This window comes from Humulus lupulus, chromosome 1 (genome assembly GCF_963169125.1).
Source record: "Humulus lupulus chromosome 1, drHumLupu1.1, whole genome shotgun sequence".
Lineage (NCBI taxonomy): Eukaryota > Viridiplantae > Streptophyta > Magnoliopsida > Rosales > Cannabaceae > Humulus > Humulus lupulus.
In genome coordinates, this window is record NC_084793.1 from 286,864,084 (window position 1) to 286,936,172 (window position 72,089).

At 40.6% G+C, this 72,089-nt stretch overlaps 1 long non-coding RNA gene across 1 annotated transcript; it reads left to right on the top strand.

The window, feature by feature from the left end:
* Positions 1-29,263: 29,263 nt before the first annotated feature.
* LOC133778154 (uncharacterized) lies at positions 29,264-30,852 on the top strand. Its single transcript, XR_009869033.1, has 3 exons — positions 29,264-29,362; positions 29,987-30,048; positions 30,767-30,852. It is a non-coding gene; the product is annotated as an uncharacterized LOC133778154 (long non-coding RNA).
* Positions 30,853-72,089: the final 41,237 nt, after the last annotated feature.

Consider the following 72,089-nt stretch of genomic DNA (forward strand, 5'->3'; position numbering starts at 1 on the left):
CACCATCGTAGTAAAGGCCTGACGTTGGCGCTAGCTTCCTTCAGCTCTCAATGAAAGCACCAAACTGTTAACCGAGATTTTCAGCAACTCTATCAATAAATAATATTTGCTGGTAATAATAATGAAAGTAGAAGATCGATACGGGGTTTTTACGTGGTTGGGGCATTAACTAGCCTTAGTCTACGAGTCTATATATTAGAGCTAGAAGAAGCTTTTACAATGGAGTTTTCTATCAATATCTGAACAGAGTTTCCTCTTTTTTTACATTGATCTACAGCTTATATTTATAAGCTGAGGGGAATACCGGGTCTGGGCTGGATCCGATCCGGGCCCATCGGAGAAATGGGTACAAGGGGCCCTTCTAGTGGAGGCCCAATACAAAAAGGTACAAAGTCCGTAGATCCAGAACTAGTTAAGGCCCAACAGGCTGACCTTGGAGCTGTATCTCGCCCGACAAAACGGCGCTTTTGGCCTGATCGCTTCGAGTCACGAGGCGGACTCAGGGGACAAGACCAGTCAGAGTATTTGGCTGCGCAGTCCTAACACATTGGCGTGCAATCCCGAGATGACCTTTTCTGCAGGTGAAAAGTGGGGGACAACGCCCACGTGGAGTGAGGCGGCGTCAACATCCTGGACGCCTGGCCCTTCAACAAGGGGTGAGACGATCCAGGTCCATTTACCTTCGTCCTGCTTTGTTAACCATCGGCCCGGACCGCGTCATGTGTCTGGGAAGGGGATCCGAGGGACCTGGCGGTTGGAATGCTCTGCTCGCCTCCCGGACGATCCTTTCCGAGTATGGACCCGGAGGGACACCCTGGACACCACCCATGGGCCCAGTCACTAGTTCCTGGCTCGCGCCCTTCCCCTTGAGCCTTCTCCATATCAAGGTACCTTGGGCCGGGCCCGCGTGCAGAATCGGCCCCCGGAAATGGGCCAAGACGAAGGTCCTAAGCCCATGCAAGAAATGGGGATAACACTCTCATATCCAAAATATCCCTCCTATTATATCAAAAATCTTAAAACATTATCTTCCTCTCTCTCCCTCTCTCTCTTTCATTCTCACGAAATCATCCCTAAAACCTACAAATTTGTATGATTTTCTTGTCAAAATCATTGTTAGCCATCTCCATTGTCTCTGTGAAGTTGTCAATATCAAAGGCAACATCATTTTGAGGGTTTTTGGAGGAAAAAAATCATGGGTAATAAGATTGTACATTTTATGTGTTGGGTATTATTTGTTTACAATTTTTTTTGGCTATTTTGAACAAATCTGAACCTATATTTGTGTGTTTTTTGGGATTCTTAGAGAGATTCCGCGTTCTGCGTTTTTCCGGGTTTTCTGCAACTTTTTTGCTCGATAGGAGCTCGATAACGGTTCGATATGAGCTCGATGGTATGTAGAAGAAGGTCTTTTATGAGCTCGATGTGAGCTCGATAGGTTTAGGTTTTGTTGCTCGATTGTGCTCGATGGCAACTCGATAAGGGTTCGATTGGACCCTAGAATATTTAGTGTAGTTGTTTTCTCGATAGGGTTCGATGAAGGTTTTGGTTAGATTTTATGCTCGGTTTATGAAATGGTAGCTCGATACTAACTCGATAAGAGCTCGATTATGGGCTCGATTCTAACTCGATAAAGTTCGATGATAGCTCGATAAAGCTCGATAATGTTCTTTTTTCATGAATTTTTGAAAAAATGACGATTTTCTTGACAATTTCAATGCTTTTTTTCCAACACAGGTTTTATTGTCTACGTTTTTGTATCCTACAATGGTGTTTGGGAATTACAAGGGAATAAGTGGATTTTCAAGGACCCTCAATGCATGGTGATATCGATGGAGGGTACTGTAACGTACTTGCAACTTCTTGACATATTGCACAAGGAATTTAAAGTTGATAAACAGATGTATGGGTTGAAATTGGAGGTTCCTTACACATGTGGCGACCAACTGTTTACACCCGTTCATGTTGAAAGTGATCTTGGTGTCCGTGCATTCTTAGGAGTAACATCTAAAGAAAGGTTAGCCTTGTGTGTTACTCCTGTTAAAAAGATTGTCATTGCAGACCCATATCCCACTCCCAGACCTGAGGGAGCAGTTAGTACTTTAGGATGTCCTATTGGTGACCTGAGGGACAACCAGTATGAGTACAACCCCTATGTGAATGACGATCCAGTAGCTAAACATAATGAGGACTTATGATACAATTCAGTGAATGACGATCCAGTAGCTGAACATTTGCAAGTAGAACAAGCACAAGAACAACCAATACGTCATATTGCACGGGCGAACCCACCAAGTCAAGGACGTCGGACATCTGGCACCAGCTTTAGTCGTCCTGGCGGAATAGAATATAACTATACAGGGAACATTCCAATATGTTCAACAGAATATCACAGAAAATGGAGTGCTCCCATGTTTACAAAAGAAGATATCATGGCTTCTAGTCGTTCTAAATCACCGTCATCGGGTGTAGCATTGGGGGAATTACATCTTGGGAAGACTTTTGAGAACAAGATGGAATTGAAAACCAAAGCGGCTCTCTTCGCAATGAAGAATAATTTTGAGTTTATGGTTAAGAAGTTTGGTACTGATGTGTTGTATATCACCTGCAAGGATCCTGATTGTGGTTGGAGAATAAGAGGGAAAAAAGTAGCGCGATCGGATATGTTTGAGATCACTATTTATAATAGTGTACATACTTGCTCACTAGAATTGCGACAAAAAGACCACCGTCAAGCAGCACCTTCTGTCATTGGACACCTTATCAAGAACAAATATGCTACTGATGGTACTAGCTACCCACTAAACAACATAAATGAGGATATGACGAATAATTTTGGGATCGATATGAGTTATATGAAGGCTTGGAGATGCAGAGAGAAGGCACTCGGTTATGTCAGGGGGACACCTGAAGCATCATATTCCAAGTTACCTTCTTACTTGTACATGTTGCAGCAAAAGAATCTAGGTACAATAACTGATTTTGTCACAGATGACGGTCGCTTTCTTTACTGTTTCTTCTCACTCGGAGTTTGTAGAAGGGGATTTACATCATGTCGTCTTGTTATATGTGTGGACGACACTTTCTTGAAGTCAAGGTACAGTGGCCACATGTTGTGTGCTGTCGCATTGGATGCGAATAACTGTTATACTATTTTATAATATAGATTAAATAAATGTGACAAAGTGTGTCACATATTGTAACATATAATAGAGAGTTACAATATATAGATATATGAGATGTAATGCCCCAAATTTCCTAATAAGGTTTAGGACCTTGATTAGGAGGCCGGGAGGGCCATAATTGATTTATTATTGTATTTAATGATTATATGCATGTTTACGTGAATTATATTATTATATGATGGTAAATGCATGCATATGGGTGTATTTATAATGATAAGGGCATTTTGGTAATTTGGCATGCTGAGGGCATATTTGTAAATTGGGTGCATAATGTAATTTGTGAATGAGATTTTATTATTATGGAGATATATTCGAGCTATTCGACATGAGACGGTCATATATAATGGATTAGCGGTTTTGTCATAACGGGGTCAATTTTGGGGTAATAAAAATGTTTACTTGGTGATGGATTGGGAGTATTTGATATCAGGATGGAATTCTGGAAGTTTTGACTATAATGTCCTCGGGGGTGTTTTTGGGACCCCGAGCACTAGGTTTTATTTGAGATTACTTAAGCTTGAAGTAGCTTGTCAGATAAGAACGTACGTTAGAAACCTCTCGTTCTCTCTCAAAGACAGTCCGTTTTACCGTTTGAGCGTTTTCGAAGATATCTTGAGTTCTAGGAGTCGAAATCAAGCGAGGGTCGAGGCATAGCGATCCTAGGAAAGAATAGAAGCTTCTTAACCGAAGGATTTGACGGAAAACAACCCAATCATAGGTAATTGAAGTTTAAGTTTTGAGTTATTTCGAGTTTCTAAGCTTTGAATTGATTTTGTGAATCGTTGAGTTTTCGGTTTGTTTGAACCTTGGGTTTTGAGGGTTTTGAGGTATTGGGAAGTTTTGGAACTTTGTTTTGATGATTGGGGAATGTTTAGGTGTGTTTTTGGGGACTTTGAAGTGTTGAAAACACGTTGGAGAATGGTTCTGGGTTGGGCGCTGCGGCCCTGTTCTTGGGCGCCGCGGCCCTAGCTCGAGTTAGCAGGTGGCATTTCTGTTTCGCTGGGCACCGCGGCCCTTGTGTGGGGCGTCGCGGCGCTTGCCTCTGGAAATTCTGGGGGCCACGGCCCAAGGTGCTAGGGCCGCAGCCCTTGCCCTGTTTTCACCCCGTTTGCTCGTTTTGACCCCGGGAACTTAGATACGGGCCTCAGGAGTGTCCCTACTACTTGGATTAGTTTGGATTGATCTCTTGGAGGCTAGATATTGGTTTGGAAACCTTTGGGTTATCATGTTATTGATGGTGCTCCATGTTTGGTTATGATTAGGTGACCGCTAAGGGCTTAAAGGTTGACCGTTCTCAAGGGTCGTTCTTATATTGGTTCTAGCTCGGATTTGAGGTAAGAAAACTGCACCCTGTGTATACGTGACATGCATGGCTATTATGATGCATGTTGGTTGATTACTGAGTATGACGTGCGTGGTTATTATTGATGCATGTCGGTTGATTGTTATGTATGACATGCATGGCTATTCCTGATGCATGTTGGTTGACTACTAAACGTGACATGCATGGCTGTTATTGGTGCATGTTGGATTGTTGAATAAATTGCATATGATGGATAAGAAACGTGTGATTAGGACATGCTTTGTATACTGGGTGTGATATCGTTCAGAGCTTGAGCCTCTGTGTTAATGCATAGTCCTAGTTGTACTAATATCTGTTAAGTAAGCATGCTGAATACCTTGTTCATGGATATTGGACATGTGATATATGTATGGTGGCATGGCTTACCTGTGTATGGCGCTGACTTATTAGTCAGAATCGACAATGGTGTCAGATCCGTCTGTGAAGCTGTGACTTATTAGTTAAGTTCACCACGGGCTGAGCACTGGACATGTTTTACCGACCTAAGGGTCAGAGGTGGCAGTGCCTTGTGAACGCCGGGCCAAACAAAGATTAGATCTAATCGAGGTCGGCATTGAATGACTCATATGGGGTATTAGTGCTGGACCGACCGGAAGGTCAATGAGAACTATAAGCGCTTGCCTGGTCTACGACCAGATGACTATAGCCAAGGTATATGACCCCGGTGACTGTTTGCCACATGGCTAAGGGACGTTGTCCATAGTTTCGACTCTAGAGTCGTGAGGAAGGTTATGTTGGTGATTAATCACCTTGCACCTGTCCTAAACGAACCTAAGAAAGAATCACTTATCAGTTGAGCCCTGGTGACCCTATCGTCACATGGCTAGAGGGAGCGATGCTCATTATTGTGACTTTTGGTGATTGTCACCTACCTGTATGGACCGTTGGTTCTGAATGGTTACTTTGGTTATTGTTGATATTATATCATGATGTATTATGTTTTCTTGCTGGGCTTCGGCTCACGGGTGCTACGTGGTGCAGGTAAAGGCAAAAGGAAGCTGGACCATCCTTGAGTTGGAGAGCTTAGGTGATGACGTGTACATATGCAGCTGCTCGTCCGCCACGGCCGAGGTTTAAAGTGGAACTAGGGTTGAACCCTGTTTTGCCGCTTAGAACGGCCTGTTGTAAATATTTTCTGTAATAGACTCTGAAACTTTATTTTCGGGATCCCAATGTATGTATTAAACGTTCTAGTGAAACGTTACCTCCTAACCAAAGTGTTTAACCCCTAATCCGCTAATCATACTTAGTTCACGATTTTGGCCAAATGACTCGATTAGCGAGTTTAGCACTGTTTACAAGGCACACCGTAACGGTCCCAGGAGTTGGGGCGTTACAACTTGGTATCAGAGCGAGCCAAGGTTTATGGTTCCTGAAGACAAGCTGGGCATGTACACTCATCACTGAAGATAACTTCACTCAAGGAATGGTAATTATTTCTGTAGCTATGTGCATAGCTGCTTATATAAAATGTGAATGCTTTACCTGCATATTGTATTAGGGAGCATGAGATTCTGATAGAGCCTGGCTCTTGACTATATGATTATATGCTCCGTGAATATATATATGACTGTGATCATATGGTTACCTGCTCTGTGAATATATATATATGATTGTGTTATTTGCATGCTGGGGTTGGAAGCATGGTTTGAGTTTTGGAAGAGCAGGGATTATGAGTATGTATGAATGCCATGGGCATGTTTGCAGCACTGCAAGTGGTTTATGATTTGTGGTGTGGTAAGATTTATCCCGTGGGAGAAAGCCCTTGATATGCTTATTGTGATTAATGGATCAAGTTATTGACTGCAGATTGAATCAGCAGGTTTATATTCAAGGCAGATTATGAGGCCTGGTGATAGTTATACAGGGGCTGGAAGTTACAACCAGGGTATTAGTTCTTCGTCTGCATCTTTGAATATTCAGCAGACGCTTACAGACTTGCAATTAAGATTGCAGAGGCAGGAAGAAGAGATCAGGTATTTGAAGCAACAGCGGAGTCTGTTGGGTGGTACTTCTTCCTTTGCTATGCCAGGGGTGGCATCAGTTTTAGCTCAGCCTAGGGTTGAGAATAGATGGGAATTTCTCTGTGGAAGATTCCTGAAGTTTTATCCTCCAGTCTTCGAGGGAGGCCTAGATCCATTCAGAGCTGAGCAATGGATGGGCATGATCAGCTCCATTCTTGATAGTATGGGACTGGTAGGTCACGATAGGGTGATCTGTGCTTCATGTGTACTGCGGGATGATGCCCGGACATGGTGGGAGGTAGTATCCCAGACACGAGATACAGCTGTAATAGACTGGAAAGAATTTAGGCAGCTGTTTAATGAGAGGTATTACTGTGATGTAGCTAAGACTGCCAAGATGAATGAGTTTCTGAAACTTGTTCAGGGTAATGCATCAGTGACCGAGTATGTTACTGAATTTGATGGGTTGGCCAAGTTTGCCTTAGACATGGTACCCACAGATGTGGCCCGGAAGGAAAGATTTATTCAGGGGTTGAATCCTGGAATAACTCAGGGCATTAGAGTTGCCCCAATGTATGAAGTCTCTACCTATGCTCAGGTGGTAGAGAAGGCTCTTGCTGTTGAGAGTATGGTAGTTGGGTAGCGGAGTGCTGGAGAGCATGGAGCTCAGATAGTGGTACCTCCACTTATTGGAACAGGTAATAGGGAAGGTCGGAAGACATATCCGATATGCACTCGGTGCAAGAGGCATCACCTTGGAGTATGTCGAGCAAGGGCATGTTTCTCATGCAGGATGTTTGGACATCGAAAGAAGAATTGCCCAAAGCGGAAGAAGAATGAACAAAAGGGGATAAACAGCTCGATTCCAACTCGAGTGTTTATTCCACGGCAATCAGAGTCTGAGACCGAGACCAGTTCCTCGGGGATGACGGGTCAGTTTTCTAGTTCTGAGATGTGCATTATGCTGTTTGGCTTTGGCGCCATGTTATTCTTTTGTTGGTATGTATATAGAGAAAGATATATTGATGGTACATATGTGGATCACATGGTTACGTTGTGATGGGAAAGGTAATACGGTAGAGGCAACCTAAGAGATAAGTTGAGTTATGGCAATGACTCATCGTTGGCTCCATGAATTGGTTATGACTGACTATGGTTGATCCAGGGTTTGGATTGGTTTAGTAACTAGAGAGCAGTCTTGAATGGCAGGGAAAGTGTAGTAATTCTTGAGCTTGTGAGCAGAAAGTCTTGTGACAGTTGGCACTATGCCTGGATTTGATATGTTTATGATACCGGATGTGAGGGCTAGAGTTTGTGCAAGGAGGTGCATGGAACTCCTAGTCAGTATGGTGGATACCACTTAGATGGTGTTAGTGGGATTAGAACAGACTGGGTTAGTCTGTGGGTTTTTAAATGTGTTTCCAAGTGGTCTGTCAGGCCTTCTTTTTATTAAAAGAAGATTGGAATGGTAATTGGTGTAGTACCAGAGATGGAATCAGATGTAAACACTGTTTCGAGTGGCTCAGTGGGGTTATAAGAATTAAAGAGTTAGTTGCGGAGTAAGATGGAATCCTTTAAGGTGGATCTTGGATCTGGTTAAGACCAGTTAGAGATCAGAGTGAGAAAATTATGTAAAGGATTGTGCTGGTATCAGACTAGAGCACCGCGAGTGCTGAGCATGTCTTGAGAGTTGGGTTGATGTTAAGTGTTTGTGAATCAGGTGAATAGTGCATTCAAGGGTAGACTTGAATGGGATTTATGATCGTCTTGGACGATGGAATAGTGGTGTTTTCTCTGCGTAGAATTGCCAAGAGTGAAAAGTGCCTTGGGGACAGGAGTGTCCATGGATGGTAAAGATATTTCAGGTGCCTTGGGGAGGAAAGTGCTGGGTCTTTATAGACCAGGATTAGTTTGAGGATTGTTATGACATCCTAGTGATAGAGAAGAGTGATTGCCTATGCAACATGTTGATTAAAGAATCTGTCCAGAACTGGAGTAGAGTTTCTGGTGGGCCAAGTGGCCAGTTTATTGTTTGAGGTTATTATCTCAAGAAAGATAAAAGGAAAGATGGTTAAGTGAGCCACAGACGGGCAAGATTGAATGGAAAGCTTTAGCTGGACTAGCTAAAGGTTGTCTAGTGACAGACATGAGCTTATGGTGGTTTAGAGATCGGATCTGGGGTCCGGTGGGCATTGAGATTAACTGAGAGATTCTGGATGAATCTCATGCTATTCTTTATTTCATTTCATTCATGCATTGTGAAAGGGTAACCTAATATGGAGATTTTATGGTGATGGCCTGAGATGAAGAGGCATGTATGAAGCTCTTACCTATTAGCGGGTCAAAATAGTGTATCAGGAAACAGCAAGGCCATTATAGCCTTTGGATAGTTCATAGTGGGAATAAGTGAGCGTCGCAATGGGTTTCGTGGTGGGATTCCCAGGTTGATGGATCAGCATGAAATGAGTATTAAGTCATTGTGGACTGGTAGTCCAAATGAGTTTATTATATCAGTAAGGATGGGTGAATGATACAGCTGATCAATGTTTGAGTCTCCTTGTGAGAAGAATAAAGAGTCTTCGTGAACTCAAGGTCTATCATATCAGACAAAGGCTTTATTGTGGCTTCCAAGTTTTGGAAGGGTTAGAGGGCGATGAGAACATAAATGGAACTCGGTGTAGTTATTACTCTCAGACTGATGGTGAATCAGAGAGAGAGGGTTATCTAATTATTATTGGAGGAACATCTTATAAGATGAGTGGGGAATATATATATATCTGGATCCTGAGGTGGTTCAGGGGATTTACGAGATTGCTGGAGCTTAAATTATGGTTTCTCATTTCTCAGAAAAGATGGAACAGTATTATCGAACTGGAAAGTAGGAATGTGGAATTCCAGGTAGGAGAATGTATCTTCTCTAAGGTATCACTATGAGGAAAGGAGTGAGGAAACCCCAGTTCAAATTAAGCTCTAGTTTGTTTCAGCAGTTGGATCCTGAATGGGTCTGAACAGGGTGACTCTGAATTAGTGTTACTTTTGGCGCTGGCAGTTGTATGCAGTGAGTTATGTGCTTCCATACAGTGGGCATGGGCCGAAGGAACTTATGAATTGAATTATGAGAAACTGAAGGTTAAGGTTAAGTACTCCAATGAGGAATAGCCAGTTCAGATTATGACATGAGTAATGAGGTTCTATTGAACAGAATGTACCTTGGATTAAGGTAAGGTTATCGAAATACTGAAGTCAGGAAATGACTTAAGGAAATTTATATCCAGTGAGTGGAACTCCGGTTCCGAGCTGTTGAGTAAATTTCGAGGATGAAATTTCTGTAAGGAGGGGATAGTTGTAATGCCCCAAATTTCCTAATAAGGTTTAGGACCTTGATTAGGAGGCCGGGAGGGCCATAATTGATTTATTATGATATTTAATGATCATATGCGTGTTAATGTGAATTATATTATTATATGATGATAGATGCATGCATATGGGAGTATTTTTAGTTATGAGGGCATTTTGGTAATTTGGCCTGTTAAGGGCATATTTGCATATTGGGTGCATATTGTAATTTGTGAATGAGATTTAATTATTATGGAGATATATTCGAGCTATTCGACATGAGGCGGTCATATATAATGGATTAGCGGTTTTGTCATAACGGGGTCAATTTTGGGGTAATAGAAATGTTTATTTGGTGATAGATTGGGAATATTTGAGATCAGGGTGAAATTCTGGAAGTTTTGACTATAGTGTCCCCGGGGGTGTTTTCGGGACCCCGAGCACTAGGTTTTATTTGAGGTTACTTAAGCTTGAAGTAGCTTGTCAGATAAGAACGTACATTAGGAAACCTCTCGTTCTCTCTCTCGACGGTCCGTTTTACCGTTTGAGCGTTTTCGAAGATATCTTGAGTTCTAGGAGTCAGAATCAAGCGAGGGTCGAGGCATAGCGATCCTAGGAAAGAATAGAAGCTTCTTAGCCGAAGGATTTGACAAAAAACAACCCAGTCAAAGGTAATTGAAGTTTAAGTTTTGAATTATTTCGAGTTTCTAAGCTTTGAATTGATCTTGTGAATCGTTGAGTTTTTGGTTTGTTTGAACCTTGGGTTTTGAGGGTTTTGAGGTATTGGGAAGCTTTGGAACTTTGTTTTGATGATTGGGGAATGTTTAGGTGTGTTTTTGGGGACTTTGAAGTGTTGAAAACACGTTGGAGAATGGTTCTGGGTTGGGCGCCGCGGCCCTAGCTCGAGTTAGTAGGTAGTCTTTCTGTTTCGCTGGGCGCCGCGGCCCAAGGTGCTAGGGCCGCAACCCTTGCCCTGTTTTCACCCCGTTTGCTCGTTTAGACCCCAGGAACTTAGCTATGGGCCTCGGGAGTGTCCCTACTACTTGGATTAGTTTGGATTGATCTCTTGGAGGCTAGATATTGGTTTGAAAACCTTTGGTTATCATGTTATTGATGGTGTTCCATATTTGGTTATGATTAGGTGACCGCTAAGGGCTTAAAGGTTGATCGTTCTCAAGGGTCGTTCTTATATTGATTCTAGCTCAGATCTGAGGTAAGAAAACTGCACCCTGTGTATATGAGACATGCATGGCTATTATGATGCATGTCGGTTGATTATTATGTATGACATGCATGGCTATTCTTGATGCATGTTGGTTGACTATTAAATGTGACATGCATGGCTGTTATTGGTGCATGTTGGATTGTTGAATATGTTGCATATGATGCATAAGAAACATGTGATTAGGACATGCTTTGTATACCGTGTATGATATTGTTCAGAGCTTGAGCCTCTGTGTTAATGCATAGTCCTAAATGTACTAATATATGTTAAGTAAGCATGCTGAATACCTTGTTTATGGATATTGGACATGTGATATATGTTTGGTGGCATGGCTTACCTATGTATGGCGCTGACTTATTAGTCAGAATCGACAATGGTGTCAGATCCGTCTGTGAAGCTGTGACTTATTAGTTAAGTTCACCACGGGCTGAGCGCTGGTCGTGTTTTACCGACCTAAGGGTCAGAGGTGGCAGTGCGTTGTAAACGCCGGGCCAAATAAAGATTAGATCTAATCGAGGTCGGCATTGAATGACTCATATGGGGTATTAGTGCTGGACCGACCGGAAGGTCAATGAGAACTATAAGCGCTTGCCTGGTCTACGACCAGATGACTATAGCCAAGGTATATGACCCCGGTGACTGTTTGTCACAAGGCTAAGGGACGTTGTCCATAGTTTTGACTCTAGAGTCGTGAGGAAGGTTATGTTGGTGACAAATCACCTTGCACCTGTCCTAACCAAGCTTATGAAAGAACCACTTATCAGTTGAGCCCTGGTGACCCTATCGTCACATGGCTAGAGGGAGCGATGCTCATTACTGTGACTTTTGGCTATTGTCACCTATCTGTATGGACCGTTGGTTCCGAATGGTTACTATGGTTGTTGTTGATATCATATCATGTTATATGGTGTTTTCTTGCTGGGCTTTGGCTCACGGGTGCTACGTGGTGCAGGTAAAGGCAAAAGGAAGCTGGACCATCCTTGAGTTGGAGAGCTTAGGTGATGACGTGTACATATGCAGCTGCTCGTCCGCCACGGCCGAGGTTTAAAGTGGAACTAGGGTAGAACCCTGTTTTGCCGCTTAGAACGGCCTGTTGTAAATATTTTCTGTAATAGACTCTGAAATTATATTTTCTCAGTCGTGACGTAAATATTTTCTGTTTGGGAAGAAAGGCAAGCTGAGTCCCAGGTTTGTAGGTCCATTTGAAATCCTAGAGAGGATTGGTCAAGTGGCTTACAAACTAGCTTTGCCTCCGGCGTTGTCGGCCGTGCATAATGTATTTCATGTATCCGCTCTTCGGAGGTATGTATCTGATGAGAGTCATGTTTTGAGCTATGAGGATCTGGAGCTTGAGCCAGATCTCTCCTTTGAGGAGCAGCCTGTTTAGATACTTGATCAGAAGGATAAAGTCCTCAGGAATAAGACAATACCTTTGGTTAAGGTGTTGTGGAGGAACAGCAAGGTCGAGGAGGCGACCTGGGAGCTGGAGTCTGATATGCGGAGTCAGTTTCCCGAGCTGTTCAGGTAAATTTCGAGGATGAAATTTCTGTAAGGAGGGGATAGTTGTAATGCCCCGGATTCTCTATTATGGTTAATGGCTGGATTAGTAGGCCGGGAGGGCCATAACTGTTTAATTATGCCATTAAATGTGTTTATGCATGTTTATGAGAATTATATTATAATATGATGTTAAATGCATGCATGTGAGTCCACATTTGCTTACAGGGGTATTATGGTAATTTGGCCCGTTGAGGGTATAATTGAATACTTGTTTGTATGATAATGATATATTGTGAGACCACATTATAATGTGGATTGGTTCGAGTATTCCGACATGAGACGATCTTTAAACATGATTTATCGGTTTGGTCATAACAGGTTTGAGCTCGGGGCTCGGGGTGAGTCTCGGGGTGATATTGGTGGTTATAGAGTTACCGGGGATTTTAGGGTAACGGGATATGAACTATTGGTGTTTGAGGATATTGAGATTAGCGGGAATTGGGAAGCGTTAATTATAATTAACGAGTTAAGCGGGAAGTACCAATTTTTTCCTTGGGGTGGCTTTAGAGGCTTAAGATGACACAAGGGGTATTTTGGTCTTTTTTGGAAGGATATATATGACTTAAGTGGCTTAGAAAGCTGTGGAATAATAGAGTAAAACAGGGGTTTGTTTCTTCTCTTCCCGTACCTTCTCCTAGCTTCATCTTCTCCATTGCCTTCTTTGAGAGTTTTGAGTTCTAGGTGGGATATCAAGCTAAGGAACTTCAAGGTTGAGTTGGTAGACTTGGTTCTGCTTCTGTGGGAGTTCAAAACAGGTTTTGAGGTAAGTTTTGATCACTGAACTTAAGCTATGCTCTGTTTTCGTTTTAGCTTTTCAGTCATGGGTTTTGATGTGGAAAGTGTGAATCAAAGGGGGTTTTAGTGTTAGTTTGATTGGGGTTTGATGTGAGTAAGCTAAGGGTGTTGTTTGGGGGTTGAATTATGTGTTAGGAAGAGGTTCTATGAGGGTTTAAAGGTCTGGTTTGAGAGGGAATTGCACAGGGAGAAAAACTGGTTCGTGTGGCCGACTTAGCCATTCTAGGCTGAGCGCCGCGGCGCAGCAGGGGAGCGCCGCGGCCCTTGGCGTTTGGCAGGCAGGGAGCCTCTCTGTCTGGAGGCGCGCCGCGGCGCAGCAGAGGGGGGGCCGCGGCCCTTAAGGCCAATTTTGCTAAAATGAGGTTTTTGGCTCGGGGATTCAAACCATGGGCCTCGGGGTTGAACATAGTACCCGGTTGGGTAGTATTTGAGGTCTCGGGGGTTGGGATTTGGTTTGGGAACCCTCGGTTACCATTTTTATTGATAAATTCTATAATTTGGTTATGACCAGGTGACCATCGAGGATTTTAAAGGTTGATCGTTCTCAGGGGTCGTTCATATTATAATTCTCACTCGAACCAGAGGTAAGAAAACAGTGTAAGAGTACAGTTGCGCGCTGTATAGATATATGGCATGTTTGGTTTGATATTTGAGGCATGCTGGTTGATATATGTGGACATGGATTGCATATTAAATGCTATTGAACGCTGATTACCTGCTTGAGACACTGACTAGTCAGGGATCGACTCTAAAGTCGAGAATCATACATTGAATGGCTCTATAGCATTAATGCCAGACCGACCCTAGGGTCGAAGAACTTAAAAGCGCTTGCCTGGTCTACGACCAGATGATTATAGCCAAGGTATATGACCCCGGTGACTGTCTGTCACAAGGCTAAGGGACGTTGTCCATAGTTTCGACTCTAGAGTCGTGAGGAAGGTTATGTTGGTGACCAATCACCATGCACCTGTCCTGATCAAGATTATGAAAGAAATCACCTATCATTTAAGCCCTGGTGACCCTATCGTCACATGGCTAGAGGGAGCGATGTTCATTACTGTGACTTTTGGCTATTGTCACCTATTTGTGGGACTGATAGTCCTGAATGGTTATTATGATCGTTGTTGATATTATATCATGTTTTATTATGTTTTCTTGCTGGACCTTGGCTCATGGGTGCTGTGTGGTGCAGGTAAAGGGAAGGAAAAGCTTGGCCAGCCTTGGGTGGAGAGCTTGGGCGATGTAATGTACATACAGGGCCGCTTGACTGCCACGGTCAAGGAGTTCTCAGAGGGACTAGGGGTTTGCCCTATTTTTGCCGCTTAGGCCGGCGGGGATTGTAAATTTGAAACTGTAGCGACTCTTTTGTATTATGAACTACCTGTAAACATTTTAAAAGGCTCATGAGCAGTTTATTTACTTAATGAAATGTACCCTTTCCTTTTTATTGGTTTTTCACCTTAACCTGTTAATAGTACCTAGATCACGTTTTTAACCAAAGGACTCGGGTAGCGAGTCAAATTTCCGGTTCACTGTTCACCGTAACTGTTCTGGGGTAACCAGGGCGTTACAACTTGGTATCAAAGCAATGCCAAGGTTAGGGTTCCTATAGACTGGCTGGGTATGTACACACATCGTCGAAGACAAGCTCGACTCACGGTTTGGTAACTATTTACGTGGTTACATGTATAATTGCTTAAATGAGATATATATGCTTTACCTGCGTGTATGAGATACTGTGTTGAGCCTGTGCCTTGAAATACTATATCTTCAGCAAATGTGTACTGATTAATACTGAGATTGCTGGCACCTGCTTATTAGTACGGTTGTTTATGAGTTATCATGTGATACATGCTGAGTGCTGAATGCTATAAACATGTATCTGATTGTGAATATTGAATGACTGTGGAATGTGATTATTATCTGTTTGTTCTTGGACCGTAAAGTGGCAAGAGGTTTAGTTATTACTACCTGACCGGCCGTATTGGTTATTGTTTCAGTAAGGTATCAGTGGCAGAATGAACCCAGAACAGACAGGCACCTCAGCTGGCCAGAATGGTCAGGGTCAGAATAATGACAATAGTCAGGGTCAAGTGAATGACCAATCTCAGGTTCCACAGCCAGCACCTGCAAACTGGCAGCAGATGTTTAATGATTTGCAGGCTATAGTGGTAAAACAGGGAGAGGAGCTTCGTCTCCTAAGACAGCAGCAAGTGCCTATGGTGGCCAGTGTAGCAGAGGCACCTTCTGTGCCGGTGCCAGTTATTGGGCCACTGCCTGGGGTTGAAAACAGATTGGAACCTCTTTATGAGCGGTTCAGGAAACAGCAACCTCCTGTGTTTGAAGGCAGTGCTGATCCCACCAAAGCTGAACAGTGGATGAGCATGATTACCACTGTTCTTGACTTTATGAAGGTAGTTGGTACTGAGAGAGTGGCCTGTGCGGCCTATATGTTTTGGGAAGATGCCCGGATTTGGTGGGAAGTGGTTGGTCAGACCAAGGATGTTAATCTCCTGAGTTGGGAGGAATTTCAGACCTTGTTCAATGAAAAGTACTACAATGACGCCTTTAGAGCGGCGAAGGCTGATGAATTTATGAGGCTACTTCGGGGAAACTTATCAGTAACCGAGTATGCCTTAAGGTTTGATCGCTTGGCAAAGTTTGCCAAGGAGTTGGTGCCCACTGATGGGACTAGGAGAGAGCGTTTTTTACAGGGGCTACAGCCTAAGTTAGCACGAGATGTGCGCATCACCACTGTGGCAGGAGTGACTACTTATGCACAGGTGGTGGAGAAGGCACTTACAGCTGAAACTGCAGAGATTAAGATCTGGCGTGAAACTGCAGCCAGAAGGGATTTCAGGAGGCCAGGTCCTCCATTTATTGGTTCTGGTAGGGGTGTTGGCCCCAGTGATCAGAAGAGGAAGGTTCCTGATACCTTCCCAGTTCCAGGTCCTGACAGGAGACCTCGTGGTGTTACAATAGGTCGTCCTAGGGGCAGTGAAGCCTGGAGGTCCTATCTCGAGTGTCCTAGATGCAAGAGGCATCACTTGGGAGAGTGTAAGGCAAGGGCCTGCTTCTCTTGTGGTGCAGTGGGTCATTTGAAAAAGGATTGCCCTAAGGCAAGAAAGGAAGAGCCCAGGAAGGCAGATAGCTCGGCCCCAGCGCGAGTGTTTGCATTGACTCAGGCAGAAGCTGAGGCTTCCCCCTTAGTTGTTACAGGTCAGCTTCTTAGTGCAGGAACTGCTTATAATGTATTGATTGACTCTGGTGCTACACATTCCTTTGTTGCTAGTAGCGTTATTGATAGATTGTGTAGACCTTGTGATTTCTATGCTGTGGGGTTTGGTACTTTGTTACCCACTGGGGAGCTGGTTGTATCCAGGAGGTGGGTCAGATCTTTGCCAGTGTTAGTAGAGGGCAGAGAGTTGTCAGTGGATCTTATAGAGTTGGTTATGACTGACTTCGATATGATACTAGGTATGGACTGGTTAGCCAAGTATGGGGCAACCATTGACTGCAGAAGGAAGATGGTCACTTTTGAGCCTGAAGGTGAGGATCCTTTTGTATTTGTTGGTACCATGCATGGACCCCGTATTCCTATGATTTCAGCATTGAGGGCTAGGGATTTATTGCAAGGGGGTTGCATTGGATTCTTAGCCAGTGTGGTTGATACCACCAAGGTCGTGCCAGTGGGACCAGAGGATACTAGACTGGTGTGTGAGTTTCTGGACGTGTTTCCAGAAGATCTGTCAGGGTTGCCACCACACAGAGAGATTGAGTTCGTTATAGAACTGGCCCCAGGGATGGAGCCAGTGTCTAGAGAGCCATACAGAATGGCCCCAGCCGAGTTGAAAGAATTAAAGGTACAGCTGCAAGAGCTGTTGGATTTGGGTTTTATCAGACCTAGCTTTTCACCTTGGGGTGCGCCAGTTCTGTTTGTAAAGAAGAAAGATGGATCTCTGAGGATGTGTATAGATTATAGAGAACTGAATAAGCTGACAATTAAGAACCGGTATCCTTTGCCAAGGATAGACGATCTGTTTGATCAATTGCAGGGTAAGACGGTATTCTCTAAGATCGACCTTCATTCTGGTTATCATCAGTTGAGGGTCAAGGAGGGAGACAGACCGAAGACCGCTTTTCGCACTAGGTATGGGCATTATGAGTTTTTAGTTATGTCATTCGGGTTGACTAATGCCCCTGCCGCTTTCATGGATATGATGAACAGGGTGTTCAAGGATTATTTAGACCAGTTTGTGATCGTCTTTATCGATGATATTCTGGTGTATTCTCAGACTGAGTCAGAGCATGAGCATCATCTGAGGTTGGTTCTGCAGAGGTTGAGAGAACACAGATTGTTTGCAAAGTTCAAGAAGTGTGAGTTCTGGTTGTCTCAGGTGTCTTTCCTTGGGCACATTGTCAGTAAGGAGGGGATTAAAGTGGATCCATCAAAGATTGAAGCAGTCAGAGATTGGCCAAGGCCAAAGAATGCTTCTGAGGTTAGAAGTTTCCTTGGATTGGCAGGGTATTACAGATGTTTTGTGGAGGGGTTCTCAAAGATGACTACTTCGTTGACTGAGCTGACACGCAAGGGTCACAAGTTTGTATGGTCAGACAGGTGTGAGAACAGCTTCCAAGAGTTGAAACAAAGGTTGATTACAGCTCCAGTTCTGAGTCTTCTGACAGACCAGGAGAAGTTTGTGATATACTGCGATGCTTCTCATCAGGGTTTGGGCTGTGTTTTGATGCAATCGGAGAGAGTTATAGCTTATGCTTCTCGTCAGTTGAAGGAGTACGAGAAGAGGTATCCTACTCATGACTTAGAGTTGGCAGCGGTGGTTTTTGCTTTAAAGATATGGAGGCACTATCTCTACGGAGAGAAGTGTGAGATTTGTACAGACCACAAGCTATACTTAGGTCCTGAGGCGGTTCAGAGGACCAGTGAGGCTATTGACAAGATTAGAGCTCAAATGCTTACTTCTCAGAGTAGACAGAAGAGCTATGCAGATCCCAAACGCAGGAACGTAGAGTTCCAAGTAGGGGACTATGTCTTCCTTAGAGTCTCGCCATGGAAAGAGGTGAGAAGGTTTGGGAAGAAAGGCAAGCTGAGTCCCAGGTTTGTAGGTCCATTTGAAATCCTAGAGAGGATTGGTCAAGTGGCTTACAGACTAGCTTTGCCTCCGGCGTTGTCGGCCGTGCATAATGTATTTCATGTATCCGCTCTTCGGAGGTATGTATCTGATGAGAGTCATGTTTTGAGCTATGAGGATCTGGAGCTTGAGCCAGATCTCTCCTTTGAGGAGCAGCCTGTTTAGATACTTGATCAGAAGGATAAAGTCCTCAGGAATAAGACAATACCTTTGGTTAAGGTGTTGTGGAGGAACAGCAAGGTCGAGGAGGCGACTTGGGAGCTGGAGTCTGATATGCGGAGTCAGTTTCCCGAGCTGTTCAGGTAAATTTCGAGGACGAAATTTCTGTAAGGAGGGGATAGTTGTAATGCCCCGGATTCTCTATTATGGTTAATGGCTGGATTAGTAGGCCGGGAGGGCCATAACTGTTTAATTATGCCATTAAATGTGTTTATGCATGTTTATGAGAATTATATTATAATATGATGTTAAATACATGCATGTGAGTCCACATTTGCTTACAGGGGTATTATGGTAATTTGGCCCGTTGAGGGTATAATTGAATACTTGTTTGTATGATAATGATATATTGTGAGACCACATTATAATGTGGATTGGTTCGAGTATTCCGACATGAGACGATCTTTAAACATGATTTATCGGTTTGGTCATAACAGGTTTGAGCTCGGGGCTCGGGGTGAGTCTCGGGGTGATATTGGTGGTTATAGAGTTACCGGGGATTTTAGGGTAACGGGATATGAACTATTGGTGTTTGAGGATATTGAGATTAGCGGGAATTGGGAAGCGTTAATTATAATTAACGGGTTAAGCGGGAAGTACCAATTTTTCCCTTGGGGTGGCTTTAGAGGCTTAAGATGACACAAGGGGTATTTTGGTCTTTTTGGAAGGATATATATGACTTAAGTGGCTTAGAAAGCTGTGGAATAAATAGAGTAAAACAGGGGTTTGCTTCTTCTCTTCCCGTACCTTCTCCTAGCTTCATCTTCTCCATTGCCTTCTTTGAGAGTTTTGAGTTCTAGGTGGGATATCAAGCTAAGGAACTTCAAGGCTGAGGTGGTAGACTTGGTTCTGCTTCTGTGGGAAGTTCAAAACAGGTTTTGAGGTAAGTTTTGATCACTGAACTTAAGCTATGCTCTGTTTTCATTTTAGCTTTTCAGTCATGAGTTTTGATGTGGAAAGTGTGTATCAAAGGGGGTTTTAATGTTAGTTTGATTGGGGTTTGATGTGAGTGAGCTAAGGGAGTTGTTTGTGGGTTTAATTGTGTGTTAGGAAGAGGTTCTATGAGGGTTTGAAGGACTGGTTTGAGTGAAAATTACACAGGGAGAAAAACTGGTTCGTGTGGCCGACTTAGCCATTCTGGGCTGAGCGCCGCGGCGCAGCAGGGGAGCGCCGCGGCCCTTGGTGTCTGTCAGGAGGGAGCCCTTCTGTCTGAAGGGCGCGCCGCGGCGCATCAGGGGAGGGCCGTGGACCTTAGGGCCAATTTTGCTAAAATATGGTTTTTAGCTCGGGGATTCAAACCAGAGGCCTCGGGGTTGGACCTAGTACCCGGTTGGGTAGTATTTGATGTCTCGAGGGCTGGGATTTGGTTTAGGAACCCTCGGTTATCATTTTTTATTGATAAATTCTATAATTTGGTTATGACCAGGTGACCGTCAAGGATTTTAAAGGTTGATCGTTCTCAAGGGTCGTTCACATAATATTCTCACTCGAACCAGAGGTAAGAAAACAGTGTATGAATACAGTTGCACCCTATGTAGATATATGGCATGCATGGTTTGATATTTGAGGCATGCTGGTTGATATATGTGGACATGGATTGCATATTAAATGCTATTGAACGCTGATTACCTGCTTGAGACACTGACTAGTCAGGGACCGACTCTAAAGTCGAGAATCATGCATTGAATGGCTCTATAGCATTAATGCCAGACCGACCCTAGGGTCGAGAAACTTACAAGTGCTTGCCTGGTCTACGACCGGACGATTATAGCCAAGGTATATGACCCCGGTGACTGTCTGTCACAAGGCTAAGGGATGTTGTCCATAGTTTCGACTCTAGAGTCGTGAGGAAGGTTATGTTGGTGACCAATCACCATGCACCTGTCCTGATCAATCTTATGAAAGAAATCACCTATCAGTTAAGCCCTGGTGACCCTATCGTCACATGGCTAGAGGGAGCGATGCTCATTACTGTGACTTTTGGCTATTGTCACCTATTTGTGGGACTGATAGTCCTGAATGGTTATTATGATCGTTGTTGATATTATATCATGTTTTATTACGTTTTCTTGCTGGGCCTTGGCTCATGGGTGCTATGTTGTGCAGGTAAAGGAAAGGAAAAGCTTGGCCAGCCTTGAGTGGAGAGCTTGGGCGATGTAATGTACATACAGGGCCGCTTGACTGCCACGGTCAAGGAGTTCTCAGAGGGACTAGGGGTTTACCCTATTTTTGCCGCTTAGGCCGGCGGGGATTGTAAATTTAAAACTGTAGCAACTCTTTTGTATTACGAACTACTTGTAAACATTTTAAAAGGCTCATGAGCAGTTTATTTACTTAATGAAATGTACCCTTTCCTTTTTATTGGTTTTTCACCTTAACCTGTTAATGGTACCTAGATCACGTTTTTAACCAAAGGACTCGGGTAGCGAGTCAAATTTCCGGTTCACCGTAACTGTTCTGGGGTAACCAGGGCGTTACAACTTATGCACCTACTTATGCACCTTCCTGATATAGGTAGTACCCATGAATCCATTTAAGCCCTCTTCAACTGTGTAGTCCCATACCTACAAAGTCTTAGAATCATTACACTTGACCTTCCCCAGGCGGTGTGGGATTGCACAGCTTACCCGGTCTTTCCCCTTACGGATCACAGGATTTTGACTGTCACAATCACCCCCCCTTACGGGCCCGACGTCCTCGTCGGCCACACTTCCGGCTGGGTCAAGGCTCTGATACCATTATGTGACGCCCCACATCACTATGGCTGCTTTCTAGAATGACGACTGGCCCTACAAACCAAGACAAGTCTTTCCAGCGTGCTTTGTCCTCACTCGCACACTTCCTGGGAAAGCTTCCCAGGAGGTCACCCATCCCTAGATTACTCCAAGCCAAGCACGCTTAACCATGAAGTTCTCAAGTGATGGGCTACCGAAAAGAAGATGCACCTTCCTGATATAGGTAGTACCCATCAATCCATTTAAGCCCTCTTCAACTATGTAGTCCCATACCTACAAAGTCTTAGAATCATTACACTTGACCTTCCCCAGGCGGTGTGGGATTGCACAGCTTACCCGGTCTTTCCCCTTACGGATCACGGGATTTTGACTGTCACATGAGATATATCCAAATAATGTAACATATTTGATGTTACAAATTTGTAACTTCCAAATATTACCCTTTATTGTGTAAAATTATTGTTACACAATATTGAGATGAATTTCATAAAGCCATATGTGATATGGCTATTAGAAATATGATTTTAACCTCAATAATGTGTTTTTGGGAGTACAAAATCATTTGGGAGGGTTTGGAACCGTTAGGAAAAACAACACATTTTTTAGTGCTAAAAATGGTCGGTGGCCGCGGCCTGTGGGACAGAGGCTAGTGGCCGCGGCCACTAATGTCTCTGGCTGCGGCCACAGGCCAAAAACTGACCATTTTTTTTAGTTTTTTCAATCTTTGTTGAACGACTCAAAAAACCCAAATAACTCCCAAATCTCTTTTTTAATTCCATATTAATCCAATTAAACATTGATAACAGCCATGGGGGTTGGCGGAATTTGAAATTCAAAGGGTGTCTCTAAACTCTATAAATAGGAGCCTATAGCTCACTTGTAAGATACAACATTTCTATCCATTAGAGCACTTGGCTAGAAACACCTTGAGGCTTGATAATTCCAGAAAGCTTTTCCAATATCTGAGAGAGATCTCTTAGTGCTTGAGTTAGGGGGAAATAAGCTTTTGGACAAAGGATTTAAACCTTGTTCAAGTTGGTGATCCCCAACCCTCTTCACTTAGGTTGTGTACGTGAGAGTTTCTTGTATTTCAGTTCTCCTTTCTATTGTATTGTTTTCTTCTTATTCTCTTGTTCTTTTTACTTGTATTTCTTGTTCTAGAGTTGTAATCTTTTCTTTTCTTTTGTTTCAAACACTCTACTTTATTTGTAACCTTTTGCTTAGAGTTTTATTTTACTATTCTCTTCTTCTTCATTTCCTTTATTTTATTTGTATTTTCAGTTATAGAGTTGTAACACTTTATTTAATCAATCCTTGTCTATTGTAATATTTTTCATAGAGTTGTAACATTTTCTTACCATTTCCATTGAGGCAATTTATATTTTCCTAACAATAACCACATTTATCCAATTGCGTTCGCGATTGTTGAAAGTGAGAATCATGCTTCTTGGAAGTATTTCATGATGAAATTGAAGGAAGCCATTGGAGTTGTTGATAATCTGTCTTTTGTATCAAACAGGCATGCTAGCATTATTCATGCTCTTGAGTTGGTATTCACTGATGCCTACCACAGCACATGCTACCATCACATAAGTATGAATGTAATCGCTAAGTTCAAGATCGATCACTGTCACAAGGAGATGTGGAATGCGACATATGCATTTCGAAAGTCAAAATTTCATAGGTTCTTCAACAATATAAAGCAAACGGATCCTGCCATAGCTCAATATCTCGAGGGTATTGGCTTCGATAAGTGGACTCGTGCTTACTTTCTTGGGAATCGATACAATGTAATGACAAGCAACTACGCTGAAAGTTTCAACAACAAAACCAGAGACGCAAGAACCTTCCCAGTCACTAATTTTGTGGAATTCATTCGTTTCACAATTCAGTCATGGCTTGCCGCACGTCGTGAGGAGGTAGAGAAGTGCACATCCAAATTAGTAACAATATATGAGAAAGATGTCTCAGGCATTGCGGATGATGCAAGGTACTTAAAAGTCCATCCTCTTGGACAGTTCGAATTTCATGTGGTAGACCCAGAAGGTGATGGTGAGGTGAATTTGATGACAAAATCATGCTCCTGTGGCCAGTTTCAAATAATGGGTTACCCTTGTGTTCATGGTGTGGCTGCGGCCATCTTGCACGGTGTCAACATTTACTCATTGTGTTCACCATATTACACTACTGAGATGTGGAGGGAGTCTTACAAAGAAACAATTTACCCAACTGGCAATGAGGATGATTGGGAAGTTCCCGAGAACATAGAGAAAATTCAAGTTGGGGTTCCCGTTGAAAAACAACTAGTTGGTCGACCAAAGAAGAATAAGGTGGGAAGAAGGGAGACAAACCGCTACCCATCAAGTGGCGAAATCATTCGGAAAGAGCGCAAATGTAGCATGTGTGGTGGGCTTGTCCACAACAGGGCTACGTGCAAAGCTAGGCTATAAACTCTTTTTTCAATTTTGGTCTTGTTGTATTAATAACCTATGTTGTTTTCCTTTCTTTTTTATTTGATTTTTCTTAAAAGTTATGTTAAGCTCGATGTAAACTCGATGAGCTCGATTGTAGCTTGACATTAACTCGATAGTAGCATCATAGTTGGCCTTTTGCTTCACCATGTCCTTCTTACAAGACTGGAATAGCCTCCTATAAGAGTACTTTCCCCATGGATAGCTGAAGAAGTACTCTACGTCCTCAACAATTTTCATAATATCTCGCCAAATGTGCAACTTGCCCTCAATGGCATTCAGAACCCCCTCAACCAACAAACATAGACCAAGCTTGTACACATCTTCCACAACAGTACAAGTCTTGAAAGCATGCTCCACCTGTGAGAGCTTTACTTTCTCAACATCGTTGAATTATTCATTTATCAACCAGTCGCTGAGATTACGCCCTTCCAACTCTTCTGGTGATGGGAAGGTACTGAAATTCAACCCTGCAAACTCTCCCATGCCGAATCTACAAGACTTCGACCACAAGAAAAAATGCACCTCATCTTCATTGTTTCTGGCGATTTTCCTCAGCAACAATTGATTCACCAAGACTCCAGAGAAATTAAACTCTAAAGCCAAAAAGAACTACTTGAAAAGGGATTCCTTAGCCCTTTCAAGAAGCCCGAGCTCCACAAACCTAGTCTTAATGTGATTTAAAGTGCTACTACCCCGATATGTCACTCGACCAGGAAAGTGATCACTGAACAGAACAAGCAACTTAGGCATCTGCAACAACACATGAAAAAAAATTGGTAAGAAAACAAAATTTCAAATAGAATATGGAATTTTTTTTTAAAAAAATCATCAAAAACCGAAATAAACCCTGCCATCGAGCTTATATCGGCTTGTTATCGAGCCCTATCGATCCCTATCGAGCTCAATCGATCTATTCATCGAGCCTCTATCGAACTTCCATCAAGCCACTATTAAACCTAATCTTTAGTATACCATCGATCTTATATCGAGATAATGTCGAGCTTCCATTGAGCCTAACTATATCAAGCCTACTATCGAGCCTATCGAGAAAATCATATTCTGACTACATGAAGAACCATCGAGCACACATCGAGCTACAATCGAGAAACATCATCTGTAAAACTATCAAGCTATACTATCGAGCTCATATTGAGCACCTATCGAACCCATTCCCTTCACGCATCCTATCGAGCTCATATCGAGCACCTATCGAACCATTCATGCTGCCCCTATCGAGCCACTATCAAACCTATCGAGCATATGGTATGACCCAAAAAAAAATTGCACAATGTTGACGTACCCATTCCCTTCTATAGATGACAAAGCCCAAATTCCTAAGAATGATTGGTTTTTCAATTAAATATGGAGTGAATATTCGAGATCTAACCTTTGATTTGATTGGAGTTTAGACTTCGTCTGTCGACCGTCAGGTTCCAAAGGATTGTGTGGCCGTGGTTCGCCTAAGATGCTCTCGACCAGGGTTGGGGCTCGACGGGGTATGGGGCTTGACAGGGTTTGGGGATCGACGAGGTTGGGCTCGACGGGTTGGGGCTCTCCGGGATTTTGGGGTTTTTGTTATGTTTGAGAGAGAGAGAGAGAAAGACAGACAGACAGACAAAGACAGAAACTAGGAGTGTTGATTTTTTTTGGGTAGAAAAATGGGAGGAATATTTTGGGTAGATGAGGTATGTTTAGCATCAAAATGAAATAAACAATAAGGGTGGTATTTTTTTATAATAATACACACTATTATGCATGAATAGTGACATTTCCCTATGCTTATGCTTCGAATGAATGAATGTGAGACCATGAATAAGCTTTGGCGGGGAATGCTTACCCATATCTGTCTCTCTATTTCCATTCTGCATACACTTGGACAAGGAATCTCCTTCAAATTAGACACGACTAAGACACATCTTATGTTACTACCGTTATTAGTGGTGGTAGCATAGTAACAAAGAATGATCTAACAAAGTTTTCATTTTAGGATACCAAAGATTGATTCTCATCGGTAGTAATGAGAATGAAATTATTATTTTTCTTGTGGACCTAATTTTTTTAGATTGAAGTGTGAACACTGTGGTTGGTTGACTTCTTGAATAGTCATTAGCAAAGCATGAGACAATTTACTTAAAGTAAATTATTACTTATTTATAAAATAATTATTTCATCTTTATAATTATTTTTAATAATATATTAAGAAATTATTATATTTGTAATAAGGAGTGAATGAATTCTTTCGTTAATGAAATGATTTTCACTAGGAGGTTTGAGAGGATTTGCAATTCTCACATCTCTCTTTCTTCTCATTCAATGTCTCTTGCTAAGAGAAGATAATTTATGTCCTTCTATCTATTTCATTTCCTTCTTTCTTCTCCATTCACTCACTTCTCATTCTTACAAATATTGTATCATTTACATAAAAAAAATATATATTTAAAATAAAAATTAAAACATTTCAAAAAATATATATTAGGAAAAAAAAAATCAATGTATCATATGAGAAAAAAAAAAGCCAAATCACTTTTTTTTTTACTATGACTAATTTATAACATTTTAAAAGTATTATAGTTTGAGGTACATTTTAGTTTATAATTTCAAAGATTTATTACTATTTTAAAAAAATATTAACATTTATATTATAAATTAATTGCAAACTCAAAAACCTTCAAAAGTAGAAAATTTTTAACTAGCCATTTTTTAAAAAATTGGTTTAATTTTATGGGTTTTTGTGGATTTGGTATTTTGAGATAATATTTTTAATGACTTTTATACCTGATAAGGTTTATTTTATTTTTGGCTTTGGTATTTTGAGATAATACATTCGCTAACTATTGAGGATGTTATACACAATAAGGTTTGTTTTTGTGGGATTTGGTTGTTTGATTTTAACATGACAATTTAGGGGCTACATGTCTCGTTATTGGTTGAATAGATTTATTAAATAGTTTATTTTGTAATTTGTTGTATGTGGATCTGGAAGTTGGATGTTTGATATAGTAAAAAAAAAATAGTTTATTTTGTGTAGTTCTTATCTGCTTTAGTGATAATGATTCGTCTGTCAATATTTTCTCAAATTTTTTTGGGGATTTTTTTTTATATTTTTATGGATTTTTATTAGGAGTTTACTTAGATATGGTTTTTTATAGATATTAAAAAAATATGGATATAATGATTAAAGTTCACAAATTTGGATTTTACAATCCAAGCTTTCGATATCGCTCAATACCCAGATCTTCGTTGAAGTGGCAACGATGAGCACAATAGACGAAGCCACTCCTTGACAACTCACCATTAACTCCAACGACTCCCAATCGACTCCGATGATGCTCAAACTACTCCAGATTTCCTCTTTCTTTGCCCTAATTTGAGCTTACTTTGATCTCTATGAAGTACTTTATTCTTCGTCGCCATTCTTTGTAGTTTCAGCAACTCTGGTACTATCTCCTTGTAATGCCGATGACACCCTTGCAAGTAATGAATCTCACAGAGCTTCATATTCTCCATGACTCTTGTTGGGTTTAGCTCACTTAAAACTCACCTATGTTCTATTTTTTGGCAGTTAAAACAGTTACACTCAAGATTGGTCCTAGTCAGCTTCACTTGGTTATAAAAGGAAGGGTGCAATCTCATTTTGGGGATGATCAAAATTTTCAGTGAGAGATTAAAAGATAAGAGAGTTCAGATGAGAGAACCTATGTTCTAAAACCTTTCTACATTATATTATGTTTTCTGTAATCAGTGCAAGACACCATTGTTGTTCTAAGGCTGAGTTTGTAATCATCATTGTAATCTGTACTTGAGCTTCATCAATAAAGATCAAAGTCTGCTTGTTGTTCTCTCCTGTGGATGTAGGCACTTTCATTGTGTTAAACCACGTAACTGTGTTGTTATTTGTGTTCTCTACTTTGGCTACTGATTTTATTGTTCTTGTTAAGTTTTATGGTTTCTTGTTTGGTGTTTTCAGGCACCACAATTGGTATCAAAGCCAGGTTTCATTAAGTTGATTCAAGAAACCAGTTTGGGGGTTCAAGAACTGACCAAGAAATGGGGACAACCAAGTTCGAGGTGGACAAATTCACTGGAGCCAATGACTTGAGCTTCTGGAGAATCAAGATGAAAGCACTCTTAGTACATCAAGGCATATCTGAAGCTATAGATGCAGATTTATTGAAGGATGTAAAAGATGAGAAGGTTAAGAAAGACATTGAATCAAAGGCTCATAGTGCTAACCTTTTGAGTCTTGGAGATGAAGTTTTGAGGGAAATGTTTAGTGAAGATACAATTATTGGATTATGGAACAAACTTGGTTCGATTTACATGAAAAAATCCTTAGCAAATAAATTGTATTTCAAGAAGAAGTTATACACTCTTCGGATGGATGAATCTAAATAACTAAGGAAGCATTTGGATGATTTCAACAGAATTATACTTGACTTAAACAATCTTGGTGTCAAATTTGATGAAGAAGATCAAGCTGTAATTGTAGCACCCACATTATTTTGATATAATATAGCCAATAATCACATGATTGCATTGCATTACATATCATACAATATGTATACTTTGAGCATATCATATTCTTATAAGTGTTTTCATGTATAAGTATAAAAGTTGTGTATGTGATGTCTATATGTATGCTCAATATTATTAACCTTGTGGCATTTGAGTTGTCTTTTATGGGTGTTTGATGTGCTCAAGATATAAGAAAGGATAAAAAATATGGACAAGGCATGGAATTAAGTGAGAAAAGTGAGATATAGAAGGCAAAAAATGTTAAGTGGTGAAAAATAGTAAAATGTCGATTACTAGTATTTCGGGGTAAAATTGAGTATTAGTGGATTTACCAAATATAATTGAGGTATGATTAAGGTCTCATTGATGAATTAAAAATGGTTTTAGAACCATTAGATCAATTCTTGATGGGAGGTATACATAATCAGTGGTATTGATGCAAAGTCAAAACGAGCTTAGCATAAGTGCGCTACGCTCGATCGGGTAAGCATAACTATTGGGTATGAACTCATATGGACCTAAGGTTTGGTGTGAGTGTTTTACCTATAAGGATAATAGGCCTAGCAGATGATTAAGTCGAAATTATTGAAGTGATAAGGTTTTCATAAGTCAAAAGGTGAAATGATGAGGTGAAAGGTGTCAAATTTTGATACAATAAGGCCAAATCATTGAAAATAAATAATTTTCATCAACCTTATCACTTTGCACGACCAAGACTCTGAAAAACAGAGAGAAAAGAAAACCAAAAACCATTTCTTGGCTAGTTTGAAGAAATTCTAAGGAGATCCAAGTGAAATCAAAGCCAAAGAAGTGGATTAAGCTTAGTTCTAGCCTTTTTATGGTAAGTTCTTGTACTTGGAAGTTAAACTATGTTTTTGAATTTTTATGAGAGCTTATCTATGGTGTTTTATCTCTTGTTAAGATATTTCTTGGTGATTTCCAAGTGGTTTGAGGCTTAGAAAAGCTAGAAGAGATTTTTTTCGCCGAAAAGTTGCTCGGTAAGTGAAATTTTGTGTTTTATGAGGTTTTGGGGTTCTTGGAGTACAAGCTGATTTTTGGTTATTTTATTGAGTTTATAAGATGGTAGATATGTTTATAAATTTTTGAATAGACGTGGAGACTCATTTAATTTGGGTGATGATCTAGGAGATTAGAATTTTATCAAAATCGGTATATGATAACTTTATGATGAATCATGTTGGTATTTGGGATATATGGTTATGGCAGGTTATTTGATGTTGATTATTGGTTTATTTTGATATTTGAGGATAGCTAAAATTAAGGGGAAACTCTGTCAAAATTTCTCCAAATGTCTAAGATAAATCTAACGCTCGATCTAGGTGGGTTAAGGCATTTTAGGCATGAATTGGATATGAAATTTTATATAATGTTTTATGGGTATTTATAAATGATAGTTCAATGTCTTACTACCATCATTATGATGAGAAATCCATGCCATTGTCAGGATAAGCACATCAACACCTAAGACACCACTTGTTACACGGTGAATTATATTTTGGACAGAAGGTAAGTAAAGTACTCAACTGCAACACAAGAATTACATGTTATGTGAAAGTATGCATTATATTAATATTTTGTGAGTAAGTGGTATTAACATACATTGAAACTTCATCACAAATTTGTATGCATGGCATAATAGTGATATGGTGAATTATTATATGATATAAGACCATGTATGATATTATGATGAATAATTATATGATGCCTTAGCAAGTTTTGTGCAACATAAAAGCAAGTTGTAATAAGAAGTTTAAGTTCAGTGCCACTGTTTTGAAAAGGCAAATGAAAGTGTTAATAAGTGTAAACGGGGGCCTATATTAGGCTTATAGTGGCTGCCCAATAATTTGGGCTAGGTTTTAGTGAACCAATTATATTGTTTGCCATGTTTCCGTTTTTATTTCTCCTCCATATGAGTTATTGTTATATGTATTGACACCACAGTGTGTGGCCGCCTTAACTCTTGAGCCCGACGGGGCAACGATGGAATAAGGTTTTTAATGCGCCCTACTGTGGTGATGGCTAGCCGGAGGAGAACCCATGGGATTTTATATTATATGTGTAACAAGCACTGCAGGCATTGACCAATTCAAACAGTGTGCACAATATTAAGGGGCCCAAAATTAAAAAATAAGTTGTGTATGTGCATTGACATTGGGTAATCATTAGCATTGCATGCATTACTTTGCTTACTGAGCATTAGGCTCACAGTTGTCTTGTGTTGCAGGTAGAGAAAGAAATGAGTGAATGACATAAGGAGAACTGAAGCATGGTCCTGACCCTGATTTGTACATATGAACACATCGACCTTTTATGGGTTATTTCAGTTTACCAATGTGATATCTGTAATAAAGTGTGAAGTTATGTTTTGAAAACAAATTGGGTTATTTAATACTTATGTATAATATGTTTGAGACACACTTTATATTTAATGTAAATAATGTGAAATAAGTTTTCAACAAAAAAAAAATGTCCAGACTTCCGCAGAAATAAATTATGATATAGTTTAAAACGTCCTCAGATATGGTTTTAACTAAAATAAGTGAGGGTGTTGCAGTAATTCTCTTATAAGTTCATTACCAAAGATGTATGAACACTTTGTGGATACAATTCTTTATGGAAAAGACGCCTTGACCATGTCCAAAGTCAAGTCTGAATTGAGTTCAAAGGAGATACAGAAACGAGGAGATGACAGAAGTGAAACCAGTGGTGAAGGGTTGTTTGTAAGAGGAAGGTCAGAAAGGAAAGAGTACAAAGGAGGAAAATACTCTCGAGGCCAAAGCTATCACAGATCCATATCAAAGACAAGAAACAATGCAATAGGAAAACAATGTTATTATTGCAAAAAGGAAGGCCATTTCAGAGATGAATGTTTGGCTTTGAAGGCTAAATTGAAAAGGGGAGGTAATCACAAGAACAGAAACAATGGTGAGGCAAGTGTAGCTACTGATGGTTATGATTCTACAAATGTGCTTGTAGTTTCAAACTCTGTTTCAGGTGGAGAATGGATCTTGGATTCGGGTTGCTCATTTCATATGAGTCCAAACAAAGATTTGTTCAGATCTATTATAGAAGAACATGGTGGAACTATGTTTCTTGGGAATAATAAAGTCTGTGAAGTCAAAGGGAATAGATCAATAGTGATAAAAATGCATGATGGCATTTTAAGAATAATACAAAATGTGAGATATGTTAAAGAGAAACCTATTATCGATTGGTATGTTTGACAAGAATAAATTTACAGTTAAAATTGACGATGGAACATTGAAAATTACAAAGGGCTCATTGGTGATTATGAAAGGTAAATTGAAAAATGGTTTGTACTTCTTGGGGGAAAACTGTGACTGGAAATGCTGCTACTGTCATCAACAACAACTCAAAAGAAACAACCAGATTGTGGCACTTGAGGTTAGGACATGTGAGTGAAAGAGGTATGTATGAGCTTAATAAACAAGGATTATTCAAGGGAGGTTTGAAAGACAAACTTGAGTTTTGTGAAGAGTGTGTTTATGGTAAGAGTAGCCGAGTCAAATTTAGTAAGGGTGAGCACACAACTACTGAGAAACTGGCATACATACACTCGGATCTCTGGGGTACTTCAAGAGTTCAAACACTAGGTGGAGAAAACTACTTCATGAGCATCATTGATGACTTCAGTAGTAAGGTATGGGTTTTCTTGTTGAAAAGTAAGGATCAAACATTTGAAACCTTTGTTAATTGAAATAAACTAATTGAAAACCAAACTGGTAAAAGAATCAAAGTTCTAAGGAAAGATAATGGCCTTGAGTATTGCTAAAATAAATTCAAAGAATTCTGCAACAAAGAAGGGATAAGAAGACATCTCACAGTGGAAAGAACACCACAACAAAATGGGTTGCCAGAGCGTATGAACAGGACACTACTTGAGAGAATTAGGTGTATGATGAAGAGTGCATGTTTGGAGAAACATATTTGGGGATAAGCCTTGAAAACAGCCTGCTATCTTATAAACAGATGCCCTTCAGTTGCCAATAATTTCAAAACCCTTCAAGAATTGTGGATAGGATAGCCACCAAAGTTTGATCACTTGAAAGTATTTGGTTGCACAGCTTATGTGCATATCAAACAAGACAAACTTGATTCAAGAGCACTGAAGTGCATGTTCTTAGGCTATCTTGATGGTGTCAATGGCTACAAGCTATGGTGTTTAGAACCAGGGCACAAGAAATGTATTATCAGTCGAGATGTGGTGTTTAGAGAGAATGAAATGGCTATGAAACCAAAGCCTCAAGTGACAGCATGTCAATCTGAAAAATCTAACAGTGTACAGTTTGAGGTGGACCAACAACTCAGGGATAAAACTGATGAAGACAATGCAGATAAAACAGATGAAATGGACACTACACATACATATTTAAGCTCATACCAGCTAGCTCGAGATAGAGAAAGAAGAAAGACAAAACCTCTAGATCGACTTGGTTATGCTGAATTTATTGTTTTTGCTCTGTCTGTTGCCGAGGAGATAGATAATGCACAACCAACAACATATCATGAAGCTACTAACGGTAAAGATGTTGCAGAATGGGTTAAATCCATACAAGAAGAAATGTTGTCCTTGCAAAGGAACAACACCTGGGTGTTAGTAGACAAACAAGAAAGGAAAAGGCTTGTAGGCTGCAAGTTGATTTTCAAGAAAAAGGAGGGCATTCCAGGAGTTGAAAGTACAAGGTTCAAAGCAAGATTAGTAGCTAAGGGTTTCACACAGCAAGAAGGCATATATTTTGATGAGATATTCTCACCAGTGGTCAAGCAAACTTTGATTAGAGTAATGATGTCAAAGGCTACAAAGTACAATCTAGAGGTGGACCAAATGGATGTTAGAATAGCTTTCCTTCATGGAAGTCTAGAAGAAGAAATATACATGCATCAACCCAAAGGATTTGAAAGTAAAGACCCAAATAAGGTATGCATACTGTAACGCCCTGGTTACCTTAGAACCATTATGGTGAATCGAAAATTTGACCCGCTACCCGAGTCCTTTGGTTAAAAATGTGTTCTAAGTGTTATTAACAAGCTAAGGTGAAAACAACAAAAAGGAAAGGATATGTTTTATTTAATACATAAAACTGTTCATGGGTCCACAAGAACGTTTACAAGTTATTTACAACTCAAAAAGGTCATTACTGTTTCAAAATTACAAACCCGCCGACCTAAGCGGCAAAAATAGGGTAAACCCCCTAGTTCCTCTGAGAATTCCTTGGTCGTGGTGGTCAAGCGGCCGCATATGTACACATCACCACCTAAGCTCTCCACTCAAGGCTGGGTGAGTTTTTCTTTCCCTTTACCTACACCACATAGCACCCATGAGCCAAAGCCCAGCAAGAAAACACAGTATTGAATATAAACATTTTCAAATGAATATCATCATAATCACACAGAGCTTATAGCTCTTAAACAGATGAGTGAATATCACTTGAGGTTCTAGAAAACCATACTGAGTGACTGACAAGCAAGTCACTAATTTAAGCAGAAGAGTGACTGCTAGGTAAGCCACTAGCCTTTAACAGATGAGAGACTGTTAGGTAAGTCTCTAACTTAACAGATGAGTGACTGATAGGTAAGTCACACAAGCGCTTATAGTATTCATCGAACTTGAGGTCGGCCCGGCATTAATGCTCTTTGAGTCATCCAATGCAGATATCGATTAGATCTAATCTTTATTGGCTTGCATTGAGCACGCTAAAGCCGTTCTGACTAATGAGTCAGCACTATGTGACCAGTGCCCAGTACCACTGCTGAACCTAACAAATGAGTCACAACTTCACAGTTGATACTGACACCTATGCCAATTATAACTAATGAGTCAGTACCATGCACAAGTGAGCAAGATTTGCTAAGCATTCGATAATCAATCCATGTCCACATTTACACAATCAACATGCCTTGAGAATAATCATGCATGTCACATATGGGGTGTAGTTTTCTTACCTCAGATTTGAGCTAGAATGAATAGAAGAACGACCCTTGAGAACGATCTAGCTTTTAGTCCTTTAGCGGTTACCTAATCATAACCAAATATGGAACACCATAAATAAAATGATAATCAAGGGTTCCCAAACCAAGATCTAGCCTCCGAGACATCAATCCCCACTAATTCGGGTAGTAGGAGTGATCCCGGGGCCTAAACCATGTTCCCAGGGCCAAAACACTCAAACAGGCTCAACCCTGCTCAAGGGCTGCGGCCCTGGCATCAAGGGCTGCGGCCCCCAACCACCTCTGAAACAAGGGTCACAGTGACTAGTAAGAGCAATTTCCCCCACCTGCTTCTTCGAGCTAGGGCCGCGGCTCTCCAAGAACAGGGCCGCGGCGCCCAACCCAGAACATGCCCAAACTCGTTCTCCAACATCCCAAAGCCTCCAAAAGTATGCCTAAACATTACCAAATCACCAAATCAAAGTTCCCAAGCTTCCCAATGCTCCAAAACCATCAAAACCCAAGGTTCAATCAAACCAAAAACTCAACAATTCACAAAATCCAATTCAAAGCTTAGAAACTCTAAAACTCAAAACTTTAAACTTAAATTACCTTCGATTGGGTTGTTTCTCATCAAATCCTTCGGTCAAGAAGCTTCTAATCTTTCCTAGGATCTCTATGCCTCGATCCTCGCTTGATTTCGACTCCTAGAACTCAAGATATCTTCGAAAACGCTTCGAACAGTGAAGATGAGCTAACGGGGAAGAACAAGAGGTTTTCTGACGTACGTTCTATCTGACAAGCTACATCAAGCTTAAGTAACGTCAAATAAAACCTAGTGCTCGGGGTCCCAAAAACACCCCTGGGGACATTATAGTCAAAGCTTCCAGAGATCTTGATCTCAATAACTCCCAATTTATCATCAAATAAACATTCTTACTACCCAATAATTGACCCCGTTATGAAAAAACCGCTAATCCATTATATAGGACCGTCTCATGCCGAATAGCTCGAATATATCTCCATAATAATGGAATCTCATTAACAAATCACATTATGCACCCAAATACACAAATTTACCCTCAATGGGCCAAATTATCATAACATCATAATATTCAAATGTGGACCCACATGCATGCATATAACATCATATTATAATATAATTCACATAAACATGCACATAATCATTTAATGGCATAATTAAACAGTTATGGCCCTCCCGACCTACTAATCCAGCCACTAAACTGCATTAGGGATTCGGGGCATTACAACTATCCCCTCCTTACTGAAATTTCGTCCTCGAAATTTACCTGAACAACTCGGGATATTAAATCTGCATATCTGACTCCAGCTCCTAGGTCACTTCCTCGACCTTGTTGTTCCTCCACAATACCTTAACCAAAGGTATCATCTTATTCCTGAGGACCTTATCTTTTCTGTCAAGTATCTGAACTGGTTGCTCCTCAAAGGAGAGATCTGGCTCAAGCTCCAGATCTTCATAACTCAAAATATGGCTCACATCAGATACATACCTCCGAAGAGCTGATACATGGAACACATTATGCACGGCTGACAACACCGGAGGCAAAGCCAATCTGTAAGCCACCTGACCAATCCTCTCCAGGATCTCAAATGGACCTACAAATCAAGGGCTCAGCTTGCCCTTCTTCCCAAACCTTCTCACCCCTTTCCATGGTGAGACTCTAAGGAAAACATAGTCTCCCACTTAGAACTCCACGTTCCTGCGCTTGGGATCTGCATAGCTCTTCTGTCTACTCTGAGAAGCGAGCATCTGAGCTCTAATCTTCTCAATGGCCTCACTGGTCCTCTGAACTGCCTCAGGACCTAAGTATCTTCTTTCACTTGTCTCATCCCAATGAATGGGAGATCTGCACTTCCTACCATACAGTATCTCATAAGGTGCAACTCCAATGGTAAACTGATAACTGTTGTTGTAGGAGAACTCTATCAAAGGTAGATACTTGCTCCAAGATCCACCAAAGTCCAGCACACATGCCCGCAGCATGCCCCCATGGCCTTTTGCAAACTCCCCCAAAACTTGGAAGTAAAAGTAGGGTCCCAATCTGACACGATCGACCTAGGTGCTCCATGGAGGCGCACGATCTCTCTCACATAGAGATCTGCATACTGGTCAATTGTATAAGTAGTCCTCATTGGCAGAAAGTGAGCTGATTTGGTGTAGCGATCTACTATCACCCAAATAGAATCATGCTGACCAACAGTCCTGGGTAAGCCCACCACAAAATCCACTGTGATGTCTTCCCACTTCCACTCTGGGATATCTAGAGGCTGCAATAACCCTGCCGGCCTCTGGTGCTCAGCCTTGAATTGTTGACATGTCAAGCACTTAGCCACATACTCTACTACATCTCTCTTCATCCCTGGCCACCAATACAACGATCTCACATCCTGATACATCTTTGTGGTGCCTGGATGCAAAGAGTAAGGTGTAGTAGGAGATTCATCCAGAATCTCTCGCCTCAAAGCAGTGTCTAGCGGAACACATATCCGCCCCTTGTATCTCAACAACCCTATCTCAGACACTGAATAATCTCTGGATGCTCTAGCCAGAACATCCTCTCTGATCTTGATCAGCTGTGGATCACTCAATTCACCCTCCTTAATTCTCTCCAATATTGTAGACTGTAGCGTAATATTAGCCAACTGTCCCACCAACAACTCTATACCAGCTCTGGTCATATCATTAGCTAGCTCCCTGGCTATCAGCCTCATACCATGAATCTGTTCCAGACCCTTCCTGCTTAAAGCATCAGCTACCATGTTGGCTTTTCCTGGATGATACAGAATCTCACAGTCATAATCTTTTACTAACTCCAGCCAACACCTTTGCCTCATATTCAAGTCTTTCTGGGTGAAGAAGTACTTCAGGCTCTTTTGGTCTGTATAGATCTCACACTTCTCCCCATAGAGATAATGCCTCCATATCTTTAAATCAAAAACCACAGCTGCCAACTCTAAATCATGAGTAGAATATCTCTTTTCATACTCCAGCTGACGAGAAGCATAAGAAATTACCTTCTCTGATTGCATTAAAACACAGCCCAAACCCTGATGAAAAGCATCGCAATAAATCACAAACTTCTCCTGATCTGTTGGAAGGCTAAAAATCGGAGCTGTAATCAATCTCTACTTCAGTTCCTGGAAGTTGTTCTCACATTTATTTGACGACACAAATTTCTAACTCTTGTGTGTCAGCTCAGTCAATGGAGTAGCAATCTTTGAGAACCCTTCCACGAAACGCCTATAATAACCTGCCAATCCAAGGAAACTTCTAACCTCAGAAGCATTCTTTGGCCTGGGCCAATCTCTGATCGCTTCAATCTTCGCTAGATCTACCTTAATCCCCTCCTTACTGACAATGTGCCCAAGAAAGGATACCTGAGATAACCAAAACTCACATTTCTTGAACTTGGCAAACAATCTGTGTTCCCTCAGTCTCTGCAGGACCAACCTTAGATGCTGCTCATGCTCTAACTCAGCCTGAGAATATACCAGAATATCATCGATGAAGACGATCACAAACTGGTCCAAATAATCCTTGAACACTCTGTTCATCAGATCCATAAAAGCAGTAGGGGCATTAGTCAATCCAAATGACATAACTAAGAACTCATAATGCCCATACCTAGTACGAAAAGCAGTCTTCGGTATGTCTCCCTCCTTGACCCTCAACTGATGATAACCAGAACGAAGGTCGATCTTAGAGAATACCTTCTTACCTTGCAACTGATCGAACAGATCATCTATCCTTGGCAAAGGATACTTGTTCTTAATTGTCAGCTTATTCAGTTCTCTGTAATCAATACACATTCTCAGAGAACCATCCTTCTTTTTCACAAACAGAACTGGCGCACCCCAAGGTGAGAAGCTAGGTCTGATAAAACCCAAATCTAACAGCTCTTGCAATTGTACCTTTAATTCTTTCAACTCAGCTGGGGCCATTCTGTAAGGCGCTCTAGACACTAGCTCCGTCCTTGGTGCCAGTTCTATAACGAACTCAATTTCTCTATGTGGTGGCAACCCTGGCAAATCTTTTGGAAACACATCTAGGAATTCACAAACAAGTCTAGTATCTTCTGGTCTCACTGGCATGACCTGAGTGGTATCAACCACACTGGCTAAGAATCCAATGCAACCTCTTTGCAATAGATCCCTAACCCTCAACACAGAAATCATAGGAATACGAGGTCCATGCACAACACCAACAAACACAAAAGGACCCTCACCTTCAGGCTCAAAGGTGACCATCTTCCTTCTGCAATCAATGGTTGCCCCATACTTTGCCAACCAATCCATACCCAATATCATATCGAAGTTAGTCATAACCAACTCTATTAAGTCCACTGATAATTCTCTGCCCTCCACTGTCACTGGCAAAGATCTGACCCATCTCCTGGATACCACTAACTCTCCAGTGGGTAACAAAGTTCCAAACCCCACAGCATAGAAATCACAAGGTCTACACAGTCTATCAATAATACTACTAGCAACAAAAGAGTGTGTAGCACCAGAATCAATCAACACATTATAAAGGGTTCCAGCACTAAGAAGCTGACTTGTAACAACTAAGGGAGAAGCCTCAGCTTCTGCTTGAGTCAATGCGAACACTCAAGCTGGGGCCGAGATGTTTGCCTTCCTGGGTTCTTCTTTCTTACCTGAGGGCAATCTTTCTTAAAATGACATATTGCTCCACACAAATAGCAGGCCTTTGCCCTACACTCTCCCAAATGATGCCTCTTGCATCTAGGGCATTCAGGACGAGGCTTCCAGGCTTCACTACCCCCTGGACGACCCATTGTAATACCACGGGGCCGCCTGTCAGGACCTGGAACTGGGAAGGTGTCAGGAACCTTCCTCTTCTGATCACTAGGGCCTACACCCCTACCAGAACCCCCAAATGGAGGACCTGTCCTCCTGAAATCCTTTCTGGCTGCACTATCATGCAAGATCTTGTTCTCTCCACTCTCAGCTGTGAGTGCCTTCTCCACCACCTGTGCATAGGTAGTAACCCCAGCCACAGTGGTGATATGAACATCACGGGCTAATCTGGGCTGTAGCCCTTGCAAGAATCTCTCTCTCCTGGTCCCATCAATGGGCACCAGCTCCATGGCAAACTTTGCCAAATGATCAAACCTTAAGGCATACTTAGTGACTGATAGACTTCCCTGAAGTAGCCTGATGAATTCCTCAGCTTTAGCTGCCCTGATGGCATAATTGTAATACTTTTCATTAAACAAGGTCTGAAACTCCTCCCAGCTCAGGGCATTAACATTCTTGGTTTGGGTAATCACCTCCCACCAAATCTGGGCATCCTCCCGAAACATATAGGTGGCACAGGCCACCCTCTCATTACCAGCTACCCTCATAAAGTCAAGGATAGTGGTAATCATGCTCATCCATTGCTCTGCCTTGGCAGGATCTGCATTGCCCTCAAACACTGGAGGTTGCTGCTTCCTGAACCTTTCATAAAGAGGTTCCCATTTATTCCCTACCTCAGGCAACTACTCTGCTGCTGGCACCGACACAGGAGGTGCCTCTGATACACTAGCCACTGCAGGCGCTTGCTGTTGTCTCAGGAGACGAAGCTCTTCTCCCTGTTTCAACACTGTTGCCTGCAATTCATTAAACAACTGCTGCCAGTTTGCAGGAGCTGGCTGTGGAATCTGTGACTGGTCATTCTCCTGACCCTGGCTGTTATTATTATTCTGGCCCTGATCACTTTGGCCAGTTGAAGTATTTGTCTTCCCTGGATTCATTCTTATTTCTGATACCTTGCTGAAAAATTGATCAATACGGCCAGTCAGGTAGTAATAACTAAACCTCTTGCCGCCTCACAGTCCAAGAACAAGTAGACAATTATCATATTCCACAGTCATACAATTATACAGGCAGATACATGTTTATAGCATTTAACACTCAGCATGTATCACATAATAATTCATAATCAACAATACTGATGAGTATGTTCCAGCAATTTCAGTACTAATTAGCACACAGTTGTTGAGGATATCATATTTCAGGGCACAGGTTCAACATGGTGTCTCATGCATACAGGTAAAGCATATATACTATATTTAAGCAGTTATACATATAACTACATAAATAGTTACCAAACCATGAGTCGAGCATGACTTTAGTGATGTGTGTACATGCCCAGCCAGTCTACAGGAACCTTAACCTTGGCACGCTCTGATACCAAGTTGTAACACCCTGGTTACCCCAGAACCGTTACGGTGAACCAGAAATTTTACCCGCTACCCTAGTCCTTTGGTTAAAAACGTGTTCTAAGTGTTATTAACAAGCTAAGGTGAAAACAAGAAAAAGGAAAAAATATGTTTTAATTAATACATAAAACTGTTCATGGGCCCACAAGAATGTTTACAAGTTATTTACAACTCAAAAAGGTCATTACTGTTTCAAAGTTACAAACCCGCCGACCTAAGCGGCAAAAATAGGGTAAACCTCTAGTTCTTCTGAGAACTCCTTGGCCGTGGTGGTTAAGCAGCCGCATATGTACACATCACCACCTAAGCTCTCTACTCAAGGCTGGGTGAGCTTTTCTTTCCCTTTACCTGCACCATATGGCACCCATGAGCCAAAGCCCGGCAAGAAAACACAGTATTGAATATAAACATTTTCAAATGAATATCATCATAATCACACAGAGCTTGTAGCTCTTAAACAGATGAGTGAATATCACTTGAGGTTCTAGAAAACCATACTGAGTGACTGACAAGCAAGTCACTAATTTAAGCAGAAGAGTGGCTGCTAGGTAAGCCACTAGCCTTTAACAGATGAGAGACTGTTAGGTAAGTCTCTAACTTAACAGATGAGTGACTGATAGGTAAGCCACACAAGCGCTTATAGTATTCATCGAACTTGAGGTCGGTCCGGCATTAATGCTCTTTGAGTCATCCAATGCAGATATCGATTAAATCTAATCTTTATTGGCTTGCATTGAACACGCTAAAGTCGTCCTGACTAATGTGTCAGCACTATGTGACCAGTGCCCAGTACCACTGCCGAACCTGACTAATGAGTCACAGCTTCACAGCTGATACTGATACCTATGCCAATTCTGACTAATGAGTCAGTACCACGCACAAGTGAGCAAGATTTGCTAAGCATTCGATAATCAATCCATGTCCACATTTACACAATCAACATGCCTCGATAATAATCATGCATGTCACATATGGGGTGTAGTTTTCTTACCTCAGATTCGAGCTAGAATGAATAGAAGAACGACCCTTGAGAACGATCTAGCTTTTAGTCCTTTAGCTGTTACCTAATCATAACCAAATATGGAACACCATCAATAAAATGATAATCAAGGGTTCCCAAACCAAGATCTAGCCTCCGAGACATCAATCCCCACTAATCCGGGTAGTAAGAGTGATCCCGAGGCCTAAAACCATGTTCCCGGGGCCAAAACACTCAAACGGGCTCAACCCTGCTCAAGGGCTGCGGCCCTGGCATCAAGGGCCGCGGCCCCCAGCCACCTCTGAAACAAAGGCCGCAGCGCCCTACATCAAGGGCCGTAGCGCCTAGCAAGAGCAATTTTCCCCCACCTACTTCTTCGAGCTAGGGCCGCGACTCTCCAAGAACAGGGTCGCGAAGCCCAACCCAGAACATACCTAAACTTGTTCTCCAACATCCCAAAGCCTCCAAAATTATGCCTAAACATTACCAAATCATCAAATCCAAGTTCCCAAGCTTCCCAATGCTTCAAAACCATCAAAACCCAAGGTTCAATCAAACCAAAAACTCAACAATTCACAAAAGCCAATTCAAAGCTTAGAAACTCTAAAAACTCAAAAATTTAAACTTAAATTACCTTCAATTGGGTTGTTTCTCGTCAAATCCTTCGGTCAAGAAGCTTCTAATCTTTCCTAGGATCGTTATGCCTCGATCCTCACTTGATTTCGACTCTTAGAACTCAAGATATCTTTGAAAATGCTTCGAACGGTGAAAATGAGCTAACAGGGAAGAACGAGAGGTTTTCTAACGTACGTTTTATCTGACAAGCTACTTCAAGCTTAAGTAACCTCAAATAAAACCTAGTGCTCGGGGTCCCAAAAACACCCCCGGGGACATTATAGTCAAAACTTCTAGAATTTCATCCTGATCTCAATAACTCCCAATTTATCATCAAATAAACATTCTTACTACCCAATAATTGACCCCGTTATGAAAAAACCGCTAATCCATTATATAGGATCGTCTCATGCTGAATAGCTCGAATATATCTCCATAATAATGGAATCTCATTCATAAATCACATTATGCACCCAAATACACAAATTTACCCTCAATGGGCCAAATTATCAAAACATCATAATATTCAAATGTGGACCCACATGCATGCATATAACATCATATTATAATATAATTCACATAAACATGCACATAATCATTTAATGGCATAATTAAACAGTTATGGCCCTCCCGGCCTACTAATCCAGCCACTAAACCGCATTAGGGATTCGGGGCATTACACTTACTTAAGAAATCACTTAATGGACTTAGACAAGCCCCAAGAGGCATCTTAGATTTGATGATTATATGACTAAGATTGGTTATGAGAAGAGTAAGTTTGATCCATGTATATATTCCAATAATCAGATTTACTTGCTGTTATAGGTTGACGATATCTTGATTATTGGAAAGGAGAGAACAAAAATTAATAAGCTTAAAGAGAAGCTTAACCAGGAATTTGAGATGAAGGATCTCGGGACAGCCAAGAAAATTCTTGGTATTGACATTAAAAGGCCTCAACCACTTGTCATTACCTTGTCTCGAAGAGGGTACTTACAGAAAGTTTTAGAAAAGTTTGAAATGATCAATTCCAAGGCTATTTCTACACCCATTGCCCAACACTTCAAGCTGTTTGTCAATGAAACAATCACCAAGTACAGATGCTAAGAGTGAATACATGAACAAAGTTCCCTATGCTAGTTGTGTTGGTAGCCTAATGTACTCTATGGTATGCACAGGACCAGATTTGGCACACTCTATGAGTGTTGTTAGTCGATACATTGCTAATCCAGGAGCTGAGCATTGGGACGCTGTCAGGTGGGTTATATTAAGGGAACATTGAATACAGGTTTGGTTTTCAGAAATGAGAGTTAATTTAATGAAGAAGTAACAGGCTTTGTTGACTCAAACTTTGCTGGAAATATTGACACTCGAAGGTCTCTAACAGGTTATGTCTTCATAGTTCTTGGAGGTTGTCTCAGCTGGAAATCAAACTTACAAAAGGTAGTTGCACTGTCATCAACAGAGGCTGAATATATGGCAGCTACATAATCAATTAAAGAGGCAGTTTGGCTCAGAGGATTAACTGAAGAACTAGGATTTAAATCGGATGGCATCACAGTTCGTTGTGATAATCAAAGAGCCCTAGATCTTATGAAGAATCCTATGTTTCATGAGAGGTATAAACACGTAGACATCAAGATACATTTTATTAAATATATCATTCAGTCTAAACAAGTTTTTGTCAAGAAAATTAGCACCCATGACAATCCAGCCGATATCTTTACTAAAAGTGTCACTACAAAAAAGTTTAGACATTGTCTAAACTTGCTATGTGTTGAAAGTTGTTAAGTCTCTTACTGAGACTTATTCTTTGGGATTAGAGAATAGTCTGCTCAGTTATAGTTACACATTCAGATTCTTTTAAGTGAACTAAACTAGGTGGATTTTGTTGGGTTCAACTCACTTAAAACTCACCTATGTTCTATTTTTTGGCAGTTAAAACAGTTACACTCAAGATTGGTCCTAGTCAGCTTCACTTGGTTATAAAAGGAAGGTTGCAATCTCATTTCAGGGATGATCAAAATTTTCAGTGAGAGATTAGAAGAGAAGATAGTTCAGAGGAGAGAACCTATGTTCTAAAACCTTTCTTCTACATTGTTTTTGTTTTCTGTAATCGGTGCAAGACACCATTGTTGTTATAAGGCTGAGTTTGTAATCATCATTGTAATCTATACTTGAGCTTCATCAATAAAGATCAAAGCCTTCTGGCTGTTCTCTCCTATGGATGTAGGCACATTCATTGTGCTGAACCACATAACTATGTTGTTGTTATTTGTGTTCTCTACTTTGGCTATTGATTTTATTGTTCTTGTTAAGTTTTCTGATTTCTTGTTTGGTGTTTTCAGGCACCGCAACTCTGCATTTGCAAATCCATTGCGTTTGTCAATTCGGTTGCACCAGCAATGATTTGCAGTCCTTTATTGAGACTTGCATACCAAAAAATGTAAAGGAAACAAAAAATCAGCTTTATGAGAAAAATTATCATCTTTCTCGGGAAAAAAGGGAAAAAAAGAAAAATAATTGTAACAAGGGAGCGTTTCCAAGAAAAAAATAGGATGCCTCCTGCATTTATGATGAATTCTGGTAAATTATAGTTGTTACTTTGTTAGTTTCATGTGAAATTACATATGTAGTGTGTATCTTTTAATTATTTAGTTGCTTATTTTTCTATTGGATTGATTTGTTGAGGAAAATTGTTGGCAACTACGAAGACATCGTATTTTCAAATAGTGATGAAACTAAAGTTCTATTTGAGTTTGTATTGGAGGAAAGTCAAGTTGCGGATGCAAGGTATATATGTTGTTAAGTATAGCGATGAAATAAGGACCAAAGACTTTACTAAAGCTATTATGGCAACGAGGCCAATTCCTTAAGCAATAAACTTGTGCAAGCATGTTAGGGGGATAGAGGGCATCCTTGTCGCAAACCTCTCTCCGAAGAGACATGAACCTTACTGGTACCATTAAGGACAAATGAAAACTGAGGGCTTCTGATACACCATAAAACCAATTCCCGCCATTGCGAAAAAAATCCCATAGCCTCCATTATAGCATCCAAAATACCTCATTCAACGCGATCATAGGCCTTACTCATATCCAACTTTACACTCACCCACTCATTGCCTCCACTACTACATTTCTTTATTGATTAGAGCACTTCGATTGCCACTATTGTGTTATCAAAAATCAATCTCCCAGGCACAAAGGGTTAGAAATACTTATTGCAGGATCTTTATTTATTTTCATGTAATTTACATATTACCAAACAAACATGTAAATATCTAGAACATGCTCCTATGAAATTGATACAAAACAGAGTAAAGTAAAGAAACTTACATTACGTAGCAGAACTGGAACAACTCCTTCCTTCAATCTCTCTAACCCTTGATTCATTTCTGTAGCTAAGTATTATCAAGAAATTAAACTAGATCAGCAACACAGTCTTCCTCACCAAGCTTTTGATCAACCTAGAATTAGTGTGGGCTGGTTCTCAACACAAGAGATAGAGATCTAGAAGAGAAGAAGACAGTGAATGGCTAAGAAATGATTAGACTGTCTAGATTTTTACTTACCCAATGAATCAATTTAGACTTCTTTATGAAAACCCTAGATATTATATTCCTTATATAGGCAACTTAATGAGCTTTATTTAAATTAATTAAAAATAATAAACAAAAAAATAAAAGCTTTGGGCTCCCATAAATGGACTTGGGCCCAATCTCTTTGTTTTGAATTTAAATCCTAATTGAACCTAAATTCAAAACATTTTATTTATTTATTTTAATTAATTAATTAAATCCCTATTCAAATTAACTAATTATAATTTGAAACTTGATTTAATATTATTTATTTATATTGACACCAATATATCAATATTAATAATTTTACCCAAAGATTCTCTTTTATTCTCTAAATCTCATATCTTTGTAAATTTTCCAAAAATTGACCTAGTCAACTTTAAAAATCCTAATTGATGATTAAATCAATTAATTGATACACTCTAGATTATTTACTCAAAGGTGATGCGGGGACCATAGATCCATGAAATCAAGCTCCAATAAGTTACTGTGAATTTATTTACGAATAATTTCACTGCCTTATTAATTCCTCGTGACTCTACTATAGACTCGGAATTGAACTCTTGAATTCATAGAGCGTATTTTCCAAACCATAAATATGTTCTATTGTTATAACAATTACAGTCATTCAATCCCTTATCGATGACTTACTAACAAGCTGCGTGCAAATTACTGTTTTACCCCTCATCAGTATTTTATCCTTAATCCCCACTAAGTTTCTTATAAATGATATTTCTGTTAACTTAATCACCGAAATGAGATCTCAATCATTTAACATTTTGAACAAAGCAATTAAGGAAATCATCTTTTCACCTCTCATATAGAAGTTATAGATTTTATATCTATGAATAATACTCCCGCTTAATTACACTACCAAATCTCCAAGATGTAAGTATGGGCTAGACCGTAGGGTAAGCTAGTAACGAACAAGTCAAAATATTTAAATAATATAATTAGCAGAATATTATCACTCAAAATTAAGATCGACTTAACCTATGGTCAACGTTGTGACATTGATTAGATTCGATAACAACGATACTTATTTATCAATCAATATCAATCCTAGTCTGATGTAACCAAATACCTCCAATCTTATCTGCTTGGTCAATGTCTTGGACAAGACATCACACCTCGAATGTGTAAGTAGATCATATCGTGGATTGCCTAATCAGTGAAAATCCAATGCACTGATCTAATCTTAGGGCTTGTTCTTTTGAACATATAATTACAATTATAATCCACTGTGACCTAGTCACTTGTAGAGTCCAAGAACTTTACTTAGCTAATTGTTTAGTAGTGTTATAGTATGTTTAGTGTTATCCTTGTTACTTTGGATTTTTGGTTCAGACCGGGAATTATTTGGACACTCATAGTAGTACTTATAGATTTTCTAAGTTTAATCTATAGTTTAAGAATATTAAGTATAACCTAAGGTTTGATTAATGTGACTGATATTAAGGATTATATTTATTATATTATAAGGTTTAGACATCAACCAATAGGATTTTAAGCACATGTTATGAATGGTGATTAAGGATTAAATATTTTTGAGGATTTAATTTAATAAGGAGTAAAGTTTGAATGTTGTAGGGTCAGTCAGCAGCTTTGAATACGTTGAGGGCTTAGTCAAGGCTGTTTACTCCATTCAAACTTAGCTAAAAATGTGTAATTTCGTGTTTAATTATTCTGTGTGTGCCGATATATCGCAGCTATAGGGGGCGATATATCGCAGCACGTAAATACGGAAAAACACGAAACGATGCACGGTCGCCTCGGGCATACTGGCCCAGGCGATATATCGCCTATAGGGGGCGATATATCACCTCCTCCAGTATGTTTTCAAACATTTTTGAATTCATTTCCTTTCAGCCATTCAAACTCCTTCAACAGTCCAGCATCTTTTGAACGAGTCTTCAGCCTCTGCTGAACGATTATTCAAATGATTTTCACCTAAAAAGCCATTATTTTTATTCAAGTAAAATCAAGATACTTTCATTCCCAAACTCTATAAATAGGACCTAGTACCCAGCCATTATTCACCTTTTGCTCTAAGTTCAGAAGCTGCTAGTGTTAAGTGAGTGTGAGAGTGTAAACACCTGGTTTGGGAAAACTATAAGCTTAAACATCATAAGCTTATCAAACACTTTGGGATGTGAGTTCTATAGTATTTCGGTGGAGGTGTAGATTGGTCTTTCAAGTCTTTGAGGTAACCAAAACTCTAGTTCCTTTCTGTATTATGTTATTTTCTTTCTCACAGTCTTCTACTCAATCTCTAACCTTAATCTTCATTTTGGTTAGGGAATCTAAGTTCTTGAGCACATAAGTTCGGTAAGCGTGTTTCTCAAATGGTTTAGTCTTTCCATCTCTTTCATTTCATCTCCTTTCTTTAGACTCACTCTTTCTTATGGTTTTAGGAGTGTTCCAAAAAGTCCCAACTCAGTCCATTATATCCCGGTAACTTTGGTAAGGAAAATAGGCTAGAATCAATATGTTATGTGCTTATGTTATCTATATGTTTTATGTTATTAATGTGTTATGATATGTATGTATGTTTGTAGGCTTGGGCATATGACCCATATGACTAACAAGACCCCAAATGGATTATGGGCATATGACCTACTTAGCTAGTAGGACCCCACTAATTCCATGGGCATATGCTTGTTTAGTCTATGGGACCCCAAGTAATAATGGCCATTATAATAAGTGTATGTTATATGTATTATGTTAAGTCTTTATGTTTCTTATGAAATTATGTATATGACTATGTGTTAGATTTTCCTTGCTGGGCATTAAGCTCATTCCTTTCTGTTTTATGTGCAGGAAAATAAGCTTTAGAGGCGGTAAGATTCGTGATGCTTAGAGGATGTGTATCGATGGTGAATGGAGTCAAGGGGCCGAGCGTTATTCGATTCGAGGATGTAGTCTCATTTTATGTTTTTATGGTTTTATGTGTATTTTCCGCTCCAATTATGTAATTCTTTTCATTTAAATCATGTTTTTGTTTTTAAAGACAATGGGGTCCCATATCCTTCTTAGTATTCTATTTTGTAAGTAACTCTTATTTTCACAAGTTACTCAATAAAATTATGGTATTTCCGCAAAATTGTAAGTTTTATGTATAGCTTCGTTAATGGTCCAAATAGTCTAGATTAGTGGGTCATTACATCACTACAATTGTAACTATCCATATGTTTGAGATTTTATAAATGTTTGTATTATTTCAATAATCATGTAATAAAAAAAGCAAGCAACACAGTTGTCAAACTAAATGATTTCTACTACTTTTATTGACAATATAAAATCACATTACATGTCCAACATGGTTTTATAAGAGCATAAAACCCAACACAACGACACTCTAACTATCATAAATAACCAAGGCGAGGGCAAGTTTAAACCAATTAGCAATGGATTTAGTGATTACCTTATAGATAACGTTGCACAAACTTATCGGTCTAAACTCAAAGATCTTGCTAGGTTGGTCGACTTTTGGAATTAACACCACACTTGTTTTTATTTAAGTCCCCCATTTCCATCCCATTATTGAGCACATTCAAGCAAACATCTACCACCTTTTTACTCACTGTAGCCCAATTCTTTTGAAAAAAGATCCCATAGAATCCATCAGGCTCTGGAGCTTTTGAACCATTCATACTAAACATTGCCTTTCTAATCTTCTCTTCCTCAAAAGGTTTGACCAAGTCTCCATTGAGCTCATCTAAAACAACCATTTCCATAGAATAGATGATCTTTTCCACTACACCAATATCCACCCACTAGAATTAAAGAGATTTGAGAAATAATTTTCAATGATAGAAGCAATCTCTCCCAAATTTTCACACCAACTCCCATTTGGTTCCTCCAGTCCCTTTATCTCATTCCTTGTATTTCTTTAACAAGCCTTGCTGTGAAAAAAATTCATGTTACGTTCTCCATGAGCCAGCCATTTAGTTTGTGCTCGTTGCTTCAAATACAATTCACTCATGGTTAGCAATTTATTCAGCTCTGTATTGGACCCCCCTAATTTTCTCAATATTTTCTAAAGTTTGGGGACCATTTTGTAAATTTTCAATGGATTTTAACCTTTTTGATTCGTTTTGGGATATTCCCAAACTTTTGGCTTTTCTATGAACGCAAGGCTTGACCAAAATGTTGGAGCCCATTAAGAAAAGGTGTCACTGTACCATCAAAGGATGAGTTGCTCCAAAGATTTTTGATGGTGTTTATGCACTCCTCATCCCATAACCAGCCAGGCTCAAATCGAAAACCCTACCTTGCTTATGTTGATATTAAATATGAAAATCAGAATACGTAATGGAATATGATAATTTAAAATTTTATTAATACCAGCCGAGATCATACATATATAGATATATTAAATAACACATAAAAGGAATATAGATTACCTTTCGTAGCCTATCAAGTGTCCTTGAATCTTTTAGTATAAATCAACGATATTCCTATCATTTCTGAAAGCTCACACCTTAGTCGTCCAAGCCAATCCTCAAACACACAAGGACGTGTGTAGGCACGTAGGATTCAAATGTTGATTTAGACTCTCTAGATGTACTCAAAACATGAGATCTAGAGAGGATTGAGAAGAAATAGGCAATAGAAGTTTCTAGAATTTTAGGTTTAGAAAATTCTATCGTTTAGTGTGATTGTAACATCTCAATTTCCCTATTAAGGCTTAGTGCCTTAATTAGAGGGCCAGGAGGGCAATAATTGAATTATTATGTGATTATATGCATAATTATATGAATTATGTGAGTTATATTACAATATGACTGTATTTACATGTTTAGGTGTATTAAGCGTGCATGTGGGCTTGTTTCTTATTAGAATGACATTATCGTGATTTTGACCCGTTGAGGGCATATTTGAATATAAATTGTGGATGCTCAACATTCCGCGCCCACAATAGATCCAAGACGCGCCTAAGCGCGAGGCCCCGCCTCGCTCGGCCATGCCCAGGCGCAAGGCCCCGCCTCGCTCTCAGCACGCCCACGTGAGGCCATGTCCGCATAGTCACCAACTCGGCGTCGCGCCTCGGCCACGCGAGGCCATCCGAAGCCCTCGCCTATGCCCAGGTGCAAGGCCCGTCTTGCGCACAGCCTTGACCTCGCGAGGCCCAATGTACCAGCGCCTCGCAAGTGCGGCCCGTGCCCAGGCGCAAGCCCGTCGTTGCCCAGCCTCGGCCCCGTGTCCCAGTGCCTCGCAAGTGCAGCCCGTGCCCAGGCGCGAGACCCGTCTCGCGCACAGCCTCGGTGACGCGAGGCTCAATGTACCAGCACCTCGCAAGTGCGGCCCGTGCCTAGGCGCAAGCCCGTCGTCGCCCAGCCTCGACCACGCGAGGCCCCGTGTCCCAGCGCCTCGCAAGTGCGGCCCGTGCCCAGGCGCAAGCCCGTCGTTTCCCAGCCTCGGCCACGCGAGGCCCCATGTCCCTGCGTCTCGCGAGTGCGGCTCGTGCCCAGGTGCGAGACCCTTCATTCCCCAGCCTCGGCCACGCGAGGCCCAACGTACTTGCGTCTCGCGAGTGCGGCCCGTGCCCAGGCGCAAGACCCGTCATTCCCCAGCCTCGGCCACGCGAGGCCCAACGTCCCTGCGTCTCGCGAGTGCAGCCTGTGCCCAGGCGTGAGGCCTGTCATCGCCCAGCCTCGGCCACGCGAGGCCCAGCAACCTTTAGGTGTAAGGCTACGCGCGCATGATGCCAGGGTTTAAGGTGGCCCACAAGAGACAAAAAGAATATGAACAAGGTACATCTAAAGGGGTACGTACGTGCCTACAAGGATCATGGGACAGGCCTGACACCTGTACCCGACAAGTAGTGGCGGTTGGGAATAGTATGAGGAGTGGCTACACCACCACCAAGTCTCTGACACCCGTACAAGACAAGTAGTGGAGTCATGACCAGGTACAAAAGCTGAGGTGCTCCCACAAACTCTGACCATGTCCCAGAGCCGACACCACTACCCCTGGAGCCACTCTCCTGTTTGTGTACTCGTGTACCTTCTGGACCACCATGTACCCAGGGCCATTAGAGCCCCCTATAAAATGAACTCTAACCCCACCTAATGGGGGGTTGGAAAATTTACTGTAGCAAGGGCACCATAATGAATGAAAAACTAATTTCACCATTGTTCTTCTGCAATTGTTCTTAGAGTTAATACTTAAATTTCTAAGGCTTGTGTATTGATAATCTCTATCTTGCAATTATTTCCAACTTAACTTAGTTGATGAGTTCTCACCGTCAACATAAATATATATATGTTTTAGGATTGAGACCACATTAGTATGTGGATATATTTGGGTTATTCGGCACGAGGCGATCCTAAGGAGTAAGTTAGCAGTTTAGTCATAACGGGGTCAAATACCCGGCTCGGGGTGAGCCTAGGGGTATTTTTGTAATTTAGTACATTATCGGGACTTATCGAGTAATGAGAAATTATTTGGTGATTATTTGAGAATATTGGAAGTAACAGGAAATTATGATGTGTTAATTGAGATTAGCGGGAAATGTGGAAAATGACGAAATTGCCCTTGAGGGCATTGAAGAGTAAGCTAATAAGCAAGGGGCACTTTAGTCATTTACTTGCCTAAAGGAATAATATACTCAACCAAGGGGAACCTTTTGGAAACAATTAGATATACTCAGCAGCTCCATTTCCCTCTCTCACATTTCTTTCTATGTCTCTCCATTGGTTTGCTTGAAACCTTTGAATTTTGGAGGAGTTGATTTGAATTGAAGGAGTTTGGAGCTAAGGTTGGATTAGGTGCAGCTAGGAGGATGAATTATACTGCTGAGGTAAGATTCCTAGCTCTGTCTTGCTGAGAATTCTAGTGAACTAAGTTGTTTCTTGAGTTTTAGCTTTTGGTTTGGGCTTTAAATTGGAGTTAGGTTATGGCTTGGTTTTTGGGATAATTGTGTTGCTTATGTTGGGATATTGAGAGTTCTTGGCTTAATTAGGACTTTGGTTATTCATTGGGTGGAGTTTTAAGGGATTTGGCTCAAAGAAAATCACTATTTTTCTGGGTTCGCAAGGCCGCGTTGAGTCCCTGTTCGTGGGGCGTCGCGACCCTTATGAACCTAGAGGCCAGGGCAGTTCCCTAAATCGCCATTGCGCTGTGGCCTGTGTCCAGTATAGTGAGGTCTGGGCTCTCTGACCTGAGGAGAAGCGCGTCGCTTGTGAGGGGTGCCGCGACTTAAATTTGAGACTTTGGCCAAATTAGGTTTCGGGTGGCGAGAACTCAAACCTAAGGGCTCGGAAAGGATTCTACTACCCGGTTTAGTAGAATTCGAGGTCCCGGAGAGTAGGACTCAGTCTGGAAGTCTTTATTTACTCGATGTTGATGGATATCGCTTATTATGGTTGTGACTAGGGTACCGCTAGGGCTTGGGATGGGATCGTGCTTAGTGGGCGTTGTTAATTAGCTTGTGCTTGGACTAGAGGTAAGAAAACTGTACCCAATACGTGATATATATGATTAGGGCTTGACCTGGTTGTTAAATATATATATGATTAGGTCTCGAGCTCCGGTGAATGAGCATGACTATGATTATGCTTGTGATTGTTTGATTAAGCATGCTTGAATGCTCTGTATCAAGATAATTGTTAAATGATGTATGCTTGTTTGTATTATTTGATTGAAATCATTGACTTATAAGTCAAGGATGATAGTATGCGCCAAGTGCTGGTCGAAAGCATTGACTTATAAGTCAAAGGCGACAATAGTGCGTGCAATGCAAGCCGATATGGTTAGGCATAATGAGGAGCATGATATACGCTTGACCGACCCTTTAGTCGTTTGGAAAATAAAGTGGCAGGTGCACTAGGCCAGCTCTAAGGCTGGTTATATAGAGGATAGGGAAAAAAGGCCCCGGGGTGACTCTATAGTCCCATATCCTAGGGCAACGGGCCCCGGTGTAATACTATAATCACTCATTTAAATAGAATGCGTGCATGAGTAGGGTTAGTAGGGTTATTACTACTGGGCATGTTATTTATGTTTCTGTAAGATGTTGTACTGCTTATGAGCATGTTTAATTTTTCTTATTGAGCCTCGGCTCACGAGTGCTTTGTGGTGCAGGTAAGGGGAAAGGGAAGCTGGACCAGCCATGAGTTGGAGAGCTTCAGTGGTGACATGTACATATGCGACTGCTCAACCACCACGGCCAGGGTTTCTCAGAGGAACTAGGGTCAAACCCTATTTTGCTGCTTAGGTCTGCTTGTTGTAACTTTTGAGTTGTAATTAACCTTTTAAATGTTATTGTGGGATCCCATGTATGGAATTAAACGTTTTAATGAAATGGTTATTCTTTTAACCAAATTTTTTAACCCTAAACCATTAATCACGTTTAGTTACATGTTTATAGCAAAGAGACTCATTTTGAAAGTCTAGCACTATTTAAAATGTGCAGTGTAACGATCTTGACTATCCAGGGCGTTACAGTGATAGTCCAAAACAACTTATTAAACTTCTTCTGAAAGTATCGTTTCTTTCATGTTTATAAAGATAATTAACTAATTTAATTAATCTGTATTTTATTTAAAATAGAAGTGTTCAGTTACAAATTATTTAATTATTTGATTTAAATCATATTTAAAATAATAATTAAATAAACAAATAAATTTGAAATGCAAAATTCAAAATTCAAATTGCAGGGATATAAAATATCCCTGGCTAGCGCCACACACTTACTGTACAGTGAGTGTGTCATGAGCCACATATAAGATTTCCCTGATTTTCTCATTTGTCTGTTTAATTAATATTTAAGCTAATATATATTTATCCAAAAGTAAATATCTATTAATTCAAAATTAATTTTATCTTAAAACATTAGTTTTTTTTTAAATATCTTATTATAAATAAGATAATTATTAATCTCTCTCTATATTAATCCAAACATGATTAATATTTAGTTTAACATATATTTTTTCAAAATAAAAAATATACAGTTAAATAATTAATTAGTTCACAATTAATCAATTGCCCATAATTATCACATAATTAATTCCTTGCCCCAGAAAATTAATTCATTTACAATTTAGTCCTTCTCTCTACAAATCTTCCTTATGACATCCTTATCATTGACAGTGTAGGACAGATGTGACCTATGGACCATGGACCTATAATACGAAGCTCCAATAAACCAAATTATTAATTAAGCTCTTTAATGTAATAATCATATCTATTAATTCAATGATTACACCACTATAAGAATGGAATTGCACTCTAATTATTTATAGAATTATATTTACAGAGTTTTCTTTGTAGGCCATTGATATAATCAATAAATGTAGTTATGTCCTTCAATTATTGGTTCATTGATTAGAGCTTGTCAAAATTACCGTTTTACCCTTCTAATTACCTCTTGTTCCTTAAGTACCATTAATTCACTACCAAATAATTAATCTATAATCAAATTATATATTTGAGCTCAATAATTATTCATTTCCAAAATTAACCCTTAAGGGAACCAATATTCGATCCAATAGGAAAGTATGAATTCCATTATTGTAAATCATGTTCCCAGTGATTCATGATATTGAATCTCCAAAACAAAAGTCACTAGCCTCATTATACTAAGAAACCTTAACGAGTGAATCAAAATATTAAATAAGCACAAACAAGAGTTCATGACTACTCGAGATTTAGACTGATCTACAAATGATCATCTATTATGATAAGAATTAAATCTTTACGACAAATGATAAGTTTATAAAGATAGTTAATTCATATCGGTCATGTCATATAGAATCTCCATTATATATACAATACCTTAACCAAGATGTCTATCCACATCAGTAATCTGAATCTATATTATTTGCATCACGTATGCTTAGTAAACTGTACTAGTAACCATTCATTAAAGATTCATTACTTTAATATGTTACTGACTATTTTATTCATTGTATATGATCTTAATTCTCTCGTACTAATACAAGATCACATCATCATAAATGAATATGAAATTTTCTTGATATTCATATAGATTATTCAAATAATAATTATAACATTCAAATATAATAATATTGTACTTTTATTTAAATCAATAAAATGTCTTTACATGCTTTTAGGGCATAAATCCTAACAACTTAACCCCTCATCGACCCGATAGTGATAGAAATAGGTACAATAGAATAGCTCTGTGATATGATCCTCATAATTCCAAAATGAGAAAGTTTGAAATTAGGAAACAACAAACCCCAATTTGAGCAATCTAGGCTTTTAACCAATCTTTCCAATTCATTGGCTATCCCTACTCTGCCATTATTCTATGTAAAAGGGATCCCAACAAACCCAACATCACCAACACCGCAGTCCTCCAACACATATCTAAACTGGGATATCGAAGAGAAGCTTTTAGGCAGCCCACCCAGTTTTTCATTGTTAGAAAGAATTACATTGAAGTCTCCTAATAAGGCACCATGATAATGTAGATAATGGTGCAACGCAGCACATTAGCTGCCTTGTATTCTTCTTGCGACATATAGTCGGGTTTCTATACACCCCGATAAATCACCATTGAACTCTGTTATTAAGTGTCACTAAGCAATCAATATGGCACCGAGTATACCGAATTAAATCTATCATCACTTCATCATCCCATAAAAGAATAAGCCCCCTACTCCTGTCACAACAATCCACATAGGAACCATTCAAAAACTCAAGCCATTCCCAAACCTGACTCGCTAGATTTCCATATAGTAAAAACTCCATTAAGAATACCGAATTTGGGTGTGTACTTTGAATGAGTCTACGTAAATTAATGAATGCAACAGGGTGTCCCAATCCCTGAGCATTTCAAGATAATGTTTTCATGAGGAGCATCGAGGTTGCTTCGCAACCTTTGCCGATGAGTCCATACCTGAAGTATCACCCAAAACTTTGCGTAGTTTACTGCCTGTAACGCCCTGGATAGCCAAGACAGTCACAATGTGTGTTTTAAGTAGTAATAGACTCTCTAGTTGTAATGCCCTAGATAACCAAGACTGTTACACTGTGTGTTTTAGGTAGTGATAGACTCCCTAAATGAGTTTTTTTGGCCATAAACGTGTAACTAAGCGTGATTAACGATTTAGGGTTAAAATTTTTGGTCAAAAGGAATAACCATTTCATAAAATTCTCTACGTTCATACATGGGATCCCAAAATAACGTCTACAAGGTTAATTACAGTTCAAAAGGTACAGCCAGCCAACCTAAGATTCAAAATAGGGTTTAACCCTAGTTCCTCTAAAAAACCCTGACCGTGGTGGTCGAGCAACTGCATATGTACACGTCGCCACTGAAGCTCTCTAACTCATGGCTGGTTTAGCTTTCCTTTCCCCTTACCTACACCACATAGCATCCATGAGCCAAAGCTCAACAAGAAAACTTAAACATACTCATAAGTAGTTAATAACACATCACAAAATCGTAACAAGCGTGCCTAGCAGTAATAAACCTACTCATGCATGCGTTCTATTCAGATAAGTGACTAATAAATCATACCGGGGTCCGTTGCCCTAAACACGTGACCATAGAGTCACCCCAGAGCCGCTGCCCTAAATTATTGATTAATAAGTCATACCAGGGCCCAGTGCCCTAGGATATGGGACTATAGAGTCACTCATGGGCCCATTGCCCTATCCTCTGTATAACCAGCCTTGGAGCTGGCCCAACGTACCTGACACTTTAGTTTACCAATGACCATTGGGTCGAACAAGCGTGGACACACTCCTGATTAGGCCTAACAATATCGACCAGTGCTCAGCATGCTACTGCCACCCTTGACTTATAAGTCAATGCTTTTCAATCAGATAATACAAACATGCATACAACATCTAACAATTATCCACATACAGAGTATACAAGCACGTTTAATCAAGCAATCACATGCACAATCATAATCATGCTCAATCACAGAGGCCTGAGCCCTAATCAAACCTATGTTTAACAACCAGGCCAAGCCCTAATCACATACAACACACATTGTGTAATTCCCTACTACCCTAGAGTCGTTACTACGTGATTTTAAAATGTGCAATTAACTCGCTAATCGAGGTTTTAGCCCCAAAAGTGTGGTTAAGTTAAAATAAAGATTCATTTAATAAAATTTTCATAAAAAGGTTTAAACATTTATTAAAATTATAGAAAAGTCACATGGGATCCCAAAATGTTGTTTAAGGCATATTTACAACTCAAAAGTGGTTATATAGTCGATCTAGGCGAAAAAATCAGTCATTTACACATTATTCCTCAAAACTACCCCAGCCGTGGTGACAAGGTAGGCCAAACATGTACGCACCACTCCATGCCCTCCAACTCATGGTTGATCGACCTTTTCCTTGCGCTGACTTTCGCCATAGAGCACCCGGGAGTCGAGGCCCAGCAAGAAAACTTCACATCACTACATATAATAACTTATTTCAACAAATGCAAAACTAATCAAACACAATATACAATCTAGAAGTTTCTATCAGAATTCACATCTGTGACCTACGCTGATCAGGGTGCATTACCAGGCACCAAGTTCACGGTCTTAATCGAGTGGGTGAGTACAGCACCCTTAGAGGGTCTCACCTTAGTGCCCTGCATTCAATGTGCTTAATGCCAATTCTTGCCTTTTCCAATCCCATCCTTTGCCGCTCCGTCATAAACACATGTATGACGTAATAGTTACAAACAATTACACATAACACTAAGCACAATATAACTCTACAGGCACATACAATTTTCTTACCTTGAGTCCCGAGCTGACAATGCCAGGCGATCTCGAGCACGATCCCTAACCCAGAGCCTTGGCGGTAAAACCTTGTAACGACCCAAATTTGCTAATAAGGCTTAAGGGCCTTGATTAGTGTGCCTGGAGGGAATAATGGGAATTATGTGTAATTTTAATGAGTAAGATGCATGATTATGATTTAAATCATGTTATATGACTACTTGAATATTTGAGATGCATGACTATGTGTATTAGTATGCATGTAGGCCCTGATTAGGTTAGAAGGGCATAATTGTAATTTTGGCCATTATGGGCATAATTGCTTTGATATATGTGATAACTGTCGGGACCACATTATTATGTGGATATATCTATGATCTGTGACTTGAGACGATCCTAGTGAGCAAAGTAGCGAAAAAGTCATGGCGGGAATTTATACCCGGCTCGGGGTGAGCCTAGGGGTATAAATGGGAATTTAGTATATTGGAGTCTATTTTTAACATCGAGGAACATAATTGGAGATTAGTTAGGTATCGGGAATTAAGCGGGAAATATTAGAGACCCTCGAGGAGTTAGCGGGAATTGGGTAAAATGACTAAAATGCCCCTAAGTGGATTAAAGGATTTAGACTTAATAGGGAGGGCATTAAGGTCATTTGTCTTACAAGGGATAGATATGCTGAGGCTTTATGTTAGTGGGGATTGTAGAAAGTAGTAGAAGTCTGGAAAGAAAAGAAGGAAAAGAAAGAAAAAGGAAAGGGAGAAAACAGAGAGTTCTTAAGGTCGGTTTATGCATTTTCCATCAGTTTCCTGAGAATTTTGGAGCAAAGTTCAGGAAGGAGAGCTGGGTTAGGCTGAGTATCAGGAATCCTAAGCTAGGCTTAGAGAATTGGCAGAGGTTTAGCAGGAACACTCTAACACTTGAGGTAAGGTTCTATAGTTTCTTCAGTTTCTGGTTTTGGTTTTTTGAACTATGGTGCATAAGCTGAGTTTGATGGGAATTCAGGCCAAGAGTTGAGGGAGAGCAAGCTAAGGAGGTGTAGAGGTTGTCTTGAAATCGAAACTCCATTAAAGGTATGAATTCCAAGCCTCTAACTCTGATGTTTTGACTGGTTTTGCTGAGTTTCTGAGCTTAGGGACAGCTATGGTGAATTTTAGGATTAGAGATGCATGTGATTGGGTTTTGAGTTTTTGGGGTGCTGGGGATGAGTGGAGTATGTTTATAAGGTTGTTTTTTAGGCTGGCAGAGGTTTGGAGAGGTTTTGGTTGAGTTTGGTTCGAGGAAATTGCAGGAAGGGAAAATTGGTGTTTGTCTGTCTGTGACTAGCGCTACAGCACTAGCCTTTGGGCGCTGTAGCACTAGGCCATGCATGCTGAGGGGATTTTGCTTCTGTTTATAGCGCTGTAGCGCCCTCCCATGAGCGCTGTAGCGCTACCCTGCCTTCTGAAGGGGATTTTAGGGTTGTTTGCAAGAGTTTTTGACCAAGGGTTTGGGGTTTGATTCCACCACCTTGTCTGGTGGAACTAGGACTTCCCGGGGGCTCGGGATTGGCCCCGAGGCTAGGTTTTGGACTTAAGGTTTGATGATGACTTTTGGCCTATGGTTGTGTTTAGGTGAGTGCTAGGGCTCGAGAGGGATCGTGCTCAAGGAGTCAAGTGATCAAAGCTAGCAAATCGAAAGATAAGAAAACTGCACCCGGTAATATGTTTGTGATGGGACTAAGTGCTCCTGATATTTGTATCGTGTCAAGGATGGTAATATTCCATGGGACACGTGAAAGCGGCCTAAGAGTGCCATACATAATATTTGCGCACAGGGCGCGGCTTGGCCATTGGTAGCCGAGGACAGCTTAATATTCACTGAGCTCGGTTTAAGCGGGCCGGAGTCAGTGGGATAACGGAGGGAGCAGCCTGAGAGCACTAGCCCTAGTTATCAATTGTGATCTGATATATGTTATGAGTTGATATGTTTAGTATGTTGAATACTTGGTTATACTGAATGATTATATGGTTGAGAACATGTGATGCGATATGTGATATTGATTTGTCAGTTGATTGCTTGTGCTCTGTTGTTGTGTTTTCTTGCTGGGCCTTGGCTCACGGGTGCTTCGTGGTGCAGGTAAAGGCAAGGGAAAGTTGGACCAATCCTGAGATGGAGAGCTGCGGGGTTGAATGTACATAGCCAGCTGTTCGATCGCCATGGTCGAGGAGTGGATCAGGACAGGGATTGCCTAACTGTCTGTTTTGCCTTAATATGGCTTGAGATTGTATTTAAACCTTATGTCTTTTGTAAACGATCTTAAAACTTAATATTTTTGGGATCCCGTGTAACAGGAAATGTTTCTTAATGAAAATGTGGCTTTTGAGACCAAAACATTTTAACCCTAGTGCCTTTATAGCTTCAATAACACGCTTTTGATTAAAGGACTTGATTAGCGAGTCTAGCACTTTACAAACACACAGTGTAACGGTCTTGGCTATCCAGGGTGTTACAAACCTAGTCACAACATAATAATAAATAGACATCACAATCTAAATCACTTAAGAGCCTTCGAAATAAAATACTAGCCTCCGGGACCTCGAATTATACTAAACCGAGTAGTAGAATCCCTCCCAAGCCCTTAAGTTTGGGTTCCTGAACTTAAAAATTTGTTTTAGCCATTTCCCTTAATTAAAGTCGTCCAGCCCCTAGGGCTGCGGCGCGCTACAAGTCAAAGAGATCAGGCTCTCTTTTGCGAGGGACATGAGCTGCGAGTCAGCCCTGCAGGGTCGCGGCGCGCCTAGGTGAAAATCGAAAACCCCAGGCCCTGGGTTCAAGCGGGTCGCGACGCCCCAAGAACAGGATGGCGGCACGACCTTACAAACCCATAAATTATGGGCCTTTTCCCTGCGTTTTCTCCGAACCAAATTCACCAAAATTCATTGTAACCTTGAAATAATACCAGAATTGAGTCTAGGACTGTGACAGTCAGAATCCCGTGATCCGTAAGGGGAAAGACCGGGTAAAGTTGTGCAATCCCACACTGCCTGGGGAAGGCCAAGTGTGATGATTCTAAGACTGTGTAGGTATGTGACTACACAGTTAAAGAGGGCTTAAATGGATTGATGGGTACTACCTATATCAACAAGATGGATCTTCTTTTCGGTAGCCTATCACTTGAGAACTCCAAAGTTAAGCATGCTTGACCTAGAGTAATCTCAAGATGGGTGACCTCCTGGGAAGTTTTCCCAGGAAGCGTGCTAGTGAGGAAAAAGCACACTGGGAAGACTTGTGTTGGTTTGTAGGAACAATCGTCATTCCAGGAAGCAGACATAGTGACGTGGGGCGTTACAAATGGTATCAAAGCCTTGACCCATCCGGAAGTGTGGCCGACGGGGACGTCGGGCCTGTAAGGGTGGTGATTGTGACAGTCAGAATCCTGTGATCCGTAAGGGGAAACGACCAGGTAATGTTGTGCAATCCCACATCGCCTGGGGAAGGTCAAGTGTGATGATTCTAAGACTGTGTAGGTATGGGACTACACAGTTAAAAAGGGCTTAAATGGATTGATGGGTACTACCTATATCAACAAGATGCATCTTCTTTTCGGTAGCCCATCACTTGAGAACTCCAAAGTTAAGCGTGCTTGACCTGGAGTAATCTCAAAATGGGTGACCTCCTGGGAAGCTTTCCTAGGAAGCATGCGAGTGAGGACAAAACACGCTGGAAAGACTTGTGTTTGTTTGTAGGGCCAGTCGTCATTCCAGGAAGCAACCATAGTGACGTGGGGCGTTACAAGGACTCTTAACAACACAACCTAGGCATTATAATTACCCCAAAAACCAACCATAAATCTTACCCCAATTTAATAACTAAAGCTAACAATAATACCAACCAAAAACCCCAAAAAATCAAAGAATTCATAGTAAAATCAGGTTGTAGAGCTTACCTCAGAAGTGATTTTGATCCATGAGCTAAATCCCCAATCAAATTCAGCCTCAAATCTTCGATTTCCTAAGCCATTCTCTCAAAAAATCCAGAAGTTTCCCTAAGGTTCACATAAGAGAGAGATGAACGAGAGAGAGAAAGTGTGAGTTGATAGATTGTTCCATTCTGCCTTTCCCTAGCTTCTACTAAAGTCTAGAGCCAAAAACTAAGTCTATCCAAAGCTTAGAGAATGACCAAAATGCCCTTGTACTTATCCTTAGCCTCTTAATGCCTTTAAGGGCAAACTCGTCATTTACCGCATTTCTCACTAATCCTCAAGTGATCCTATATATTCTCAATTAATCCCGACGTGCCCAAATAATCACCAAATATACGCTAAGTTTCTCAAAATACCCATAGGCTCACCCCGAGCTGGGTATTTGACCCCGTTGTGACTATTCCGCTAATCCGCTCACCGAGATCGCTTCAGACCAGACATCTCAAATATATCCCAACAACACTGGGGTCTCACTCATAACACATACATAAAGGAAATATTCCTTCAACAGGTCAAAAATTACAAATATACCCCATACTTCACTAACCAATCCATACCCAGAATCATGTCAAAGTCGGTCATAACCAACTCTATCAAGTCAACGGATAACACTTTACCATCCACTGTCACTGGCAGTGATCTGACCAATCTCGTGGAAACTACTAACTCCCTAGTGAGCAATAAGGTTCCAAACCCCACAACATAATAATCACATGGCCTACACAATCTGTCAATAATCCTACTAGAAACAAAAGAGTGTATAGCACCAGAATCAACCAAAACAGTATAAAAGGTTCCAACACTAGAAAGCTGACCTGTCATTAATGAGGGACTTGCCTCAGCCTCTGCCTGTGTCAATGTGAACACTCAAGCTGGAGTCGAGCTGTCCGCCTTCCGTGGTTCTTCTTTCTTTACTCTCGGGCAATCTTTCTTTAGGTGTCCCACTATCCCAAAGAAAAAGCAGGCCTTCGCCCGACACTCTCCTACGTGATGCCTCCTACATCTGGCGCACTCTGGATAAGTCTTCCAGCCCTCATTGCCACCTTGGCAGCCAATCTGTATACTGTGTGGTCTCCTGTCAGGGCCTGGAGCTAGAAAGGCATATGGAGCCTTTCTTTTCTAATCACTAGGGCCTTCGCCCCTACCTGAACCCATAAATGGAGGTCCCTTTGTAATGCCCCAAATTTCCTAATAAGGTTTAGGGCCTTGATTAGGAAGCCGGGAGGGCCATAATTAATTTATTATGATATTTAATGATAATATGCATGTTTAGGTGTATTAAATATACATGTGAACCCATTTCTGATTAATTTGGTGATTTTCATATTTTTGCCATTTTGGGCATATTTGGCATATATGTGATATGTATGTGGTGCTTTATTATTATTTGGTTATGCTAGGGTTACTCAGCATGAGACGATCCTAGGAGGCAAGCTAGTGGAATAGTCACAACGGGATTTATTCTTGACTCGAAGTGAGTCAAGGGGTATTTAGCACATTACCAGGTTATTGGGTAATGGTAATAAGTATTTGATGATAAATTGGGAGTTAGTAAGATCAGGGGGAAATTCTGGAGGTTTTGACTATTTTGCCCCCGGGGACGTTTTCGGGACCCCAAGCATTAGGATTTGTATGAGGCTACTTAAGCTTGAAGTAACCTGTTAAAAAATAAAAAGAACGTTCAATAAGTTTTCTCTCTCTCAAAGTTCCATTTTCGTCTCTCGATCGCATTTTCGAAGGAAACTTGAGTTCTAGGACTCGGATTCAAGAGAGGATCGAGGCATAGTGATCCTAGGGAAGATTAGAAGCTTATTAGCCAGAGGATTTAGTTGGGAAACGACTTAATCGAAGGTAATCCAAGTTTTAAGTTCTAAGTTTTTAAGCTTGAATTGGATTTTGAATTTTGATGAGTTTTTGGATGATTTGAGACTTGGGTTTTGTTGGTTTTGGATCATGGGGATGTTTGGGAACTTTGATTTTTGGATTTGGAGATGTTTGGATAGGTTTCTAGAAGGTTTTTAAAAGGAGAAATCATGGTTTTGGCTGGGTTTCGAGGTGGGGCCGCGACCCGAGCTTGTTGTAGGTGGGCGGTGGAGCTGAAGGACCTGGGGGCCGCGGCGCTTGGGAAGGAGGGTTGCGGCGCTTGGTGTAGGTGCCTGATGCTGGCACCTCTGTTATGGCTGGGGGCCGCGGCTTAGTGAGTTGGCGTTGCGGCGCTTGAGGGCATTTATGGCCGAAGTGATGTTTTGATCATGGGAACTCAAACCTTAGGCCTCGGGATCGTTCCTACTACCCGGTCTAGTGGGATTCGACATCCCGGAGGCTAGGTCTTGGTTCCGGGATTGAGTTTTAGAACTTGAACTCATTGCATCACTGTTTATGGTTGTGACTAGGTTATCACTAGAGGCTTGGAATCAGGATCGTGCTTGTGGCTCGTTTATTGGTAACCTATGCTTGGACCAAAGGTAACAAAAGTGCACCCTATATATATGACATGCGTGGTTATTATTAGGGCATGTCGAGTGTTTAAATGTGATGCACGAGAAACATGTGGTTAGGGCATGCCATGAATGTTAAATGTGAGATTGATCAGAGCTTGAGTCTTGTGTTTGTGCATGATCCTAATTATACTAACGATTGTTAAATGAGCATGCTGAATGCCCTGTATTCAGATATTTGACATATGATATATGTCTAGTAGCATTTCCTACTTGTGCGTGGCACTGACTAGTCAGAATCGGCATTGGTTGCGTGTTACTGACCTAAGAGTTAGAAGTGGCATAAGCGTCATGAACGCAGAGCCGATAACAGATTAGATCTAATCGACATTGGCATTGAATGACTCATATGGAGTATTAATGCTGGACCGACCCTAAGTTCGATGAAAATTATAAGTGCTTGTCTAGTCTATGACTAGTTACTCAGAGTCAGGGCCAGAAGGCTCAGGTGACTGCTTCGTCACACGGCTAAAAGTACAGACCCCCTGTTAGTGACTTGTTGATTAGTCACTCGTTTAAAGGTATAGACCCCCTGTTAGTGACTTGTTGATTAGTCACTCGTTTAAAGGTACAGACCCCCTGTTAGTGACTTGTTGATTAGTCACTCGTTTAAAGGTACAAACCCCTTGTTAGTGACTTGTTGATTAGTCACTCGTTTAAAGGTACAAACCCCTTGTTAGTGACTTATTGATTAGTCACTCGTTTAAAGGTATAGACCCCCTGATAGTGACTTGTTGATTAGTCACTCGTTCATTGTCTGAACTTATTTGCATACGTTATTAAGGCTATTATTGCTAGTCATGCACTTTATGATTTGATGACATGTTATTACTGTTCATGAGCATATTGAGTTTTCTTGCTGGGCTTCGGCTCACGGGTGCTATGTGGTGCAGGTAAAGGCAAAAGAAAGCTGGACCATCCTTGAGTTGGAGAGCTTAGGTGATGATGTGTACATATGCGGCTCGACCGCCACGGCCGAGGGTTGAAAGAGGAACTAGGGTTAAACCCTATTTTGCCACTTAGATCGGCTGGTTGTAAATATTTTCTTGTAATGAACCTTCAAATTATTTTTTTGGGATCCCAATGTATACAGTAAACGTTCTAGTGAAATGTTATATCTTAACCAAAAAATTTAATCCTAGATCGCTAATCATACTTAGTTACACGATTATGGCCAAATGACTCGGTTAGCGAGTTTAGCACTATTTAAAATGCGCACCGTAACGGTCCCTGGAGTTTAGGGCGTTACAATTTGGTATCAGAGTGAGCCAAGGTTAATGGTTCCTGAAGACAAGCTGGGCATGTAAACTCGTCACTGAAGATAGCTTCACTCAGGGAATGGTAACTATTTATGTAGTTATGTGCTTAACTGCTTAAATAGAATCTAAATGATTTACCTACACATTGTATTAGGGAGCATGAGATTCTGATAGAGCCTGGCTCTTGACTATATGATTACATGCTCCGTGAATATATATATGAATGTGAACATATGATTACCAGCTACATGAATATACAATTGTGATATTTGCATGCTGGAGTTGGAGGCGTGGTAGGTATGTTGGAAGAGCAGGGATTATGATTGATGTATGAATGTCATAGGCATGTTTTTAGCACTACAGTGATTTGTGAATGTGGTGTGGTAAGATTGATCCCATGGGAAAAGCTCTTGATATGCTCATCATGATTAATGGGTCAAGTTATTGACTGCAGATTCAATCAGCAGGTTTATATCCAAGGCAGATAATGAGGCCTGGTGGTGGTTATACTGAGGCTGAGAGTTTTAGCCAGGGGTTGAGTTCGTCATCTGCCCCTCAGAATTTCCAGCAAATGTTTTCAGATTTGCAATCAAGATTGCAGAGGCATGAGGAAGAGATTAGGTGTTTGAAGCAACAGCGGAACCTGTCGGGAAAAACCTCTTCCTTTGATTTGCCAGGTGTTGACCACGATTTTGGCCAACTGCGAGTAGATGCAAAAACGACAATAAACCTTGAATAAAAAGTAAATTACACACATAAATTTTATAGTGGTCCAGCCCCAATTTGTTGGTCATAGCCTAATCCACTTGGAGTTGTGATATATTTAGCCTACACTTAAGATCAGATGAACTTGAGCTAACTGAGTTTCTTAAGTGTAAGTAGAAAAATACAGAGTTTCTCTTTATAGAGAATACAAGCTTTCTCTCTCTAAGCTCTCTTAGAAAATTCCCCAAGAATGCCCCAAGTAACAATCCCAAGTTCTCAAAACCAGAGAGCTCTTTTTTCTTTCAAAAGACTAGATCCCCTTAAATGATGCCATGAGCCATTTATTTATAGGCTCATGAATCGTACATCAGAAATATCTCTTTGACCGGGTCCTTGGTTCTTCCAACCAACTTTAATTAACTAAAATATAAATAAATTCAAATTACAATAATATAGCAATTATTCCAGGATATCTGAGAGATTCATGCGGCAGTTGCAAATGATTCGGGTTGAAGCCATTACTGAAGCTTTACTGAAGAGTTACTAGATGGTAATTTTGAGATTCTGATCTGTGGACCGACCAAATCCATCCCCAAAGTGACTGGTCGGCCAAGACAACTCACCGGTCGGCATAGGCAAGCACTCCTTTAGCACACCTCTGGTCGGTATAGGCAAAGCACCTCTTGCACATATCTGGTCTAGCAAAACACTTTACTGTTCTAGCAAAACACTTTACTGTTCTAGCAAAACACTTTACTGGTCGGGCAAAACACTTTACTGGTCTGATAGAAACTTTACCTGGTCAGCCAAATCACTTTCCGACCAGGTAAATTCATTTCCTGACTAGTAATTTCACAACTCCATAGGTCAACTTCCAACCTTTGCACTTCTTTGGTCAACACATTTATTAACTATTAATGTGTCATTTACTGACCATGCATTGCCACTTGTCACTTCTGATTGCCATGTCATCGAACTGAAATTTTGGGGATAACACCAAGAGTGGTACCAGCTTTGGCTCAGCCTAGGGTTGAGATCAGATGGGAATTTCTCTATGGAAGATTCCAGGAGTATTACCCTCCAGCCTTTAAGGGAGGCCTAGATGCATTCAGAGCTGAGCAATGGATGGGCATGATCATTTCCATTCTTGATAGTATGGAGCTGGTAGGTCACAATAGGGTGATCTGTGCTACATATGTATTGCGGGATGATGTTGGATATGGTGGGAATTGGTATCCCAGACACGAGACAGCTGTGATGGACTGGAAAGAATTTAGGCAGCTGTTTAATGAAAAGTATTACTATAATGCAGCCAAGACTGCTAAGGTGAATGAATTTCTGAATCTCGTTCAAGGAAATGCAACAGTAACTGAGTATGTTAACATATTTGATGGGTTGGCCAAGTTCACTTTTGACATGGTACCCACAGATGTAGCTCAGAAGGAAAGGCTTATCCAGGGATTGAATTCCAAAATAGCTCAGGGCATTAGAGTTGTCCCAGTGCATGAAATCTCTACCTATGCTCAGGTGGTAGGGAAGGCTCTTGTTGTTGAGAGCATAAGAAATGAGAAGAAGAGTGCCAGAAAGGACAGAGCTCAGGTAGTGGTACCTCCATTTATTGGAGCAAGCAAGAAGGAAAGCTGGAAGTCTTATCCAATATGCAATCGGTGTAAGAGGCGTCATCTGGGAGAATGTCGAGCAAAAGCATGTTTCTTATGTGACATGGTTGGGAATTTCAAGAAGGATTGCCCAAGGCTAAGAAAGGATGAGCAAAAATGGATGGATAGCTCGACTCCAGCTCGATTATTTATTCTGAGGCAGTTAGAGACTGGTTCCTCAGGGATGGCAGATCGAATTTCTAGTTCTGACTTTTGTATTATGCTGACTAGCTTTGGTTCCATGATATTCCTTTGTTTGTTGCATATAGAGAGGCATAGAGATGATATGCAGATCACATGGTTATGTTGTGATGGAAATGCGATACTGTATTGGTGATTTAAGAGAATAGGTGAATTGTTGTGGAAAGGACTTATCAGTGATTTTGATAAAGCTGGTTATGACTGGCTTCGATATGATTCAGTTTATGGATTGGTTAAGTAAGTATGGGGCAATGCTAGACTGCAAGGAAATGATAGTAGCTCTTGGGTTTGAGAGTGGAAAGCCTTGTGACAGTTGGCAATGTGCATGGATTTTGTATGCTGATGACATCTGTATTTAGAGCTGGAGATCTATTGCAGGGGAGATGCATAGAACTCTTAGCTAGTGTGGTGGATACCACTTAGATTATGCCAGTGGGATCAGGATAGACTGGATTAGTCTGTGAGTTTCTGGATGTGCTTCCAGGGGACTTGCCAATGTTTCCTTTATGTGAAGAGATAGAATGGTGAGTGGATTAATGCCAGGGATGGATTCAGGTCTAGGGCACTGTTTGAACAGCTTCAGCAAAGTTGTGGGACCCAAGAGATTCAGTTATCGGATAAGATGGTATTCTCCTAGGTGGATCTTAGATCTGGTTAGTACCAGTTGGAGATCAGGGAGAAGGTTAAACAAAAGACTACTATATCATATAAGGGCACTAGGAGTGTTGGGTTATGATTTGAGAGTTTGGTTAATGCTAAGATTTCTTTGATGAATCAGATGAACAGAGTATTCAAGGATTATATGAATTGGATTTATGATTGTCTTGATCAATGGTATTATGGTATATTCTCTGCGGAGGTTTGCCAAGGTCAAGGAACGCCTTAGGGGCAGGAGTTTCCTTGGACGGGCAGGATATTATAGGTGCTTCAGGAAAGAGTTATGAGTCTTCTTGCAGATCAGAACCAGTTAGTAGGTTGTTACGATACCTTAGTGACAGAGAAAAGTGATTGCCTATGCATCATGTTGGTTAAAGGATCTGACCAGAACTAGAGTAGAGTTTCTAGTGGGCCAGGTGGCCAGTTTTATGCTTGAGATTACTATCTCAGAGAGGATTAAAAAGAAAATGATTAAGTGAACCACATATAGGAAAGATTGAGTGGAAAGTCTTAGCTGGATTAGCTAAGGATTAAACAGTGTCAGGTATGAGTTTATTGAGGTATAAGGATCAGATTTGGAATCCGATGGACACTGAGATTAATTGGGAGATTATGGATGAATCTTATGCTACTATCTTTTTCCCTTCATTCAGGCATCATGACAGTGTACCAGAGTTTGAAAGTTTAATATTAATGGCCTGGGATAGAGAGGGACATAATGGAATACGTGGTAAAATTCTTAACCTGTTAGCAGGTCAAGACAGAGTATTAGAAATCAGTGGGGCCATTGTAGCCTTTGAGTATTTCATAGTGGAAATAAGGAAACATCGCGATGGGGCTGCCCAGGATAGTGGGCCAGTATGAGTTGGCATTGGGTCATCATGGAGCAGTATTTCAAGCGAGTTCATTCCTATCAATAAGAGCAAGTAATGCAATTGATCAGTATTCAGATCTCTATGTGAAAGAGATAGCGCGCCTTCATAAAATTCAGGGTCTAACTTATTAGATGAAGACTCTATTGTTACTTCCAGATCATGGAAGGGTTAAGGAAGGCGATGAGTATATAGATGGAATTCAGTACAGTTCATTGTCCTCAGACTGATGATAATCAGAGAGAGAGAGAGTTGTCCAGTGATTGGAAAGGTACCTTATGAGATGAGGTATGTTTGAGAACTTTTATCACCCATTTATTGGAATGAGATGGGTGAGGTGTTGATTTTGGATCCTGAGGTAGTTTAGGGGACCATTGGGATTATTAGAGGTTACAGCTTGGATGCTCATTTCTAAGAATAAAAGGAAAAGTTTTATTGAATTGAAAAGTAGGAACATGGAGTTCCAAGTGAAAGATTGTATCTTCCTTAAAAGTATCACCATGAAAAGGGGTGAGGATATAGGGGAAAGTTGAACCCTAGAGAGGTATAACAGTTTGAGTCCTGGATAGGACTGGTCAGGTTGATTTTGGATCGGCCTTATCTTTGGTATTGTCAGTTGTATACAGTGTATTATGTATTTCCATGCTGAGGACATGGGTTAAAAGGAACTCATGTGTTGAGTTATGAGAATCTGTGGATTTGAGGCTAAGTTATCCTGTAAGGAGTAGCCCGTCCAGATATGAAACAGAAAGAATAAAGTTCTAAGGAACAAAGTGTACCTTGAGTTAAGGTAATGTTACAAAAAACAGTGAGGTTGAGGGGGCGACCTGGGAAACTAGAATCAGTTGTGCGAAATTCTTATTCCGGGTAGTTCAGATAAATTTCGAGGGCGAAATTTCTGTAAGGAGGGAATAGTTGTAATGCCTCAAATTTCCTAATAAGGTTTAGGACCTTGGTTAGGTGGCCGGGAGGGCCATAATTTATTTATTATGCTATTTAATGATAATATGCATTTTTAGGTGTATTAAATATGCATGTGAACTCATTTCTGATTAATTGGGTGATTTTCATATTTTGGCCATTTCGGGCATATTTGGCATATATGTGATATGTGTATGGTGCTTTATTATTATTTGGTTATGCTAGGGTTACTCAGCACGAGATGATCCTAGGAGGTAAGCTAGTGGAATAGTCACAACGAGATTTTTTTATTCTTGACTCGGAGTGAGTCAAGGGGTATTTAGCACATTACCAGGTTATTGGGCAATGGGAATAAGTATTTGATGATAAATTGGGAGTTAGTAAGATCAGGGGGAAATTTTGGAGGTTTTGACTATTTTGCCCCGGAGGACGTTTTCGGGACCCCGAGCGTTAGGATTTGTTTGAGGCTACTTAAGCTTGAAGTAACCTGTTAAGAAATAAAAAGAATGTTCAGTAAGTTTTCTCTCCCTCAAAGTTCCATTTTCGTCTCCCGATCGCATTTTCGAAGGAAACTTGAGTTCTAGGACTCAGATTCAAGCGAGGATTGAGGCATAGTGATCCTAGGATTAGAAGCTTATTAGCCGGAGGATTTAGTTGGGAAAAAAATTAATCGAAGGCAATCCAAGTTTTTAAAGTTTATAAGCTTGAATTGGATT